General features: G+C 45.1%; 1 protein-coding gene and 1 long non-coding RNA gene across 2 annotated transcripts in view; both read left to right on the top strand.

The window, feature by feature from the left end:
- Nucleotides 1–15651, top strand: part of BNIP3L (BCL2 interacting protein 3 like) — a 39469-nt gene extending 23818 nt beyond the window's left edge. The window contains exons 4-6 of the mRNA XM_056571134.1: nucleotides 2826–2932; nucleotides 5932–6081; nucleotides 12955–15651. Coding sequence (XP_056427109.1) covers nucleotides 2826–2932; nucleotides 5932–6081; nucleotides 12955–13003 — 306 coding nt within the window. The 3' untranslated portion in view covers nucleotides 13004–15651. The remainder of the gene's footprint in view (nucleotides 1–2825; nucleotides 2933–5931; nucleotides 6082–12954) is intronic.
- Nucleotides 15652–33575: 17924 nt separating this feature from the next.
- On the top strand, nucleotides 33576–66115 carry LOC130367998 (uncharacterized). Its single transcript, XR_008892254.1, has 3 exons — nucleotides 33576–33662; nucleotides 33774–33973; nucleotides 65414–66115. It is a non-coding gene; the product is annotated as an uncharacterized LOC130367998 (long non-coding RNA).
- The last annotated feature ends 5974 nt before the right edge of the window (nucleotides 66116–72089 follow it).

Below are 72089 nucleotides of genomic sequence, written 5' to 3'. Positions count from 1 at the left end.
AAATTGCCAATGTGCAGAATAAAAGTGTCTATGATGCCTCACTAGTGCAAGCATCCTACAGTAGAACAGTGACCAGTGTTCCTGGCCTCTATGCATACAAGGACAGCATACCGAAGATGCCTCTGCTAGTGCAGCTGTCCTCTAGACAGTAGATAATTTATTGCACCATGTTCCTGGCCTCTATATGATGTGTCATTGTTGGTGGCTGCAGTCCTGCCAACAAACTATATGCACACCAGCAGCACAAGCCTTTAAAACATAAACATAACTGCCCCCCCCCCCAACATGTTTTGGCACTTAAAGCTTCATCAGAGGACTGGGCTAATGGCATTACCTCTGATTAAGCTTTGAGGCGTTTTTACAGTGGGGGAAAAAAAGGATATTCATGATCCCTTATCTGGATGACCACCTACGTAGAAGGTTTAATTGGGGGGGGGGGGGGAGGGGGAGGGGAAGTGTTTTGACAACTTTTATCACATTTAGAGCTTGTAAAGATGAGTCCCAGTTTGGTTTTATAGGAGGGACTGACCTCACAGGTAAATTGTGGTGATAGATTTCCTCAACGGGGCTGTTGGTAGGAATCCTATTGAGAACCTTGCTTTTGGTTTATATTACAAAGTACAGTCATCGAACAATGCCGAAAATCAGTAATTAAATGGGTGCATCCAAATATTTCTTCACAGTGTAGGTCCGGGTGCTGGCGTCTTTTTATAGAGCAGAAGAACCTGTTCGGTGACGCTCACCCCCCTCGGCGTCACTGAGTCCATGTTCTTTGTAACCTGCCGCTACCTACAGTATCCATTATAAGACCATGGCAAGTGTGCAATGGCATGGCTATTGCAAAACTACAACTACCAGCATGCCCGGACAGCCTTTGGCTGTCCGGGCATACTGGGAGTTGTAGTTTTGCAACAGCTGGGGGCACACTGGTTGGGAAACATTGGCATATGCTCTCCTCACTCGCATTCAGACTGTGGGGCCATAGATTGGCCATATTGGGGCAACACAAGAGGGGTCTAGCTGCTCAGTCCTGCATTCGTAGCAATAGCATCATACATCAGGAATCTTTCTCAGCCTGTTAGCTAAGGCCTAATGCCTGTAGGAATGAAATACCTTAACTTATCCCATTATCTATTCTAAGAGACAAATTACTGTGTAATCTCTTTATCCTGATCTCCGTCTATTTGTCCTGAATTACCGGAATCTGTCCGGCTCGGATTGCTGCCTTTTAGATGTAGCCTATGGACAAACGAGCATAACACAATGGATTCAGGCAAGAAGTCCATACAGACTCCCTTGCTACAAATAGGAGGTTCCCTACCTACCTATTTTCTGGGGGCTTCTACCTAATGGGGGGATTCCTTACCTACTAGGGACTTCTATCTAATAGGAGGTTCACTACCTACCTAACTACTGGGGACTTCTATCCTATAGGAGGTTCACTACCTACCTGACTACCTACCTACTGGGGGCTTCTACTGAAAATGGGAGGATTTCTACCTACCTACTGGGACCTTCTACCTAAAGGGGATTTCCTACCTACTGAGGTCATCTTCCTAATAGAGGGATGTCTTCTGGGGGGGGGGGGGGGGGGTTCTACCTAATTGGGGGAATTACCTACCTGCTTGGAGCTTCTACTTAATAGGGTGGGATTTCCTCCTTAATTATTAGTGTCAGTGAGGGCCTCATGTTTGACTTTTTCCTAAGGCTTCACAAATTCTAGAGCATTAAAAAAAAAACAATACCGGTATTTGATATCGGTGAGTGCTTAAAAAAACGGGGCTTCTCTAATGTCTTTGCATCTATAGTATCCGAATGATAAATATTAGAGCTGAGTGGACCTACGGTTATATTAGCCGAGCCTGAATCCAATGAATCTGCTATCGATTTGTTTAGTCTTATAAAAATCATCCAGCTTTCCTAGTGTTGCAATTACCTGTCCAGCCCAGAGTCTCATTCCAGATTTCTCCAGGGAATTCAGAACACATTCTACAATAGCCTGTCATCAGCATGTATTAAAGGAGTATTGTGATATATAAAAACTTAGAATGAGAGAGGTCCTCCCGTACGGGGCCCCGGCAATCCGCAGGAAGGGGGCACGTTCGACGCCCCCCTTAAAACAACTCTATGGGATAGCCCGAGCGCTGAATTTGGCAATCTCCGGCTTTGCCGTAAAGCTGCATTGAGGGGGCGCGTCGGCCGCCGCTTCATGTGGTGGTAGACGCTCACTATTTGGCTGAAGAGCCGGGGGGCCCCGTACGGGAGATCGCATGGTCAGACCCTCTACGATCTGAAACTTATCCCCTATCTTTGGCTAGGGGATACGTTTTCATATCCCGAAGTACTTCTTTAAGGGTCTATTCACATGTACGGTATTCTGCGCAGATTTGATGCGCTGGATTTCAAGCTGTGTTCAGTCATTCAGTTTACATTGAAATCTGCAGCAGAAAATCCTGCGCATCAAATCTGCACAGAATTAGACAAACAGAGCTGATTTCTTTTAGTAACAGCACCACACTTGTCCTCAGGTTGAGTGTGGTATTACAAGTTGGCTCCATTCTTTTCAATGGAAATGAGCTGTAATACCACACACAACCTGATGACAGGTGTGGCGCTGTTTTTAGAAGAAATCGGCTCTGTTTTGTTAATCCTTGATAACTCCTTAAACCCATAATCCACTCTGGATGGTGGACTTTATTAGCTCTCAGGACTCTGCTGATTGCCGTCATCCTAGGACCGGATACATATAACCAGAGAGTAATGGTGAATTCCCACGTTTTATCCAGTGACTGTGACTCTGACCGCAACTGCACTTTTTCTTTCAGTCTGAAGAGGAAGAGGGAGGAGAAGCAGAGAAAGAAGAAGAAGTGTTAAAGAAGAGCGCAGACTGGGTATCCGACTGGTCAAGTAGACCTGAAAACATCCCCCCAAAGTAAGCTATGGCTCCCCTGTGTAGTCCTGACTGGTGTATGTGCAGCGTGCGGAAATATTCAGCATATTTGTGTGATCCCTGCAGCCAGACCTAACCGCACTGTCCCGCTGTCATCCCCCAAGCACATAAACCCAGTAAAGCTTCCACATGTGCTACAAAGGACCATGGGTTTTTCCATTGGAATTTTTTAAAGCTGCTCCACATTTTTAAAGGAGCAGTACTCCAAAATGTTCCAACATTCGGCTGTCCAAGCATGCTGGGAGTTGTAGTTTTACAACAGCTGGAGGCACCCTGGTTGGGGAACACTGCTGTAGGTTGGGGAATTGAAGCTTCACTAGTGAAGAAACTTTGAACCTACCTTTTTATATTATATATAAGGAGCTGCCTACAATCCTATATACTTGTATCAGTAATCCTGCATCAAAGCAGAGATTATATTCTGTGCAAAATCTAGGTGGACACTTAAATGGGCTCTGTCATTTAAACAAATCATTTGATGCGTGTCACAAAGATTTTATCATTTGGGTTCTGACTGCTAAGACTCCAACTGACCAGGGTAAGCGTGCGGCGGCGCTCTTTACTCCCCGGCTCTCAGCGAGCTTGGTCTTGCTTCCCTCATAGACTTATTATAGCAAGACAAAGATGGCTGAGAGTCCAGAAGTAAAATGCACTACTGCGCGCTTATCCCTGCTTGTTCTCCTGATCGGTGGGGGCTGACTCATTTTCCTTATCTGTGGGGGTCTGATTGGTAAGACTCCAACTGACCAGCATAAGCATACAGCAGCGCTCATTACTCCCTTACTCACAGCAAGCCTTGCCTTGCTGCCCCATAGACTTACAGTATAATGGGGCAGCGAGACAACGATTGCAGAAAGTCCAGAAGTAAAATGCACTACTGCGCGCTTATATCTGCTTGTTCTCCTGATCGGTGGGGGCTGACTCATTTTCCTTATCTGTGGGGGTCTGATTGGTAAGACTCCAACTGACCAGCATAAGCATACAGCAGCGCTCATTACTCCCTTACTCACAGCAAGCCTTGCCTTGCTGCCCCATAGACTTACAGTATAATGGGGCAGCAAGACAAAGATTGCAGAAAGTCCAGAAGTAAAAGGCACTACTGCGCGCTTATCCCCACTTGTTCTCCTGATCAGGGGTAGTCTCACCACTTGGACCCCGACCGATTAAAAACTTTTAAAATTCTTTAAAGTGACAGGTACATTTTAAAGTCAACTATGTTTACCAGTGCTTTTGCCTTGGGCTGGGTGGTATACTGGTTCATGCCGAATACCGAAATTTTTGTGCTACACGATATGAATTTCAACCCATACCGAAATACCGGTTTGCCCCTCCCCCTCGGGAATGAATGAATTATCAGCCGCAGCGTGCTGTCCCCATCGGGGTACTACTCACGTCACCCGCAAGCGCTGCCCTCCTTGTCCTTCTGTTTGTTGCAGCCTCCGGCGCTGACACTCTATACCAGTGGTCTTCAACCTCCAGATGTTGCAAAACTACAACTCCCAGCATGCCCGGACAGCCGTTGGCTGTCCGTGCATGCTGGGAGTTGTAGTTTTGCAACATCTGGATGTACGCAGGTTGATAACCACTGCTCTATACTGTATCCCTATGCACGGGCTGCAAAATAAACTTTAACTCACCTTCCCCGTCGGTCCGGACCAGCTTCCTAGGGAATGGAACATCGGATAGCCTTCAGCCTATCACCGGCCGCAGCGAAGTTCCGCCTCGGCCGGTGATAGGCTGAGCTCACTGTCATGTAAGAAGCCGGCTTCTTACATGACAGTGGGCTCAGCCTATCACCGGCCGAGACGGATCATCGCTGCGGCCAGTGATAGGCTGACGGCTGTCCGACGTTCACGTCCCCAGCGTAAGGCCGACGTCGGAACATGAGTTAGTTTATTTTTGTTTACCTTTTGCAGCCCGGGCTTAGGGTACAGTATAGAGTGTCAGCGCCGGCGGCCGCAACAAACAGGAGGACGAAGAGGCAGCGCTTGCGGGTGACGTGAGTAGTACCCCGATGGGGAATGATACACATATTTGACCATATCGCCCAGCCCTACTTTTGCGGTACATCTAGCAGCACTGGTGTAAGGTACTGCTGCGTTATCCCTCTCAATTGATTGGGACAGCACTGCCGCAGCTACTTCACACAGATAATTAGGTAACTGGTGGAGAGGCCAGGAGTTGGACCCCCATCAATCTAATTCTAATGGCCTATCCAGAGGATAAAAGCCCAGGTAGCTCCTTTAAGAAGCAGCTACAAGGATTGGAGCTTTAGCAGACTTAGGCTGGATTCACGCCATGTTTCTTCCATGCGGTCACCGGATCCGATTTTGTGACCGGACTTAAATCCGTGGTATACTACAGTTTTCAGTCCAGTAACAAAACCGGATACGGGGCAAAAATGAGCCGACCGGAGTCACTATCTGATTCAAATGAATGAGATGGGGTCCGGGTCTGACTGGGATACGGGAGCGCCAGTTTTTCACATCTCCAAGCCATATCCGTTCCTGTATGTAAGAATCGTGATGTGAATGCAGTCTTATATAAACTCAACGCGATTAGCTACTTAGGGGATAAGGGGATAAGTAGCTGATTGCGGGGGGTCCGGCTGCTGGGACCTCCCGCGATCTCCGGGATGAGTACGTCTGGCTCAGTGAGGAGCACGTGTCATCTACTGGTAGACGGTTCGCCCTCCTTTCATTTGTATGGTCGTGCCGATGAGGCCTGAGCGCTGTACTCAGGTCTATTTGGCGCTCCCATAGAAATTAATGGAGCGTGTGCTGGCTGTAGCCTGCGCTCCTCGGACCCCCCACGATCAGCTACTTATCCTCTATCCTGTGGATAGGGGATAAGTTAATTTTTGCTAGAGATCTCCTTTAAGGTAACCTGCACCCCACAGAATCATCTCCCATAGAAATCTTCAGATACTGATCTTACACCCAGTGACTCCATTAGTCATAGGCCTTTTTGTTTTTCACCAGGGAGTTTCATTTCCGACACCCCAAGAGGTCCGTGTCTCTGAGTATGAGGAAGACCGGAGCCATGAAGAAAGGAGGCATTTTCTCTGCAGAATTCCTGAAAGTTTTCATCCCTTCTCTCTTCATCTCCCATGTCCTGGCTCTGGGGCTGGGGTAAGTCTGACTATAAATGCATTACTTCACCGATGGGAAATTTCCTTTATTACTGTATTGTTTTGAATTGCTTTTATCTAAAGCTTACGTCGTGTTGCTGTGATGTGTGCACAAACAAGCAGCAGTCTATAGAGATTAATAGCAATTATGTGCAATGAGGTAATGCAGGATATTGCTGTGCAGCAGGTAACCACTATCCATGTAGAAAAGGAAATCAACACCAATAACTCTGTATCTCACTATAGTACCAGTCCTCAGATGTGTCAGTGATGTATCTAACTAGTACTAGTGCTCAGATGGTGTCACTGATGTATCTAACTAGTACTGGTGCTGAGGTGGTGTCACTGATGTACCTAACTAGTACTGGTACTGAGGTGGTGTCACTGATGTATCTAACTAGTACTAGTGCTCAGATGGTGTCACTGATGTATCTAACTAGTGCTGGTGCTGAGGTGGTGTCACTGATGTATCTAACTAGTACTGGTGCTGAGGTGGTGTCACTGATGTATCTAACTAGTACTAGTGCTCAGATGGTGTCACTGATGTATCTAACTAGTACTGGTGCTGAGGTGGTGTCACTGATGTATCTAACTAGTACTGGTGCTGAGGTGGTGTCACTGATGTATCTAACTAGTACTAGTGCTGAGGTGGTGTCACTGATGTATCTAACTAGTACTAGTACTCAGATGGCGTCACTGATGTATCTAACTAGTACTAGTGCTCAGATGGTGTCACTGATGTATCTAACTAGTACTGGTGCTGAGGTGGTGTCACTGATGTACCTAACTAGTACTGGTACTGAGGTGGTGTCACTGATGTATCTAACTAGTACTAGTGCTCAGATGGTGTCACTGATGTATCTAACTAGTGCTGGTGCTGAGGTGGTGTCACTGATGTACCTAACTAGTACTGGTACTGAGGTGGTGTCACTGATGTATCTAACTAGTACTAGTGCTCAGATGGTGTCACTGATGTATCTAACTAGTGCTGGTGCTGAGGTGGTGCCACTGCTGTATCAGACTAGTACCAGTGCCCAGATGGTGTCACTTATCTATATGACTAGTACTGATGCTCAAATGTTATAACTGATGTATCTGACTAATACCGGTGCTCAGATGGTGTCACTGATGCATCTGACTAGTACCAGTCCTCAGTGTCACTGATTTTTTTTTTTTTTTGACTAGTACTTTAGTCTCTCCTATACATTTCCCAAAATACAAAGGATAATAGTCTGGCACCTCCAATATAAATCAAAGAGAAAGTCCTTATTAGGGATCGACCGATATCGATTTTTTAAGTGCCGATACCGATAATCTGCGACCTTTCAGGCCGATAGCCGATAACTTATACCGGAATATCTGTATAAGTTATCGGCTATTCCGCAGGGGCGCTTTAAATCGATGAACTGCAGCGGCTTTTGCAGGGCCAGAGACCGCCGCCCGCTTCTCTCCCCCTGCCTGTCCTTGGGTCCTCCCTAGTCCAACCACCACTACCGCTGCCCCATTGTCTCCCCCATCCCCGGTTTTATAATTACCTGTTCCCGGGGTCCGCACTACTTCTGGCTCCGGCGGCGTCCTGAGCTGTCACTGTGCGCACTGACGGTGACATCGCTTTGAGGACGTCACTCGTCATTGCGCAGCGCGCAGGACGCAGCAAGAGCCAGAAGTAGCGCGGACCCCGGGAACAGGAAATTATAAAACCGGGGATGGGGGAGGCAATGGGGCAGCAGCTGCAGCGGTGGTCTCTGGCCAGGGAGGCAGGGTGGGGGGGGGCGTGGCATTATCGGCAAGGCAATTGCTGATACCGATAATGTCCAAAATCGTGAATATCGGCCGATAATATCGGACAAACCGATAAATGGTTGTTCCCTAGTCCTTATCTATAATATATGGTAGCGTGCAGCTCGTGTGCCTGTGTATATCATACAGCTGAGCTGAAGAGCTGCTCTTGACAAAATAATGTACCAGAGGATGAAGGAGGATAACACACTCACCAGAGGCTCCGTAGGAACTTTCAGGCTTTATTCGGCAGATAGAAATTCAACGACACAGGTACACAGGGAGCTTGTGCTGGAACAGGTGAGGCAGGGGGCGTTACGGAGGGCGGCAACATGTTTCACGTACTCAGGCGCTTCATCTGGCCCGTACTCCGTACGGGCCAGACGAAGTGCCTGAGTGCGTGAAACTTGTTGCGGGGGCGGCAACATGTTGTTACGGGGGAGGCAACATGTTTCATGCACTCAGGCACTATGTCTGGCCTTTACTCCGTAGGCAGGTGAGGAAGGGGGCGGCAACATGTTTCACACACTCAGGTGCCTCGTCTGGCCTGTACGGAGTACGGGCCAGACAAAGCACCTGAGTGCGTGAAACATGTTGCCGCCACAGTAACGCCCCCTGCCTCTCCTGTTCTAGCGCAAGCTCCCTGTGTTCCTGTGTCATTGAATTTCTATCTGCCCAATAAGTCCTGAAAGTTCCTACAGAGCCTCTGGTGAGTGCGTTATCCTCCTTCATCCTCTGGTACATTATTTTCTCCTATACATTTGACTACTGGCACTCTACAGTGGGTCAAAACGTGCTCCTGTTGGACATGACCAAGATAGAATTTCAGACTTTCAGTGTAATGGTATAGTCGCACAGTGCCGAGATGTGACTAGTAGTAAATAAACCTACAGGTATAGCGACCACTTATATATTGCAACCAACTATGTGAGACCCAAAATAACATGCAGGTAATCCTACAAAAAAAAACCATACAAGAATAAATAGTGAAGTAGAAATCTTTATTTAACAAAAAATAAATGACAAAAATCAATACCCCACATAAATCCCATAGAACTACATGAATGCACAGGACGTTTAAAAATACATAGGAGGGGGAACACAAGGGGGACCAGTCATAATTCAATAGGGACCCCCTACAAGGGATGTCTGTAATATTATACTAAATATTTGACAGTCACCAGTATTCCAATAGAACAATATGAATCGTGTAAACTATTTAGAGGGAAGATGCAGTAATCCAATCTAGACTCAAGACAGAAGATGGGGGACATTAAATGAAGGTAATAGTCAATCAAACAATTAATAATATAATCACCCCCGATATAAAGCTGCCGTATGAAAGAATTGCACACATTCATATATATAAACAATGACTTACAAGTGCTAGTGCATCCGGCCGGTCACTCGCATTCCCCCGCCTTACCCTCCAACACGTTTCGCTGACCTGCTTTGTCCAGGAGCGGTCGTTTTTGTCTCAGGCAGACTTATAAATCTGGACCAAGGAGTAAACTTTTTATTTTCATAAAACAAAGAAAAAAGGGTTTGTTCACATGTCGGAGTCTTTGGGGTCCGGTGAGTTTTGCACCCTATTAAAAAACTGCAACATGACAGCAATATGTGAATAAACGCCCAGCTAAACACTTTGAAAGGCTCCCTGAGGCCACCTAGTGGTAGCTTGAAGTTACAACAATGTGATTTTTAGAATTTGAACAGTTAAATATAGAAAGAAGAACGTCACTGCCATCCTTGTTAGTAAATGGGAAAGGTAGCAAGACTGCCACAGGCGAGAGCTGTATGAATTCATCCCGTGTAGAATACTTCTATCCAAGGATCTGAATTGGGAACATAATTAAAAGAAAAATCAATTAACAATAGTCCATGATCATCTATTCCTGGCCGCTGATACCTTCAATGAGTAACTCTACTTTTGCAACATATTTACATTATTCAGTGTTTTTTATATATACATTTTTTTTTTATTGATGTCCTCTTTACTGGATTGGCTATCAATATGTGATCTGTGGGGATCAGACACACGACACCAGTGGGGTAACAATAAATTTGGGGGGCCCCCTGCAAAAAATTAGCCCTCAAAGAGCTAAGTAACCCAAAAAATAAAATAAAAGTTATAATGGTCAGAAAATGGCAATTAAAAAAAAATAAAATAAAAAAATTCTAAGAATGTTTAGAATTTTTTTTAAATAGTAAAACATGAGGCGAACTATACAAATTGGTTATTGTTTTAATGGCGCCGACCTAAAGTATCAAGATTTCATGTTAGTTTGACCGCACAGTTAATGTTGTAAAAGAAAGAAAAAAACTAATTAGCAAAATAGCTTTTTTTTTTTCCCAAGTTCACCTCACTAATATTTTTCTTTCCGTTTTTGGAGCAAATGTTATGGAAAAAATGAAAGAAGACATTGGATTTGCAAAAAATACGCAGTTATATGGGTGTGTAGATAAAAAAATAAATAAATTAAAAAAAAAAGAGTTATGGCTATTAAAGGGCGAGGGGGAAAAAACGAAAGTACAACAATGAAAATTGGCCTGGTCCTTAAGGGGTTAATAGTGTGGACATTTCCGTACCGCGGCGATACTACTTTGATTATTTTTTGTTTACGTTATTTTAGTTGCAAAATTGGAAAAGAAGGGTAATTCAAACTTTTATTCGGGAAGGGGCTTATTCACATTTATTAACTTTCTTCACAAATAGGAGACCATTACACGTGGATGTGAACACTGAACAATGCTGCTCCATAATACAGTATTGATCAGTGTTATTGGCGATGCTCCGCTTCTTCTTCTGTTCCTGTGGCGCAGCTTCCTGCCAAAAAACTACAACTCCCAGCATGTTGCACTATATAGTAGTGTAGGTTATGGTGCAACATGCTGCGAGTTGTAGTTTTGGGCTTGCTGCAGAGCCATAGGCTGTGTCAAGGAATGCTGAGAGTTGTAGTTACTGATTACAATGCCCAGCATGCCCTGATACACCTCAGCATGTTGCACCATATCCTATACCAGTGGTCTCCAACCTGAGGACCTCCAGATGTTGCAAAACTACAACTCCCATCATGCCCGGACAGCCAACGGCTGTCCGGGCATGCTGGGAGTTGTAGTTTTGCAACATCTGGAGGTCCACAAGTTGAGGACCACTGAACTATACTATTATTTAGTGCAACATGCTGGGAGCTGTAGCTTTTTGAGTCAGCTGTAGAGCCATAGACTGTGTCAAAGAACGCTGGGAGTTGTTGTTACTAACTACAACACCCAGCATGCCCTGATACAACCTGTGGCTATGCTGGTGACCCAAAACTACAACTCATGCTGCACTAAACGGTAATACATTTTTTTTTTACCGCAGGTCTGGCTGCCACTTCCCCTTATAAAGAGTCAGGACCTCCGCACTGTTGGCTGTTTGGGCATGCTGAGAGTTGTAGTTTTGCAACAACTTGAGGTCCACAGTTTGGATACAACTGGGATAGGCCATCAGTGAAACAGACCCAGAAAACATCTGGGACTGTTCGGTGGTCATGTATCTCCGGTGATCCCATAGACCAGTGTTTCCCGACCAGAGTGCCTCCAACTGTTTCAAAACTACAACTTCCAGCATGTAGTTTTGCCCGAACTTCAGGTCCACAGTTTGGAGACCACTGGGATAGGCCTCATTCCCATAAACCCCTTTAAAGGGGTACTCCCGTGGAAAAGTTTTTTTTATAAATCAACTGGGGCCAGAAAGTTAAACAGATTTGTAAATCACTTCTGTCAAAAAATCTTAATCCTTCCAGTACTTTTTAGGGGCTGTATACTAAAGAGAAATCTAAAAAAGAAATGCATTTCCTTTGATGTCATGACCACAGTGCTCTCTGCTGACCTCTGCTGTCCATTTTAGGGACTGTCCAGAGCAGCATATGTTTGCTATGGGGATTTTTTCCTGCTCTGGACAGTTCCTAAAATGGACAGCAGAGGTCAGCAGAGAGCACTGTGGTCGTTACATCAGAGGAAATGCATTTCTTTTTTAGATATCTCTTTAGTATACAGCCCCTAAAAAGTATTGGAAGGTTTAAGATTTTTTTAATAGAAGTGATTTACAAATCTGTTTAACTTTCTGGCAGGAGTTGAATTAAAAAAAAAAAAAAAGTTTTCCACGGGAGTACCCCTTTAACTATATGATGATTTGTACCAGAGAGCAGTGCATTGTGGGAACCCTGGAGATAAAGGTGGAGTTCAGCTCTTAGGTCTGTAGAGTAGAGATAAAGTCAGCAAGGTGGGGAACACCTCATGTCACGTTTCTTTAATTGACACGCGAGACTCCTCTTCCATAGGCAGCCCCTGTGTATTATTCACGCGCATGCGCAGCCAATGAGGAACGCCTGTTTCTAGTTTTGTCATATATGTGCTGTGTATTATTTACGCGCATGCGCAGCCAATGAGGGACGTCTGCTTCTAGTGTTGCCATACATTTGTTGTGTATTATGTCCACACATGTCCTGCCAGTTGGGACTGTGACTAGAGGCAGGGAGTGACCTCTGCTTTTAGGGATGGTGACACGTGCAGTGTATCTGACAGGCTCACACGCTCAAAGCGCATGCGTGGACAAAACTCACAGGGCAGCCGTCAGCATGTCATGTGACGCCGTGTACTGTGGGACAGGGTATAAATGGGATTTTTTTTTTTAGAGATTAAAGGTTGCACAAAAAAAGGGTATGTTTGGCATGGGGATACTTACCCCTTCTAGGTTATGGGGGTGGTTGTATGTGGTGAATAGATGTAACTGTGAAAACTTGCTCAAAAGTAAAAAAAAATTCTTTAAAGGGGTATTCCACCCTTAGACCTCTTATCCCCTATCCAAAGGATGTCTGATTGTGGGTGGGGACTGACCGCAGGGAACCCTACAATCTCCGGCCCAGCACCCTGGTATTCTGAACACTTCTGTTACCCACGGCTAGACCCCCTCCGACAGACATCTTATCTTCTATCGTTTGGGTAGGGGAGAAGATATCTAGGGGCAGAATACCCCTTTAAATAGATTTTGCATTGAAATCTGTGATATATGCTGGGCATCCATGACGCTGTTTTCTTTTTGTCATTGCAGCATTTATATTGGGAAAAGATTGACCCTCCCATCCGCCAGTTCTTATTGATGGAGCATGATCTGGAATTGAACCCTTGACCCCGTGAAGGTGTGTTCCCGTCACATTTGTGCATTTGGACTTTGCACCATGTTAAGCATGACTCAAAGCACCCTCTTCTTGTCACCCATCTTACAAACCTGGGAGCCCTTTCTCGCAACAGTTTGGGGAGATTCGGAGCACCGATCTCTTAAATGTGAAGAACCCAACCCAACAAGCAGTTACTGGAAGAAGCGTCTGACTGAAGCCGTCTGGCTTATACCGTTCTTGCCTAACTCAGACCAGAAATGTTCTCCTTGGAAGCAATGGAACCCACCTGGGCATGTCTACAATGGGCCCCAGGGCAAACAACAGGAGCCCCAGATCTTCAACTTGACCACCTTGTGGCAAGAAAACCCTAAAACACCTACAACAATAGAGTGGTGTCCACGTATCATGCCCATCAAAATCAAAGAAAAAAGCCAAACAGCCCCCCGGGGCTCGTCTACAATTCTATTTGGATTGCCTGTTTTTACCCATCAATAATGGGATATTTGGAATTGCCTTTTCTGATCCTGACTCAGGACTGCCACTAAATATTATACAGTGAAAGTGGGGACTTGAGGCTTGCTAAGAAGCATTACTTTTTTTTTTTTAATTTCTTTATTTTTTATTTTTTTTTTAGATTGTGTGATTTTGGAAAGGTTGAAGTAAACTAACTAGCCTGCCAAGACGCAGAGAAAGCATCTTACATAAGTAGCAACAAAGCCTAGTGTGAATTGTACCGATGATCATCTCATAGATACACTGCTCTCCCTGGAGACTAGCCACACACTGCCCTTCGGGTATACATATATATACTGACCTTTGTGGAGATACTAATCACACTGACCACTACCCCCCCCCCCCCAACAATGACAGGATAGATCCTGGATCACACTATACAGAGTATGACTGCTCTTCCCCTATTAGTATAGCCAGGTCCTAGTCCTAGGTCCTTATGTCTTCTCACCACCTTTAGAAGCCAGCACAGTGGCTTTCTTTCTCCTTTTCTTTCACATTGTTTTTATGTCTTTGTCGTTTGTCTTTAACATACAAAATGTGAATTAGCATTACGTAGAAGATATCGAAGAGCCTTTAATGCTAGGACATCCATCCTGTGTGGATCATATCCAAGGCCCCAGATATTATACATGATCACAAGCCAATATGGATGGCTTATTGGACTGCTTGGAGGATAAGGGAAGATGAGAACCGCGGCTGTGAAAAACTAGAGGAGTTTGGCTTGTGACATGAAGAAAACTCGGGGCCTTGTCACACGCAGAGCCGTGTAGCAATGACTGCGCTAAGAGTGTATTACATTATACTGCTGGCAAGGGACTGAAGCTTTCATGTCATGGATTGTTAATGCTATCAGTTACCAAGGTCCTTCTTGTAGTATACAAGTGCAGCAATATATGCAAGTGAAGACTAGTGGCCATTGTAGCAAATAGAAGAGCTGCAAGTTGCTTCTGATCGCCTATAGATGTTATCCTAGAGAATATCAGACCTTTCTCTTGATGTCTTCATTGACAGATGCACTCATAATCTAATGTATAGGCAGATTGGACTGGTACATTTGGTCTTGTCCAATTCTATAGTTTTTTCCCAAACCCCGCCCCTGAGGAGCTCGCTCATCTTAGGCTGTGTATGCAGAACTAGGGGAACGACTACACTATTAAACTGGCACTTGCATTCATGAGTTCCCTCAGAGCTACAGGGAAGTGACATGTGACCCCCCCTCGACTCTACTGATTGGTTAAGACAGCCTACAGAGGGGAGGGGTATATACAGAAGGTGATTTTCAGCCCCCTAGTCAGCATTTCAGAGGATTTTGTTGTCACACTGGTGCCTGAAGCATTCGCATTATTGTTAAGGCGTCATACAGGTGAAATACATTTAAAGAGACCTATCAAGAGGACAACTGCTGGGATGTCATCACAATTCCAGCCTTTGGATAATGCATAAGTCCCTGCATCATCATCATCATTAATATATCTCTGCAGATTACATGTTGGATAGACCTTAACCTGAAGATACTTGGTCCCAGAAATTTGAAAAATTGTGTTAAGCCGTAACCCAATTCACTGTATTTGAAACGGCCAGGTGCCCGCTCAGTGCCCCGGTCCACGATCCAGTGTTATATTTATACCTACATAGATATTATGGTTTTACAGGACATTGTGCACATATTTACAAGACAGAATGAAATCCAAAAGACTGCCGTGATGGTTTGCGCCCTGCAGTCAGCAGAGCCTTGGAGTGCCGTGTTTACTTTACCTTTGTAGCCAATAATCAGGGTCGAAAGTGAGACGGGAGTTTGGTATCTGCTTTTATATCTTCATCTATCAGAATGGAAAATCTAGATGTTCCATTTGCACCTGATGCTTACACCATGTGGAGGGAGCCATGTTGGAGACCACACTAATATGAAGGAGAAGGCTTTCTGTCTATCCTGACCGGGCGCTTGAGAGATGTCACTGGCTCCTCATACAGAATGGCCCTCTCCATGTGGTGTTATCATCAGGGGAGCTCTACGCCAGGAGGCGTATACTGAAATCATACTTTATAGAGTTTCCAGGGAAATGCCTAAATTGTAGCTGTACTCATTTTGTACCATTAAAGCTCTCACTATAACTGTGTTTTTGTGGTATTATTTATGGCTGATGGACCCTCCAATTCTGTCCTGAGTTCAGGACATTTTCTTTCATAACTCTCATTAGGATAACACATATCCATACACCTAGGCACATGGGTGATGAGAAACCCTTTACTTAAGACCTTCCTCTATGACCAATGTAGAAAGCTGCTGCAACTTAAAGGGGTTATCCAGAAATAGAAAAACTGAGCTAATTTCTTCCCAAAAAAAAAACCCTGTCCTCAGGTTGTGTGTGGTATTGCAGTTCTGCAATAGCTTACACAACCTGAGGCAACCTGAGGACAGGTCTGGTGCAGTTTTTGGAAGAAATTAGCTCTTTTTTTTTCTATTCCTGTATAACCCCTTTAAAGCTCCTACTCTGGAAGACTTACTGTGACCATATATTACAGACCCAGCCATTCATTTGCAGGGATGTGGAATTTCTATCGCCCGACGCCCGGGACTAGCAGTTTTGGGCGCCGGGCAGGTGAATTTGTCCGGCCCTTAGCCCAGCTTCGGGCAAGCAGGGCCGGACCTGACAAGTGCGGCGGATCTGCAGTCTGTATGGAGCGGGCTCCGGACTCCTGCCCGCTCCATACTCTGCAGCCTGTGTCCTCGGAAGCAGAGCAGGGGAGATGAGAAGCTGTGTATTTGTCTTCTCTCCCCTGCTCTGCAGACGTGCGGGGGGGAGATGAGGGGGCGTGGCTTATTTCTCCCCGTGCAGACCTGCGTCCTCTGCCTTCGCTCCCCGCACGTCTGCACGGGTAGACTGCATGCGGCGCTCACAGGGGAGTATGGAGCGGACTCGGGATTCCTGCCCGCTCCATACTCTGCAGCCCCCGGCTGTTCTCAGTAGCCGGGGGCCGCCGCTAATAGCCAGCATGCGGCAATCGCCGCAGCTGGCTATTAACCCTTTAGATCGCCGCTGTCAAAGCTGACAGCGGCGTCTAAAGGGAGATGTGAACGCTCCCTGGTGGGCTAGTGGGGTGGATCGCCCCCCCTGCAGCGTGATCGCAGGGGGGCGATCCATTATGGAGGTAGCCGGAGGACTTACCTCTGCTTCCTCCTGTCCCAGCTCTGTCATTGTTAGATCCTGGCTGGACCAGGCTCTATCAATGGATCACAGAGCACACAGATTAATAGAGTTCAATAGAACTCTATTCATCTGTCTGAGGAATCTAATGATTCCTCATAAGTCTAATAAAGTGTCAAAAAAAAAAAAAAATTATAACAATAAATAAAAGTTTTAATAAAAGTTTGAAAGACATATTAACCCAGTGGTCTTCAAACTGTGCCCCTCCAGATGTTACAAAACTACAATTCCCAGCATGCCAGGACAGCCGTTGGCTGTCCGGGCATGCTGGGAGTTGTAGTTTTGCAACATCTGGAGGGCCACAGTTTGAAGACCGCTGCATTAACCCCTTCCATGTTAAAAGTTCAAATCACCCCCTTTTCCTATATAAAAACATGAAAACATAATAAAAATAAACATATTTGGTATCGCTTCCTGCGTAATTGTACAACCTATGAAAATATAACATTATGTATCCCATATGGTAAATGTAATAAAAATACCAAACCACAGATTTGAAATTTTTATAATATCTCAGAAAAAAAAAGTTAAAAAGCGATTAAGAAGTCAGATCAATACCAAAATGGTACCGATACAAAAAACAGATTATGGCGCAAAAAATGAGCCTTCATACAGCCTGGTATGCGGAAAAAAATAAAGCTACAGGGGTTAAAAAATGGCAATTAAAAAAAAATTAGAAAAAGTCCAGAATTAGTAAAACATGACGTAAACGATACAAATCTGATATCGCTGTAATCAGGCGCCTAAAGTATAAAACATGTTACCTCAACCACAAGGTAAATGGCGCAGAAAAGAAAAACCACCAAATCTGCAAAATTATCTTTTACTATTTCAATTTCACTTCCCTTAATATATATTTTTTTGGTTCAGAGAATATGTTATTGAAAAATTAAAAGGCATCATTATAGTAGGTAGTTATGGCTATTATAGGGCGAGGAGTAAAAAACGAGTGTGTAAAAGCGAAAATTGGCCGGAACAAGTGGATCGTCATGAGGGACAAGTAGATTTTGCTCCATTTTAGTCCCGTGGACAAGTAGTTTTTTATAAAATTTCCACACCCCTGATTTGGTGACTACCATGTAATACCACAATTGTCCTGGATCTCCTGTACAGGGCCCCGGTCCTCCCTGGGAGTGGCGCGTCACGACTCCCGCACAAATTGGCGGCAGACAGGCTCTCCCATAGAGATATATGGATGGAGCATGTCGGACCCGTACAGGAGATCACGGACGGGGGTCCCACTGCTGGATAAGGGATTTATTTTTTCCCATGATATACACTGCTCAAAAAAATAAAGGGAACACAAAGATAATACATCCTAGATCTGAATGAACTAATTGTATGAAATACTTTTCGTCTTTACATAATTGAATTTGCTGACAACAAAATCACACAAATTATCAATGGAAATCTAATTTATCAACCCTTGAAGGTCTGGATATGGAGTCACACTCAAAATCAAAGTGGAAAACCACACTACAGGCTGATCTAACTTTATGTAATGTCCTTAAAACAAGTCAAATTGAGGCTCAGTAGTGTGTGTGGCCTCCACGTGCCCATATGACCTCCCTATAACACCTGGGCATGCTCCTGATGAGGTGGTGCATGGTCTACTGAGGGATGTCCTCCCAGACCTGGACTAAAGCATCCGCCAACTCCTGGACAGTCTGTGGTGCAACGTGGCGTTGGTGGATGGAGCGAGACATGATGTCCCAGATGTGCTCAATTGGATTCAGGTCTGGGGAACGGGCGGGCCAGTCCATAGCATCAATGCCTTCCTCCTGCAGGAACTGCTGACACACTCCAGCCACATGAGGTCTAGCATTGTCTTGCATTAGGAAGAACCCAGGGCCAACCGCACCACCCTATGGTCTCACAAGGGGTCTGAGGATCTCATCTCAGTACCTAATGGCAGTCAGGCTACCTCTGGCAAGCACATGGAGGGCTGTGCGGCCCCCCAAAGAAATGCCACCCCACACCATTACTGACCCACCGCCAAATCCGTCATGCTGGAGGATGTTGAAGGTAGCAGAACATTCTCCACGGTGTCTCCAGACTCTGTCATGTCTCTCACATGTGCTCAGTGTGAACCTGCTTTCATCTGTGAAGAGCACAGGGTGCCAGTGGCGAATTTGCCAATCTTGCCAGTCCTACTGCTGGGTTGTTGCCCTCCTACGGCCTCCTCCATGTCTCCTGATGTACTGGCCTGTCTCCTGGTAGCGCCTCCATGCTCTGGATACTACACTGACAGACACAGAAAACCGTCTTGCCACAGCTCGCATTGATGTGCCATCATGGATGAGCTGCACTACCTGAGCCACTTGTGTGGGTTGCAGACTCCGTCTCATGCTACCACTAGAGTGAAAGCACCGCCAGCATTCAAAAGTGACCAAAACATCAGCCAGGAAGCATAGGAACTGAAGTGGTCTGTGGTCACCACCTGCAGCACAAATCCTTTATTCGGGGTGTCTTGCTAATTGCCTATAATTTCCCCCTGTTGTCTGTTCCATTTGCACAACAGTATGTGAAATTGATTGAGTGGACAGTGTGATTTTTACCTGATTGCCCAGGGTAGCACATTCTAGAGAACTGGTGCAGCACAAGAAGTGTTTTAGATACTGAAAATAGAGGTTCGGATTATGGAGGAGGTTAGTACTGGATTGTTATCAGAATCTAGAGCCCAACTGATCAGTGAGGTGCGGCATGGGGTGGGTTGGTTGGTTGACAGTGATCAGATTACATTATATTCTGAACTGAAATGACATCCAGTGCAGGGACTGGCACGGGGCAGAGGCATCAGTGTACCAGCTAGAAGAAAGATGGGACTGGTGGCTGCATTTAGGTTGTACTGGAGAGAGAAGAGTTTGTGGGAGGGAAGGCAGGTTAGTTAAAAGTTACAATAGTCAAGATAAGAATTATTCAGAGCAACAGTAAGAGTTTTGGATGTTTTCTCTGTAAGGAAAGGACAGGTTCTGAAGATGTTTTTGAGGTTTAGGTGAATATAGGAACTGAAGGAAAGCTCTGAGTCTAGCATGTCTACGAGACAGCGAGTGTGCGGCCTATGGTAGAGCCACACAAAGTGATGGAAATATCAGGTGTAGAAGCTGTAGGTTATAGGATTGCTGAAAATTTGAATTAGTACAGTGGTGATATCAAGGGAAGAGGAATGTAACTGGATGGTACTGAAAGCCAAATCTACTGATAGTTTACCCAGTAGGGGCTGTGTACAGAGAAGAGGACCTAGTACTGATATCTAAAGAGCCAATAAAGGGCATTTAGGGTCCGTTTGCATTTTTAACATGCCTATGTGGTAAGCCTTGGGGGGTGTAGTGTAGTTGGGGTTTTGCTTTAGTAGATGAGGGGTTAATTTAACCCCTGTCACTCGTGATGCCAGGGTGAGGGTTAATACGCTGAGGTAAATCTTCGGCCTATCGCCACCCTTCCCAGAAACAATAGGTGCGTGCTTAAATGAATGAAGGTCCACAATTGAGATGAACTTGAACTTGTATAAACTTTACTGAGGTACTTGCGGTACATCCAATTAACAGCAACAGTCTTAGCAATACAGTCTCTATGTAGTACGGCAGTGATTGACAGATGCCGCGGACCATTAGCTTGTCCTATGAGAATTAGGGATGATGCAGAGATCTGTCCGGATTTAGGGGTCTGTTTAGGTCCGGTGATCTTGCAGACTTAAGAGGGATTGAGATAACTCACAGTTTAGTAAGATGGCCATTGCCGCAAGGCTTGGGCCTAGTCACTGCTGACGACAGCTGCGCAGATCCTCCTCCATCAGCAGCCCACGAGGAAAGAGAGCGCTTAATGGCCGCTGCTCCCTCATATGGGCAGGGGCAGGGCCGTTTTGGATTGGTCCGAGTCAGCTGTCACTCACCGTTACAATGCATGGTGGGCGATCACCTGACTTCCTCCAAAGGTCCTTGAACCATCAAACCATAGAGTTTTGGAACGCATCACGTGACCCGCAGGTCCTGCGACGCTACAACAAGGTAACTATACATTATATACATATAGACACTTAGAATTTGAATAGTTTTAACTATTTAAGGGGTGACAAGGGGCTAACTTATAGATGAGGACCCCACCTGTAACTAGGGACTCTGACTTTGGGGACCTCACCACAAGGTAACGGATGCAATCCAATACCGGGATACCACACCTGAAGCTAAACAGAGTCTGCCTCACCCCCTTCATTCCTGCTCTGTCATCTTCCTGTGTAGTCTCACCTCTAGTGGCATTATCACTAAAGGCGGGGCTACACAGGAACAGGCTGGAGCTGGAACAAGGGGAGTAAGCGCATGTCTCTGCACACTGTATACAGTATACAGCCATTTATATAGATGACTGTATACCCCCTAAGTAGTTAACTAGCACTGCTCAGCATTGCTAATTAACTCTTTCATTGCTGGGCCGATGCAGAGCACTCAACCCAGATCCCAGCAAGGGGTTACAGTACAAAATGATCTATAGAAATCGCTGCTTTACTACATGCTCCTTGCTGTATGCTCCTAGCACAGCTAAGCCCCGCTAGGAGCAGGGACTCCTGTCAGTATGGTGACAGGAGTTCAGGGTCCTGTATAGTAAACGGCGCTGCGCTATGCACCGATGTATACTGTACGGCCAGCAGAGATAAGAAATTATACTATGCATCAATACTTACCCCTGTAGATACTGCCATTTGGCATTTTTGGTGGCAAAATGGAATTGTAAGCGATTGACAGAAGAGGAGGCCATGTAGGCTTTTATGAACTGTGGATTTTATTGGGAAGTTAATCTGTATAACAGTGGTCTTCAACCTGTGGACCTCCAGATGTTGCAAAACTACAACTCCCAGCATGCCCGGACAGCCGTTTTGCTGGGAGTTGTAGTTTTGCAACATCTGGAGGTCCACAGGTTGAAGACCACTGCTGTATAATAATACTTATAATCCATATGACCATTGTCTCCATACTGTGGGATTGCAAAAGTACGACTGCCAACATGCTGGGAGTTGTAGTTTTGCTACATCTGGAGGTCCACAGTATAAAGACGACTGCTCTATGAGATAACAATGCTGAAGAAACTTTGCATTGTGCTGTTTCTCTGTTATTCCTCCTGGAAATGTATGTAGAAATAGACATATGGGTTTCATCCTTCACTATGCAATTGGATGTATCCCGACACAGTCTTACACTGTTGGGACTGTATCAGAAGGTGTCCTTTAAAGTAATATAATGGCAAGTTTCCATATGGTGTTAGTTATTTAAATAAATAAATATATTAATCAATTGGAAAGCTAATTTTGTGAGACAAATATTTCATGACTGTGTTCATGCATTTGGGATTACTTCCAAAATTGACCACAAGAGGGCAGATTAATGATGTATTAAAAACCGCCTATAACAGCTATTACTGGCTTGTGTTTACCAGTGACCATCATTTGCTAAAATAAATGGCATAGATGGGTGAAGCATCACTTACTGGGTTTTATACTTGCTTTTACTCTATTACTATCCAATGAGATCTTAGAAAAAAATGTTGCTGGAGATGCCATTCTGCATACTTCCAGGTAACATCAAGGGGTTGTCATAGGGTCAGAATTTTTTTTTAAATAAAATACGATGCTGGGAGTTGGTGGACCCTAGATTTTCTTCTGCATACAATCCGACATGCTGAATTTCTAGATTTCTATCCACATTCCAAGACTACGCCGCTCACAGTAGGTATCTAGTTTCCATGACAACTGTAGAATCACTTTTGAGACACTCCTACATACTTCTAGATTTCTTGCCGTACGACACTGAATTGGAAATTCTTAGAAAATGCAGATCTGTCATTTATACATAATTTATACATATATAGGAGGTGGCTATTACAGATATGTTATTGATTTTTTAATAGGTTCTATAAAATATGAACTTGGTCAATCTGGAGAACGTGAGGCCTCACGTTGTGTGAATAAAATCCACTTTTTGCACCTTATGGAGTTGTTGCTGCCTATTTGCTACTATTTTATGGACCCCTGAACCTGGGCTCTATGCTGACGGCACCTGTGCACTTTACATTGGGGATGTGCTGCTCTCCTTCTGCTTATATATATATATATATATATATATATATATATATATATATCATAGAGTTGAGAAAATGTACAGTAAATTGGCTTGTAGGGAACCTCGCAGTTCAGCCGTTGATTACTTTAGTCTGCATAAATTAGTTCAGCTTTCCAAGTGCTCTGGTTGCCTGGAAAAGGTGGATACCGTCCTAGGAGACCTATGACTGTCATCGTAGAATTTTCCAGGCAACCAGAGCACTTGGAAAGCTGAACTAATTTATGCAGACTAAAGTAATCAACGGCTGAGCTGCGAGGTTTGCTACAAGACAATTTACTGTAAATTCGCTCAACTCATATATATATACAGTCATGGCCATAAATGTTGGCACCCCTGAAATTTTTCAAGAAAATGAAGTATTTCTCACAGAAAAGGATTGCAGTAACACATGTTTTGCTATACAAATGTTTATTCCCTTTGTGTGTATTGGAACTAAACCAAAAAGGGAGGAAAAAAAATAAGCAAATTGGACATGTCACACCAAACTCCAAAAATGGGCTGGACAATATTATTGGCACCCTTTCAAAGATTGTTTTAAGCATGTGATGTTCCTTTAAACTCACCTGGGGCAAGTAACAGGTGTGGGCAATATAAAAATCACCTGAAATCAGAAAAAAGGAGAGAAGTTCACTTAGTCTTTGCATTGTGTGTTTGTGTGTGCCACACTAAGCATGGACAACAGAAAGAGGAGAAGAGAACTGTCTGAGGACTTGTGAACAAAAATTGTAACCCATGGCAAAAATTTGTAACCCATGGCACTGTAGCTAATCTCCCTGGGCGTGGATGTAAGAGAAAAATCAATGCAGGATAGTCCGGATGGTGGATAAGCAGCCCCAAACAAGTTCCAAAGATATTCAATCTGTCCTGCAGGCTCAGGGAGCATCAGTGTCAGCGCAAACTATCCGTCAACATTTAAATGAAATGAAATGCTACGGCAGGAGACCCAGAGGACCCCACTGCTGACACATAGACATAAAAAAGCAAAATTACATTTTGCCAAAATGAAGTTGAGTAAGCCAAAATCCTTCTGGGAAAATGTCTTGTGGACAGATGAGACCAAGATAGAGCTTTTTGGTAAAGCACCTAATTCTACTGTTTACCGAAAATGGAATGAGGCCTACAAAGAAAAGAACACAGCACCTACAGTGAAATATGGTGGAGGTTCAATGATGTTTTGGGGTTGTTTTGCTGCCTCTGGCACTGGGTGCCTTGAATGTGCACAAGGAATCATGAAATCTGAGGATTACCAATGGATTTTGGGTCGCACTTTACAGCCCAGTGTCAGAAAACTGGATTTGCATCCGAGATCTTGTTTCTTCCAGCAGGACAATGGGGGAGATTTACAAAACCTGTCCAGAGGAAAAGTTGCCGAGTTGCCCATAGCAACCAATCAGATTGCTTCTTTCATTTTGGGAAAGGCCTCTGAAAAATTAAACAAGCGATCTGATTGGTCTCTATGGGCAACTCAGCAACTTTTCCACAGAACAGTTTGTGATAAATCTCCCCTAATGACCCCAAATATACATAAAAAATCCCCCAGAAATGGATGGCAACAAAGCGCTGGAGAGTTCTGAAGTGGCCACCAATGAGTCCAGATCTAAATCCCACTGAACACCTGTGGAGAGATCTTAAAATTGCTGTTGGGAAAAGGCGCCTTCCAATAAGAGAGACCTGGAGCAGTTTGCAAAGGAAGAGTGGTCCAACATTCCGGCTGAGAGGTGTAAGAAGCTTATTGATGGTTATAGGAAGCGACTGATTTCAGATATTTTTTCCAAAGGGTGTGCCCACAAATATTAACTTAAGGGTGCCAATCATTTTGTCCAGACCATTTTAGAGTTTGGTGTGACATTATTTCCAATTTGCTTTTTAGTTCCAGTACACACAAAGGGAATAAACATGTGTATAGCAAAACATGTGTTAATACAATCCTTTTCTGTGAGAAATACTTCATCTTCTTGAAAAATTTCACGGGGGGCCAACATTTATGGCCATGACTGTATCTCATATCTATCTATCTGTTTGTCTGTCTATCTATCTCATATCTATCTGTCTATCTCATATCTATCTATCTCCTATCAATCTCATATTTACCTATCTCACTCACTTTTTCTATGCAAACCAGCTTGTAGCCAGTGTAAACATTGAGCCCCTGTTCCCACTATGGAGAAGCCACACAGAATATCCACTTGGAGCAGCCTCCCATGGATTCCAATGGGAAATTTGCTACTTAGCTTAAATATCAGAAGTTCCGTAGAGGAACGAAGAATTGGATTCGGGTATGATCAATATTATGTCGAAATCTGAAGAAATCCCATTTCTCAATGGAACAGCATTTATGTCAGCGGCAAATTGCAGCATAGGTGCCAATTCTGGATCATATTCCACAAATCCACTGAGGAAAATGTCACTGAATTTTCTCAGTGTGAACATTACTCTACAGCTTGGGGGGTTGATAATGACAAAAACCCCAGCAACACCTCTGCTTCAGGCAGTGTCTGAATAGAAGCCTCTTGTGCAGCCTTCTCGAGATTATAATATATATATATATATATATATATATATATATATATATATATATATATACACACACACACACACACACACACACACAATGTATATATTATACCAATATAAAACAATGGCAGTCACTGGAGATAATATTAGACTTGGTTATCACACTGACTTAATGGGCGAAATTTATCAAAACCTGTGCAGAGGAAAAGTTGGCCAGTTGCCCATAGCAACCAATCAGATCGCTTCTTTCATTTTCATTTTGTTAAAAATGAAAGAAGCAAGCTGATTGGTTGCTATGGGCAACTGGCCAACTTTTCCTCTGCACAGGTCTTGATAAATCTCCCCTAATATCTTTTATAATCTGCCTGGATTGACCGGAATACGTCTAACATTTCCTGAGAATTAGGATTTAGTAGACAGAAGACCAAATGTAAATGAGACTCTCAAGTGTCGTCTCATCTGCATTAAGACTAAACTCATACCTAAATGAGGCTTAATGGCCTAAATCAGTGTTTTCCTAACCAGGGTGCCTCCAGTTGTTGCAAAACTACAACTCTCAGCATGCCCGGACAGCCAACGGCTGTATATATGGCAGTGTACGGCTGTATATATGGCAGTGTACCTGGTAAACCATGTACAGGTACCTTCATTAAAAGGGTACTCTGGAGGGAAAAAAAAAAGGTTGCACATCAACGGGTGCCAGAAAGTTAAACAGATTTTTAAATAACTTCTATATAAAAATCTTAATCCTTCCAGTACTTATCAGCTGCAGTATGCTCCAGAGGAAGTTGTGTAGTTCTTTCCAGTCTGACCACAGTGCCTTCTGCTGCCACCTCTGTCTGTGTCAGGAACTTTCCAGGGCAGAAGCAAATCCCCATAGCAAACATCTGCTCCACACAGTTCCTGACACTGACAGAGGTGGCGGCAGAGAGCACTGTGGTCAGACTGGAAAGAATACACAACTTCCTCTGGAGCATACAGCAGCTGATAAGTACTGGGAGGTTTGAAGGAGATATGTCATGCACAAAAACTGTCTCTCTCTGGGAACGGGACGTGTCGTTCCCCGAAAGAAGTGGCGGTCGATATGCCCACTTCATATATCTCTACGGGAGAGCCGTTTGGCTTTGCCATAGAAATACATAGAGGAGGACGTGTCGGCTACCACTTCATGCGGGGGTCGACACATTCCGTTTCTGGGGAGAGGCAGGGCCCCATACAGGAGATTGCCGTGGGTTCCAGTGGTCTGACCCCCTGCAATCTAAAAGTTTTTGGGTATGATACTTCTCCTTTAAGATTTTTAAATTAAGGCAATTTACAAATCTCTATACATTTCTGGCCCCAGTTGATCTCTCATACCCTTGTAAAGTTGACTGTCAATATATATTCTCGGCCTAGCTAGTGTCCGCTTTCACATGCATGTGTAGCGAGGGTGTGATGAGGGCATATGGAACTACCCTAGGGGCAGATGGCATTAACCCCTTGTGTTCGTGATGCCAGGGCATGGTTTATCCTCTACACCACCCAAAGGAATACCGCTGGATACTGGGCTAGGCACGGGGGCAATAATGAATCCGATGCCAAGTTACAGAACAACGGTAGCTTTACTGAGTCAGACAGGTGTAACAGTCCATATAGCTTGGTTAGGCCCACATAGGTGACCAGTGACTTCAGAGACCTTAGGGCTTGCTGGGACTTATAGTGGACTTGGACAATTTGGATGCAGGCCATGCTGACATGACCTCACTGTTCCTCACAAAAGACAGAGAGAGCAGAGGCTCCACCAAGGGCTTATATGGGGAGACTCTGAGGGGTCCCATAGGTCACCCTAAGGTCACATGGTCACTGACACCTCACTGTGCCACAATCACATGACAACAGATTAATCACATGTCAACTATTCTTAAAGCTATAACACATTACAGGTATATTACAGGAGATAACACATATACAAATGAATATGCAAGGGGAACAGATGCAGGGGGGCCCCAGGGGACACTGAAGGGTGGCTGCCTGACAGGGCAGCAAGGGTACAGGGGTACAACTCCTGTACTGGGCCGCCACACATGATGTCAGGGGGGCCGAGTACATTACATCAATAATGGCTTCCCAGAATACAAATAACAATCTCCCTCTTCTTCTGTCAGAGCCGGAGCCGTTCACGTACACCAGGTTTACAATACTGCTCATGAATAAGTGCAGGCGCTGAATAAAGAACAGCACAGAGCGGCTCCATGGCCTTCCCTCCATGGATCAGACTCAGCACCGGTAGCTTATTTACTCATCCTGCATCTAAATAGTATCAAGGGGGCAAACATTTAGGTTGTATTCACACGTTCAGGTTTTCTAATCACAATTACTGAATACAAAGCCAGAAATTGATCTTGGAACAGGAACAGTTTTTCCATTCTTCATGTCTTCTATTTATGATCTGTTCCTGGCTTTGTATTCAATAATTGCACTTTAAGGGGTCATCCAGCCAAAAAAACTAAAAGTAACCTCTACCCACAGGATAGGGGGTAAGCATCTGATCGTGGGAACTCCAAAAGCTGGGACCCCCTGCAATCTCCACGGGGCCCGGGATCTCCTAGCTGCATGGAGCAGCAGACGGCACTTGCAGTCTACCGCTCCATACATTGCCTATGGGAGTGCTGGAGATATCTGAGGACTGTGCCATGATCCTATAGACCAGTGTTTCCCAACCAGGGTGGCTCCAGCTGTTGCAAAACTTCAACTCTCAGCATGCCCGGACAGCCTTTGGCTGTCCGGGCATGCTGGGAGTTGTAGTTTTGCAACAGATGAAGGCACCCTGGTTGAGAAATATTGCTATAGACAGTGCATGGAGTGGTAGACGGCACGTGTTGTCTGCCGCTCAATGCAGCTGGGAAATCCAGGGCCTTGTTCTAAAGAATGCATGGTGTCCCAGCATTCGGAGTCACCACAATCAGATGCTTACCCCCTATCCTGTGAATTGAAGATGCATTTTTTTTTTTTTTTTATGGAGCCCATTGGAGTCCAGTGACCTCATTGTCATGTATGAGATGATGTGATGTGACATGGGGCGATATCCTGCTGGAAATAGCCCTCGGAAGATGGGTCCACTGTGGTCATAAAGGGATGGTCGCATATATAGGGGGCTTAAAAGGGTACTCTGCCCCTAGACATCTTATCCCCTATCCAAAGATGTCTGATTGCGGATATCGCGTCACTGGGACCCCTGCGATCTCCTTGCAGCACATGGCGTTCTGAAAGTTATTTTCAGAATGCTGGGTTTGGGCGGCCATGATTGTGATGTCACACCACGCCCCCTCATGATGTCACACCACACCCCCCCCCCCCCCTTGTGACATCAAACCACACCCCCTCCATTCAGGGAGGGGGTGGCGGCTTCACCGCACCTGCTGCGAGGACCCAGGATTCTAAAAATACTGTTTAGAACACCATGGGCTGCACGGAGATGGATAGGATACGGGATAAGATATCTAGGGGCAGAGTACCGCCTTTTAGAGGACATAGTTTTATATTAGTGGATCAAAGGATTCTGCAGTAATATCAGGAAGTATTACATTACTGAGAGAGTAGTGGATGCATGGAATAGCCTTCCTGCAGAAGTGTTAGCGGCAAATACAGTGAGGGAATTTAAAGGGGTACTCTGGTGCTTACACATCTTATCCCCTATCCAAAGGATAGGGGATAAGATGCCTGCTCGCGGGAGTCCCGCAGCTGGGGACCCCCAGGATTATGCACGCGGCACCCCGTTTGTAATCAGTCCCCGGAGCATGTTCGCTCCGGGTCTGATTATGGGCGACCGCAGGGCCGGCGGCGTGTGACGTCATGCCTCCGCCCTCGTGTGACGTCAAGCTCCGCCCCTCAATGCAAGCCTACGGGAGGGGGCGTGATAGCTATCACGCCACCTCACGTAGGCTTGCATTGAGGGGCGGAGCGTGATGTCACACGGGGGTGGAGGCGTAAGGAGGCGTAAGGCGTGTTCGCTCCGGGGACTGATTACAAACGGGGTGCCACGTGCATGATCCCGGGGGTCCCCAGCGGCAGGACTCCCGCGATCAGGCATCTTATCCCCTATCCTTTGGATAGGGGATAAGATGTGTAAGCACCGGAGAACCCCTTTAAGCATGCATGGGATAGGCATAAGGCTATGCTTCATATAAGATAAGGATAGGCATAAGGCTATCCTTCATATAAGATAGATATAGGCATAAGGCTATCCTCCCTATAAGATAGGGATAGGTATAAGGCTATCCTTCATATAGGTATAAGGCTATCCTTCATATAAGATAGGGATAGGTATAAGGCTATCCTTCATATAAGATAGAGATAGGTATAAGGCTATCCTTCATATAAGATAGAGATAGGGATAAGGCTATCCTTCATATAAGATAGAGACAGGTATAAGGCTATCCTTAATATAAGATAGGGCCAGGGACTATTCATAGTCAGAATATTGGGAAGACTAGATGGGCCCATTTGGTTCTTATCTGCCAACTTTCTATAGTACTAAGGGACACAAAGTGTGCCAAGAAAATGTCCCACACACATATACACCAATATCAGCCTTAACCACTAATAAAAGGCAGGAAAGATCCAAGCTTTCTTGTGGCTTACGCCAAATTCTGACCCTGTCAACTGAATGGCGCAGTTGGACTCGAGACTCCTCAGATCAGGCAACGTTCCTAATAAAGTGTTCAGTGAACATATATACGCGCACAATAGAGTTGTGTTAATTTCCCAGCTAATACTTGGATGGGATCCAAAGACAGAAGAGATCATGTGGTTTAGGGCGAAAAGTGCAAAAGATCAATAGCTGATATGATTGTTACCATATACAATACCTCACATAAGTGAGTCCGCCCCTCACATTGCACATATACTATATACAATGGCAGAAAATGGCCAGATGTCCCTTTCCAACAATTGTCCCATTGAGGATCTACAATTGAGTGTTCTTGGTAGAGAAGAAGACGCACTCTCCCTCACATGTCACCGCTCTACAATTAAAACTGAACCAAATATTTCCCCAACACTGCAGCCCGTGACCACATTCCACAACATGCTGATGTAACGTTTCCGGAACCCATTAGTCTCTCTGAGAACTCCAGACCCCTGGGACCAAAGGCTTCTTAAGTGGGCAGGAAACAGCATTAAATCCCAGCCAACTCTCATCTTCAGCCCATATCCCACAACTACTAGGAAGAGTGAAGCCTGAGGTGAGACCATGATGGCGGTTGTGCCTGATCTCAAACAAGCGGACGTCAATAGCTGTAGTAAGTACAACTATTAGTAGATCCAAACAGTGACGTGTTGGAATCAAAACTGCAAACAGTGCAGCTGTCCTGAACAGTTAAAGGGGTTATCCAGGAAAAAAAACTTTTTTTTTATATATATATATCAACTGGCTCCAGAAAGTTAATCAGATTTGTAAATTATGGATACAGAGATTAAAAAAGACATGGTCGCACATCCACAACATGCACAAATGATCTAACGCTTCTCAGCAATATATATAAAACATACAGGTCGTTTATGTACTTTATGATCATAAAGTGCATGAAGCCCGCCAGCCTCGTCACAGCCACCTGGATGTGGCTGGTCCCTAACATCCCTAGCATAAATGGCACGGCACTACGCAGCGACCACCACCGCCACGACACCAGTGCCCACGGGAGGGGGACGACCCGCTGGCCGAGCAGCCCCAAATGCCACTTGGGGCTGCTCGGCCAGCGGGTCGTTCCCCTCCCGTGGGTACTGGTGTTGTGGCGGGTGGTAGTCGCCGCGTGGTGCAGCGCCAATTTATGCTAGGAATGTTAGGGACCAGCCACATCCAGGTGGCCGTGAAGAGGCTGGCGGGCTTCATGCACTTTATGATCATAAAGTACATAAACGACCTGTTTGTTTTATATATATTGCTGAGAAGCGTTAGATCGTTAGTGCATTTTGTGGATTATGTGTCTTTTTTTGTCTCTGTACTAATCAAAGTACTAATCATACTCAATCATAAGTACTAATCATAAGTACTAATCATTGCTAAGCAACGGCCTAGCACTGAACAGGACAGAAATTAAATGGCTGCTTTTAATAGTCCCGTAATGGGGCCCCAATAGGGCAATTTTAGGCTTACTTATTTTCTTACAAAAAGGTTATCTTTTTTAATTTTTTTCAAAGTAGTAAAACCTGTATAAATTGGGTATTGTTGTAATAGTATGGACCTATTGAATAAAGATACCACATCGTAGTATATTGCATCTGATCGCTGGTGATTGCAAAGTAATACACCCTGCCTGGTGCTGAGTATACACAGTGTAATACACCCTGCCTGGTGCGGAGTATACACAGTGTAATATACCCTGCCTGGTGCAAAGTATACACAGTGTAATACACCCTGCCTGGTGCTGAGTATACACAGTGTAATACACCCTGCCAGGTGCTGAGTATACACAGTGTAATATACCCTGCCAGGTGCTGAGTATACACAGTGTACTACACTTTGCCAGGTGCTGAGTATACACAGTGTAATATACCCTGCCTGGTGCTGAGTATGCACAGTGTAATATACCCTGCCTGGTGCTGAGTATACACAGTGTAATATACCCTGCCAGGTGCTGAGTATACACAGTGTACTACACTCTGCCAGGTGCTGAGTATACACAGTGTACTACACTCTGCCAGGTGCTGAGTATACACAGTGTAATATACCCTGCCAGGTGCTGAGTATACACAGTGTAATATACCCTGCCAGGTGCTTATTATACACAGTGTAATATACCCTGCCTGGTGCTGAGTATACACAGTGTAATATACCCTGCCAGGTGCTGAGTATACACAGTGTAATATACCCTGCCAGGTGCTGAGTATACACAGTGTACTACACTCTGCCAGGTGCTGAGTATACACAGTGTAATATACCCTGCCAGGTGCTGAGTATACACAGTGTACTACACTCTGCCAGGTGCTGAGTATACACAGTGTAATATACCCTGCCAGGTGCTGAGTATACACAGTGTAATATGCCCTGCCAGGTGCTTATTATACACAGTGTAATATACCCTGCCTGGTGCTGAGTATACACAGTGTAATATACCCTGCCAGGTGCTGAGTATACACAGTGTAATATACCCTGCCAGGTGCTTATTATACACAGTGTACTACACTCTGCCAGGTGCTGAGTATACACAGTGTACTACACTCTGCCAGGTGCTGAGTATACACAGTGTACTACACTCTGCCAGGTGCTGAGTATACACAGTGTAATATACCCTGCCAGGTGCTGAGTATACACAGTGTACTACACTCTGCCTGGTGCGAAGTATACACAGTGTAATATACCCTGCCAGGTGCTGAGTATACACAGTGTAATATACCCTGCCTGGTGCTGAGTATACACAGTGTAATATACTCTGCCTGGTGCTGAGTATACACAGTGTAATATACCCGGCCTGGTGCTGAGTATATACAGTGTAATATACCCGGCCTGGTGCTGAGTATACACAGTGTAATATACCCGGCCTGGTGCTGAGTATACACATTGTAATATATCCTGCCTGGTGCTGAGTATACACAGTGTAATACACCCTGCCTGGTGCGGAGTATACACAGTGTAATATACCCTGCCTGGTGCAGAGTATACACAGTGTAATAACACCTTGCCTGGTGCGGAGTATACACAGTGTAATATACCCTGCCTGGTGCGGAGTATACACAGTGTAATACACCCTGCCTGGTGCGGAGTATATACAGTGTAATATACCCGGCTTGGTGCGGAGTATACACAGTGTAATATACCCTGCCTGGTGCGGAGTATACACAGTGAAATACACCCTGCCTGGTGCGGAGTATATACAGTGTAATATACCCGGCTTGGTGCGGAGTATACACAGTGTAATACACCCTGCCTGGTGCGGAGTATACACAGTGTAATACACCCTGCCTGGTGCGGAGTATACACAGTGTAATATGCCCTGCCTGGTGCAGAGTATACACAGTGTAATACACCCTGCCTGGTGCGGAGTATACACAGTGTAATACACCCTGCCTGGTGCGGAGTATACACAGTGTAATACACCCTGCCTGGTGCGGAGTATACACAGTATAATACACCCAGCTTCCTTCTATGTATCGCACAAAACAGCCAGGCCCTGGGATTGGCTGCCCGTTCAGTGGTCTGACATCAGATGTCACTACGTCTGGGCCATTAATGCGTTCACCAGCTTTCTTCCTGCTCTGCACTTATGCTAATGCCTGTTTGCTGCTGGATATGGCATCTGCTATAGAGCTCATGTCTCCACGGTGCGTGCCTGGGGAAACTCCTATGGCATTAGATTACAATAGAATAAGGCAGTGACAGCTTTGTGAGGTCACACCCCATTATAACATGTGTTTATTTGCATTAACTTATAGATTCCAGACCTACATGAGCTCCTCACATCATATCAATGTCTCCCACAGCCAAAGACCATGAGGGTGGAGATCAATGCTGTGAATACCAAGTGACGGGGAAAGTATATCACCTATACAGCTGCAGGCTTCACACCCTGAGGACAAGGGGACCTGCTGGGGAGAAGGGTACCTTGATGCTCCTGGGACCTACTGCATAATCTGTAAGGGCACAATTCACATGACGATTTGGGCATAGGGCAGACGGATCTGCCTGCTGCTGTATCCTATTTATTTCAATGAGCCAAAGTCAGCTATGGAGTAAAGGCCGTCAGCTCATATTTGGACCTATTAGTTTTTGTTGCAGGACTAAAAAACGTGGTCTCCTGTGGTTCCAGTCTGGCAACAAAAACTGATACGGTCCAAAAATGAGCCGACTGGAGTCACTAGCTGACGCTGTTGGGCTCATTGAAATTAATGGAGTGCTGCGCAAGTATGACGGGGATATGGCAGCAGCCGGTTTTTAAAGGGTACCTTTCATCAAAAGAACTTTTGATATATTATAGATTAATGTATTCAGAATAACTTTTCATTTGCATGTTATTACAAAATATGCTTTCTATTTAATTTTCCACTTTGAAAAAATTACCACTAGGGGTCTCCCTACCTGTCCTGGCCACAAGCCTTTTTTTTTTTTATATATTTCAGACTCATGCTGGAGTCCTAAATCTCAGACTGCAGCCGGGACACAGACAAGCTCAGCGCTGCTTCCTGCCTATCAATCAGACAGGCAGGAGCCAGCACTGTGCTCATAGCACAGCAGGGCATACTCCTGACTCTGCTTTACTGCATGCCCTCATTCATTTTACTATCTGAGCTCTGATCTTTCTTCTCTCTGCACATGCAGTTGTAAATAGAGAGAAGACTCAGAGCTGCCTGCCATGCTGTGATCACAGCCGCCCCCTTCCTCTCTCACACTAGGATGCGGAATGAGCAGCCAAGAAGACAAAAAATCAGGTACAAAGATGATGTTTTGAATGAAAAAAAAACCCCACAGGGATAGTGTCAGTGAGAGTCAGGGACAGATGAGGGGAGGGGGGATTAGGAAGAGTTTAGATCATGATAGGTACTCTAGGGGTACTCCAGTGGAAAACATTTTTTTTTTTAAATCAACTGGTGCCAGAAAGTTAAACAGATTTGTAAATCACTTCTGTTAAAAAATATTTACCCTTCCAGCACTTTTTAGCAGCTGTATACTACAGAGCACTTGTCCACAGTGCTCTCTGCTGACACCTGATGCCCGTATCAGGAACTGTCCAGAGCAGGAGAAAATCCCCAGTGCAAACCTATGCTGCTCTGGACAGTTCCTGACACGGACAGAGGTGTCAGCAGAGAGCAGCACTGTGGACAAGACAAAAAATAAATTAAAAAAGAAAATAATTTCCTCTGTAGCATACAGCTGCTAAAAAGTTCTGGAAGGGTAAAGATTTTTTAATAGAAGTCATTTACAAATCTGTTTAACTTTCTGGCATCAGTTTATTTAAAAAAAAAATGTTTTCCACCAGAGTGCCCCTTTAAATTCTCCCACCGGATCCACCTGCTGTATGCCCCAAATCGTGATGTGAATGCACCCCAACATAGTCCCAATTTATCATGTGCTAGTTATACTATTGGCATCTTATGTGGGAGCAGGACCTTTGAATGGATATAGAAAAAACAGGGTCAGCTCACTATCCAGTGATGTCTTCACATGTAAAACCATAGGACACATGCATTCCACTTGGAAGCCCAGAAAAATGAACGCCCAGTCGTGTCTCAGCGTAACTAATCCAGGAAATAGTAGATGAATCCAGCTCCCATAAAATGTTTTATTTTTAATGCAAAAAAAGAATTAAAAAGCACAATGTCAATCATATATAAAAAACTGCTCATGAAAAGCCAGTGTGTTTCGATCTGTTAACAGATCTCATTCATGGCAGGACCTTTGAGCCTCCTTTGGTATCAGTTTCAGGGTGCAATTTAGCACCCTCTATAGTTATATCCAGGCTGCCGGCCAAGGGTACAACATTCATGAGGTGAAGTGATGATAGTTTCTTCCTATTAGGTAGATACCTCCAGTAGGTAGATAATCTCCCCATTAAGACAATGCCCTCAGTAGTTAGATATTTCCCCCCTGTAAGTAGATGCCTCCAGTGGTGGATAATTCCCCCCATTAGCTAGATGCCCTCAGTACGTAATCCCATCCAATCAGGTGGTAATCCCCACCACCCTTGTTAACATACTTACACTTACCATCTATTACCCAGCTCATCCATCAATACGCTTCTGTCCTAGTAAAATAGATTCATCTCCAGGAGGTGAAGGACTGTGACCAATGTAACTTGGGTCCTCTTTGCCCTAAAATATTGTTGCCACATTTTCTTGGGCACGACTTAGAGTGCATTCACACCACGTTTTGGCTATACGACAGCCAGATCAGGTGGGAGAATCTTAAAACTGGCCGTCTCAGGTTTTGTTGCCAGACTTAAAACCGTGGTCTGCCATGGTTTTTAGTCCGACAACAAAACTGATACGGTTTAAAAGTGAGTTGACCGGAGTCACTAGCTGACTCCAGCCGGCTGGTTAAAATTAGTGGGGTATGGCGGGGATACGACAGCGACCGTTTTTTTAATTCTTCCCCTGGATCCAGCTGCCATATAGTCAAAATGTGGTGGGAATCCACCCTTAGCGGAACACTATTCTGGACATTAAAAGGGTACTCCACGGCCCCAGCGTTCGGAACATTCTGTTCCAAACGCTGGGTCGGGCCTGTGGGGGTTGTGACATCATGGTCTTGCCCCCTCCCATAGTCTTGCATTGTGGGGCCGTGGTGAGATGTCACGAGGGGCAAGGCTGTGACGTCACGACAAAATGTTCCGAACGCTGGGGCAGCGGAGTACCCCTTTAACATTCAGATGCATGTGTGTATGTGAATACTTGGCCTGGCAATGCTGCACATAATATTTGTATGGGCACGTTGCAGACTCTTGAGAACAATTGAATGGACATACAGTATGTGGGCCTGATACATGGGCAGTACTACTATACTCCACTGATTTCAGTAAAACATAGGAGCTTCATCTGTAAGTAGATTTGAGCTGATGGCTGGTTATGTACCCAGGGGAGCCTAAATCCATTATCCATAAGAGGAGGAGAATGAGACATCAGCGTGTGTCAAGATGCTGAGCAATGATGACTGGAACCATTCTTATGGCTGTCACTTCCAGCATTGGTCAGGTGACTATTATTATTAGGAATCAAATACAATAAGAGAGATTTATCAAAATGTGTGCAAAGGAAAATTTGCCTGTAGCAACCAGATTCCAGTTTACATTTTGAAAAAGGCCTCTAAAAAATAAAAGCTGGAATCTGATTGGTTGCTATGAGCTACTGCACAACACTTCCTCTGCACAAGGGGTGGGGGTAGGGGGTGGTTTGTCCTAGTTGGTGGCATCACCATTACTACTGGATGATGAGAACCTCTACAGGATTATCCTCGCCTCACGAGAGTTGGTGTTGTATGCTGTATGTACCCTAAAATCGCACCTATGGAGACTATAGCTAAAAACCCAAACAACAACAGAATTAATCTAGGCTATATACTTTTGACTTGCAAAAAAAAAAGTGTCATACTAGTTATATGGTGAATTGAAACTTAATAACATTTTTATTGTGCAAAAGTCATAAAAAAAAAAAGTGATATAAAATTCATTGTGAATGGCATAAAGGTACAAAGCAAAATATACAGATGTGCAATGGTTGTTGTTCTCCACAAGGCCAGATTAATGCTGCCTGGAAGACGGAGCACTTCAGTATGATGGAGCCCCCAAACAACACCCCCAAGACAGTCCCCCATCCCCTCCCACTGAGACTTGTTGCCGGCTAGCAGGGGTGGACTGACAACTCATAAGGCCTCCCATGCACTCACACCCATATAGATGCCCTCCCCACATACAATAAATACATTTTTCAGTTCCTAAAAAAAAATATAGCAAAATAACACAATTTTGGAAAGTTTTTTTGGGGGTGTGGGTTCGTTTCTACGCAATATATTTTACGGTTAAAATTACACATTATCTTCATTCTGTAGGTCCATATGATTACAACGATACCCGGTTGTGATGGTGCACCAGAACCAAAGTATTCCTTATAATTCTTCCTGAGTTTCATTTTAAATTCTGTAGATAACTTAGGCTATTTGTCTATGTGTTATGGAGGGGGCAGGGTGTTCTGTTGTCAAGGTTGGTAGGTCTGGACATGAGATGGACACATGAAGATGCTGACCAAAGGAATGCAAATTATTCCTGCTGCCCACCTCAGGTCTGAGGGAAGACACCTTGGAGACCCCCTCCCCCTACAGATAAGAAGAGCTGGATGGGGGATTCAGAGTAGGGTGTGATGTCCCAGAGACAACACATGATGTTAGTACAGAGCTTGCTGGGACATGTAGTACCCAAATAGTTGGGGAGTCTTGTGCTGCAGTTGCTGTGATGACCTAAGGGGTTAGAGTTGCTCTTAGTACAACACTGCCCTGGAGATTGTGCCCCAGAATCTGGAGAATTGCTGGGTTAGAGGAGCTGAGGCCGCCCTCTGGAACAAGGAATCGTGTTGGAGTTGTGGTGTCCCAGTACCGAATCCTATCCGGTACCTTTGTATATAAGTCCCCATAGCCAGAGTCCCTAGGACGTCTAGATTCTTCTTAACTAGCCCGCCCCTAGTCACCTCTCATCTAGGCATTAGTTATCTAATAATACGTCAGGATTTGTATATATATAGGATTGTAAGAGTGTATATAAATGGTTAATTACCTATGCATAGCGGAACAGGACTTGCGGGTCACGTGACCGGGTGAACTCTATGGTTTTGTGCTTGAGGACCTTTGGAGGACCCTGTGACGTTTATCTCCCATCACTCCTTGTAACGGTGAGTGACAGTTGATTGGACCAGTAAAAGCGGCCCTGCTCCTGCCCATATAAGGGAGCGGCGGCCATTTCTCACTCTCTTTCCTCGTGGGCTGTTGGTGGAGAAGGATCTGCGCTGCTGTCATCAGTGAGTTTAGGCCTGAGCCTTGCGGCGACGGCTGATATCTGCTAAATTGTGAGTGTGTCCATCTCTAAACACTCTGCAAGATCACCGGACCTTATCTATCCCCTAAATCTGGACGGATCTTCGCAATATTCCCTAATTCAGAGACTTTTATGAGAAGTCAAGGTCCGCAACAACTGTCAGTCATTGCACTAGATAGAGACTGTATTCCTTAGACTGTTACTGTTCATTGGATGTACCGCAAGCATTTAAGTAAAGTTATTCAAGTTCAAGTACCTTGTGGACTTTCAGTCATTTTATGCATGCACCTATCGTTACTGGGAAGGGCGGCGATAGGCCGGAGAATTACCTCAGCATACTAGCCCTCAGCCTGGCGTCACAAACTATAGGGTTAACCTTAACCCCTCATTTACCGAAACAACACCCCAACTACCATACACCCCCCAAGGGCTACCATAAAGCCTTTTTGGCGTTGCACGAACAGGATTCGGGTGTGTGCCTACTACAGTCGCCACTAGTGAAAGTGTACTCCCCCCCCCCAGAAAACGAACTTTATTCATTTACTGTGACTTATACTCTGGAGTAAGGGGTTGCGCACACGGTGCTGTGTGGAGGAAGTGCGCATGTAAAGTAAGGGGGGAGGCAAATAGCACAGCGGAGCTACAAGCTGTGAAAGAAAGTACTGAAGTTAGGGCGGGGCCTCCCTGCGCACGTGATCCAGAGACCCCGCCCACCGAAGCCCTCGGTGCCGCGGCGGCCATTTTGTTGGAGTCTAGTGCCGGAGACCAACAAAGAGAGGAAGTTCAGCGCGGGAAAAGGCGCAGAGTGCGACAAAGGGTTGGAAGCTGTAAAGAGCCGGAACAGTATGGGACTTTGAGACACCAGATTGCTGAATTGAAGTCCTATATAGAATCACTTCAGCTGCCAATCAACGCACTCAAATTCCAATTAAAAGCTGTTGAGTTTCAAGTCACCACCCTCAAATTTGAAATCTACGCTCTCAAGTTCCAGATCAGAGAACAACTGCGTATCTTCTGGAGACCTGGGAATTCGAGATCTATTTAAAGGGCCAGCATACCAAATACAGAAATGTCAGAATCTACAGCCCCACGGTCCCCATCTTAACAGCAAGGGGGCGATGCTCCAGTGGCCCCACCAATGGGGTCTCCACCCCAAGTCAGAAGGGTGTTGCCACCTTCACCAACATCTTCTACTTCACAAAGACGTACTCTACCTGTGATTCCAGCAAGACCTCCATCACCGGCGGAGCAGGACACAGCAAATCCACCTCCAGTCTCTCCCTATGTGTAGGGAGTCCCTGTTGCGGCACCTGTCTTCTTGGGGAATCCTGTGCTTCCCACCTACAATGGTGACCCTTTTACATTGAGGGACTTTAAAGAAAAGTTTTACAGCCTCTTCGGATTTTATGCATTACCCCCTCACCAACAGATACAGCTACTTCTGGGACAGCTCCAGGGACCCGCCTTGGAAGAATTGCGTACCTGACCGGCGGCTGATAAAGCCACAGTGGGACAGATTTTTTAAGGACTCTCTCAAGTGTTTGAATCTCATTCTCCCTCAGAGGTACGCCTCAGACTATATGAAAAACGTCAGAAGCCAGGTGAGACTCTCAGAGCATATGCAGTAGCTTTACAGAGCGCATTAGAGGCGATACAGAAGGTGGACGGCATCACGCCTGATCAGGGCAATCGAGTCCCAATGGACCGTTTTATAGAAGGGGCACTGAACAAATGGGACAAGGCCCAACTTAGTATGCTGGCCGTGCAAAATCCCGACACGGCTTTCCCAGCTTTTAAGAGACTAGCGGTTAAAGTAATAAAGTCAGGACCTCAGACAGAAGAGACTAGTGTTCCCGCTACCGAATCTCCGGGGCCTTCGCCCCAACCGCCTGTCCCTTCTCAATCTGCCCCCTCAACACCTTCTTCTAGCCCTTGGACAACTGACTTACAAGACATCAAACAGGACATTGAACAGTTAGCCAAGGCCTTTAAAGAGATGGCTGTACGGCCAAATTCTCCTAGATCTGCAACACCACCACCTAAGAAGGCTGACCCTCGCCCTGTTGGTCCACCTAGTACCCCTCCTGTGAGACCACCTGGGAGTCAGAGACCCATCTGTAGTTATTGTAACAAGAATGGACACTGGAAGAGCCAATGCTGGGCTTTAAGCGGGCATCCCCTGGGGTCGAGGACCGCACCCCAGGAGTAGCGGCTGAAGGTCCAGAATCAACCAGTGACAAGAAGGGACTGTCTATGTATGTAGCTTCTTGTCCTTATGTACAGGTGATGGTTGAAGGTATCCGGTTCCAAGCTCTGATAGATACGGGGTCTCAGGTATCCACTATTCCGCAGGGGGGTTTTCTATAAGTATTGGGGCCCAGAAAGGTTGTGTGAACCTCAGGAAGCGGAGTTTAGAGTAATCGCAGGGAACAGGAAACCAGTACCCAGGCATGGCTACTGGGAGCCCACGGTGCAGGTGGGAAAGCATGTGTTAGGAAGACAGGGGGTGATTGTCACAAATGTTAGGGATGAGGGGGCAGCTGATTTCATTTTAGGCATGAATATTATGAGGCACTGTTTTGATGATATTGTCTGTGCACTACATGCATCTCTCCCTCACCTGTCACCTCCAGGCCGGCAAGCTGCCCAACACCACCTCAAAATCCTCCAAGCAGAACAGAAGTTCGTGAATCATCAAGGAGAAATCTGTCGAGTAAGGATTCAAGATATCCGAGCCGTTAGTCTACAGCCACAGATGGAGACAGTTATTTGGTGTCGTGCCCGACCCGGGATGAAAAATCAAGATTACCAAGCGCTCTTGGAACCCCTTCTACTGGAAGATTGCCCCTTGGTGTGAGCCGCTAGAAGCCTGGTAACAGTACGTAATGAGAAGGTTCCAGTGAGACTTATTAACCTCTCTCAAGTTGCGGTCCAACTACCCAAGTATACCCCAGTGGCTACCTTGAACCATTTGGATCTCAGAGATGTGGTCTCTAAGTCACAAGTGGCTCAACGAGGACCTGACCAGAATCCTGCGGAACCTTGGTGGAGCCAACTGCAAATAGGAGGCGAAGATACCCCCAAGGAACAGGTGGAAGTAGTCATCCAGGTAACTAAGAGATAACAGGAAGCTTTCAGCAAGTTTCCCACAGACTTCGGCAGGACCACCATGATCAAACATAGGATTCTCACTGGGGACAATCCAGCCATTAACCCCTTAACGACGCAGGACGTATATTTACGTCCTGCGCCGGCTCCCGCGATATGAAGAGGGATCGCGCCGCGATCCTGCATCATATCGCGTCGGTCTCGGCGCTCATCAACGTCCGGGACCCGCGGCTAATACCATACATCGCCGATCGCGGCGATGTGCGGTATTAACCCTTTAGAACCGGCGGTCAAAGCTGACCGCCGCTTCTAAAGTGAAACTGAAAGTGACCCGGCTGCTCAGTCGGGCTGTTCGGGACCGCCGCGGTGAAATCGCGGCGTCCCGAACAGCTGATCGGACACCGGGAGGGCCCTTACCTGCCTCCTCGGTGTCCGATCGACGAATGACTGCTCCGTGCCTGAGATCCAGGCAGGAGCAGTCAAGCGCCGATAATGCTGATCACAGGCGTGTTAATACATGCCAGTGATCAGCATAGGAGATCAGTGTGTGCAGTGTTATAGGTCCCTATGGGACCTATAACACTGCAAAAAAAAAGTTAAAAAAAAGTGTTAATAAAGGTCATTTAATAAAAGTTTGAATCACCCCCCTTTTCCCATAAAAAAAATAAAACTGTGTAAAAAAATAAATAAATAAACATATGTGGTATCGCCGCGTGCGTAAATGTCCGAACTATAAAAATATATCATTAATTAAACCGCACGGTCAATGGCGTACGCGCAAAAAAATTCCAAAGTCCAAAAAACCGTATTTTGGTCACTTTTTATACCATTAAAAAAATGAATAAAAAGTGATCAAAAAGTCCGATCAAAACAAAAATCATACCGATAAAAACTTCAGATCACGGCGCAAAAAATGAGCCCTCATACCGCCCTGTACATGGAAAAATAAGAAAGTTATAGGGGTCAGAAGATTACATTTTTAAACGTATAAATTTTCCTGCATGTAGTTATGATTTTTTCCAGAAGTGCGACAAAATCAAACCTATATAAGTAGGGTATCATTTTAACCGTATGGACCTACAGAATAATGACCTAATGGACCTACAGAATATTTTCATACCATATACTCCCTGAGGAAGCTTTTTGCGAAACAACGTTGTAGGGGTGGAGTTCTGTATTAGGGTAAGATGTCCGCTGTATGCCCTTGTGATGTGAGATGGGTGATTAATATTTGAGTCATATTTTCCAGGACCTTGGTGATTGCTGAACATTGGTGTATGGTTTAATCCCGGTTCCTGGGACTCTCTACTCTTTCACCCTTTTATCACTCTCATAATTGCATACTTTATTTTGTTCCGTGGTGCGGTCATATTTTTTCTCCCTGGGCATTGTGCAATACGGGATTTACATCTATATAGTTATCCTGAGTGTATATGTTTACATATGTTGGTATTTAATTGCTAGTATATTTCTGTACAGCCTATACCTTTTACATGTATATACACCCGGATGGGGGTCACTTCATTATCTCCCATTTCTTATTGATGTTCTGTAGCCCAGTTTTGCTTCTGTCCCTCATCCAGACGCCTTAGTGGTCTGTCCATTGTGGTTCCTTTTAAATTCTGTTTTTAAAAATCAGTCACTAATAATAAAGACTATATATACTTTTTCACTATTTTATGTCTCTGTGTAATTTTTTTGGGTATTACTAGAATAATGATAAGGTGTAATTTTTACCGAAATATGCACTGCGTAGAAACGGAAGCCCCCAAAAGTTACAAAATGACATTTTTTTTTCGATTTTGTCGCACAATGATTTTTTTTTCCGCTTCGCCGTGCACTTTTGGGTAAAATGACTAATGTCACTGCAAAGTAGAATTGGCGACGCAAAAAATAAGCCATAATATGGATTTTTAGGTGGAAAATTGAAAGGGTTATGATTTTTAAAAGGTAAGGAGGAAAAAACGAAAGTGCAAAAACGGAAAAACCCTGAGTCCTTAAGGGGTTAAAGAGAGACATCGCCCTGTGGCTCCTGGGATGTATCAGACCATAAAGAAAATGCTCGTGGAAATGAGAGGCCGATGTCATCCAAGAAAGCCAAAGTCCTTGGGCTGCACCTTTGGTCCTGGTGAAGAAAAAAGATGGGACTATCAGCTTTTGCGTGTATTACTGGAAATTGAACAGCATAACTCATAAGGATGCCTATCCTCTCTCTCGCATCGAAGAATCTTTGACTGCATTGGGGTCGGCCGCCTACTTTTCCACACTGGATCTGACGAGCGGCTACTGGCAGGTGCCGATTGCAGAAGAGGATAGAGAGAAGACCACATTTGTGACCCCTATGGGACCCTAGAGTTCAAAAGTATGCCCATTGGACTGTGCAATGCACAAGCTACTTTCAACACCTGATGGAGCAATGCTTGGGGCATCCTAACTTCCAGAGTGTCCTGTTGTATTTAGATGATGTCATCGTCTATTCTCGGACATATCAGGAACACCTGAAAGAAGTTTTCCAAGTCCTTATCAAACATGGACTCAAGGTTAAACCTTCTAAATGTCACTTGCTAAAGCCGCAAGTACACTATCTGGGACATGTCGTCAGTGATCAAGGAGTCCAGCCTGATCCAGACAAAGTGAATGCTGTGAAAGAGTGGCCTACACCCAGGAAGGTGCGAGACGTCTGAAGTTTCCTGGGATTTGCTGGATATTACCGACGCTTCATCCCCCATTTTGCTCAAATTGCTGGACCCTCAACCGAATTACTGAGAGGAACTGCCCGGGATAATTATAATGGGAGGCTCCCCATACAGTGGGCTGATGAACAGGAAGATGCCTTTCGAGCCCTGAAATACCTCCTCACAGAACCCCCCATTTTGGCGTATCCTGATTACAGCCTGCCGTTCCATTTGTACACAGACGCTAGCTTTGAAGGTCTGGGGGCGGTCTTATCTCAAGTGCAAGATGGCAAATAGGTGCTGAGAAAAATGATGCCAACTATAGCTCCTTCAAGCCGAAGCTTCTGACCCTGGTCTGGGCCATTACTGAGAAGTTTAAGGACTATCTGGCTGCTACCCCTTTCACGGTCTACACTGATAACATCCCCTTGGCCCATTTGAACACTGCTAAGTTGGGAGAGCTGGAACAGCGTTGGGCCTCTCGGTTGGCCAACTATGATTTCAACATTAAGTATCGCAGCGGAAAAACCAATGTTAATGCGGATGTACTTTCTCGTATGGCCCCGGGAGAAGCACCTCCAGCTGAGGATGTGTGGGAAGATGTGGAAATGCCTCCCTTCTACCGAAGGTACGTGGGCCAGAGTGCTCTAACTGCCCAGGCAGGTGACGGACCTGAATCTCCCAAAGTCCCTGAAGATCTATCCACCTGGAAGACACTTCAGGATGAAAGCCGGGTTATCGGGGACCTCCTAGACTATTGCCTCCACAAGAAAGTGCCCACTCGGGTGCGCAAGGCCCACAGGGACTTCGAGTTAAAGCGGCTGTGGTGGCAGAGGAATCGCCTGTTCCTGCACAAAGGGCTGGTCTACCGAAATTCCCTGGACCCAGTTTCCAGAGACCGCATATACCAGATTGTGGTTCCCAGAAGAGATGCAGCCATGTTCCTGAATGCCTATGACGATCAATCCGGACACTTCGGGGTCCATAAGACAGAGATCACCGTCAGAAGGAGATTTTACTGGATTGGGATCCGGGGAGACATCGAGAAATGGTGTGCCGAGTGCTCCGTGTGCAACGTGATAAAGAACCCCCGAAGGGACACAAGAGCCCCTTTACATCCCATCTGTACAGAAAGGCCGAATCAAATTGTTGCCTTGGATAATGTGAAGCTGGCCCCCACTCGATCTGGCTATTGTCATGCTCTAACTATGGTGGATCATTATTCCAAGTGGGTGGTCGTGGTCCCTGTCAAGGATCTTACCGCCAAGACCGCCTCTCAGCTCTTCTATTGACATTGGATCCAACCTCTGGGGTGTCCCGAATCGGTCCTCACGGATCGGGGAACCGCCTTTGAAGCCCAGTTGTTCCAGGAACTTTGCCAGTTGCATGATTGCAAGAAGCTCCGGACGACGGCCTACCATCCCCAGTGGAATGGACTCTGCGAGAGGATCAATCAAGTGTTCATTCAAATGCTTAGAGCTGTCTCTGTTTCAAAGCACAAAGAGTGGCCTCAGTTGTTGCCTGAACTCCTAGAAATTTACAACAACACTATCCACTGCTCCATGGGGTACACGCCTATTTTCCTGATGATGGGCCGACACGGCCAATTGCCAAAGGATCGAACCTTCGGGCTACAGGCACCTTTCAACAATTCTCCTCAGGTTTCCCAAGGTTGGGTGTCAGAGCATCAACGAAGAATTGAGGAAGCCAAAGACATTGTTGAGAAGAAAATGGATGAAGTTCATGAACGCCAGCAGAAAGATTATAATCAACATGGTTCGGCTCAGCCCTTACAGCTTGGAGATAAAGTGTGGCTCAGAAAATTTCCTAGAACCCATAAACTGGACTCCTTGTGGGAAACGGAGCCATACACCATCACTGCAGTCCCTTATCCCAAAACGGATGTGTACGAGATACAGAAGGACGGGTTCGAGCCACAGGTGGTCCACAGGAATAGGATAAAAGTGTGTCTGAAAGAAGATGTGCTTGGCCCATTTCCTCTTACTCCTTCTGCTCCTCCTGCTACTTCTACTCCATCTCCAACAAGGCCAATGAGAGAATATGTGCGGGGGGAAGGAATTCATCCCACTATGGACGTTCCTTTGTTCCCATCTCAGCAGCCTACCATGTATTGGGGTATACCGTTCCCAGCTCCATCCAGCCAGCCGCCACTGGTTGTTCCACCCAGACAGTTGCTGGTAGCCATACCACCTAGCCAGTTGCCAGTAGGTGTTGCTTTTTGTCAACGACCATTGGTTGCTACTAGAGATGAGCGAACTTACAGTATATTCGATTTGTCACGAACTTCTCGGCTCGGCAGTTGATGACTTATCCTGCATGAATTAGTTCAGCTTTCAGGTGCTCCGGTGGGCTGGAAAAGGTGGAAACAGTTCTAGGAAAGAGTCTCCTAGGACTGTATCCACCTTTTCCAGCCCACGGGAGCACCTGAAAGCTGAACTAATTTATGCAGGATAAGTCATCAACTGCCGAGCCGAGAAGTTCGTGATGAATCGAATTTACTGTAAGTTCGCTCATCTCTAGTTGCTACACCCAGCATCAGTAACTAAGGATCAGTACAGGATAAGTAATGTAATGTATGTATACACTGACCCCACCAGCCTCCAGATGTTGCAAAACTACCACTCCCAGCATGCCTAAACAGCCTTTGACAGGCTTTGGCTTTCTAGGCATGCTAGGAGTTTTGTAACCCTTGAAGGGATCCTAGTTGGGAAACACTGATGTAAACAGTGACCCCACCAGCAGAATAGTGAGTACAGCTCTGGAGCTGACATGTATATACTGTGTATTAGTGTCTTCCAACCAGGGTGCCTCTAGCATGCTGGGAGTTGTAGTTATGCAACAGCTGGAGGCACCCTGGTTAGGAAACACTGCTGTATACAGTGACTTCACACCCACCGATTGCAGGAAAAACTCACCACACTACTCTCCTGTCTGCTACGGGAACTTTAGCACCGCCCCCCGTCACTTGATCGTGACATCACCACAGGTCCTCAAAGATATCACCCTCTCCAGCATATAGAAGGTACAAAGCAGGTCCTGATCGGGCAGTCACTGCCATTATGTTCTGTGGGGAGATCCCTGTTTTCTAGTGAATGCTGACCAGGGACCTGTATGATGCAGAGGGAGCAGGCCCCTTTCTTTCCTGGCGGTGCGGGGCCCGGAGCAGTAGCTCCTAAAGCTCCAATGATAATCCGGCCCTGGTTCTCCTCTCAACCCCTCATACGTTTTTCTTTCCTCAATACATTATAAGTACCCCCAGAAAATTGACGTTAAAAGTACAACTCATCCCACAAAAAACAAGCCCTTGTAAAGTTACAAAATTAGTCAGAAAATAATATTTAAAGAGTACCTGTCATATGCCACTAAAAAAAAGTTACTCAGTACCTAATCTTGATCCTGTACTTAGCACCTATATTTCTCTCACAAATATCTTTTTTTTTATGCTCACTTGGTTTTTCATCCTGTGCTTAGGGGGGGGGGGGGCATGTCCTCAATCTGTATGACTTATCTTCCTCCCTGAGTCTGCTGTGCTGTGCTGAATCTCTTCATCCAATCACAGCAGGCTGCTCTGTAACCCCCTCCTCTCTGTTTTCATGTTGCAGCCTGACAGGACAGGAGTGAGAACAGAGGAGTGCTAGTCCCACCTTCACTTTCTGGACTTTGTCCCAGCCTGTGCTTCAGCTGGGACAAAGATGGTGCTTCAACTGGACAGGGTTATGTTCTGTATGACTTGGGGTCCCCTAGTGATCATTTTTATAAGCCATTATTTTTATAGAAAGATAACATTATCTTATGAAGTATATTAGAAAGGTTAATGTTTTGCCAAGATGTACAACATATCAAAAGTTTTTGTATCTGACAGTGCTCTTTCAACCACTTCTCATCTAAAGACGGATATCCAGCCTCATGTCGAGACTGTGGGAAAGCAATGCATTTTGGTAATTGTATTACTGAGCAACTGCTCAACCAGGAAATAGTGAAAAGTGGTTTCAGCTGAAAGGAGGTATATATCTACAAAATAAAATGCATTGTGGTGGTTTCAGAACGCAGCCAGGTAAATAATGCTATATGCTTCTGCAGAATTTTTTCTTCACCTGATGTTGGACTACCTCTTTAGGGTCACACGGAGTGCATGCCCCACCGGCAGTCTCGGAGTGAAAGCAGAGCGAGCTCCCTGCTGCGGCCAGCTCTGAGTGTCCCGCTGGCAGACACGAGCGGACACACAGAGCTACTCAGCCGCAGCAGGGAGCTCAGGCTTGTGACTGCTGTTGACGCATCCACATCATGAAATACGATGCTGATGCGCTCGTTCTGACCCTACCCTTAAAAAGTTTTGGCTCTTGGAAGTCAGGGATGCAAAAAGCACAAAAAGTTCAATGTTTCCTCAAGGACAAAATAACTGTGGCACTAAGGGAATAATAAAGTCTTTAACGTTACTAAAATTTCTGTTTAGCATTTTAAAGGTATCAATTTCCCAGAGAGCAGAGTGACAACAAGTAAGGCCACCATGGGGGAGAGGGAGGGAGTAACAAATGTTCCTAAAATCTTGTCTGGAATATTTGTCAATTTAGCTAGTGATATCTTTGCTCTTGCTCTTGTATCGGCCAAATAATATGGCAGATGCTCCATTCGGTACTTTAGAAAAGCTGACAATAGCTAGGATGGAATTTGTAGCCACATTGTCTGTCGTGCAGATTCCACAGAAACAGACATGACTAAAAATATTCCTATTTTAGAGTTTAACAGGAGTTGACAGCGCGGAGAGGATAGCCATGTTTGCCATGTCCCTTTTCATGTACAGTGGTCCCTCAAATTACAATATTAGATGGTTCCAGGACGACCAACATACAAGTTCAGACCATAACTCTAGGGAAACCTGGAAATTGGTCCTGAAGCCACCAAAATGTCATCCAAAAATAGGAAAAAGTGAAGATTAAAGAAAAATAAGTAGATAACTAATACAAATAAAGCAAATCCTTACATATAAAAGTAAGAAATATCTGCTGGGAGCTGTAATAACTGTCTATGTAGAGGACAGGAGCTTCTTCAGTAGTGTTGAGCAGCATTCGAATTCGCGAATATATGGACAAATATTCGGCATATATTCGCTAAATTCGCATATTCGCGTTATATTTTCGCATATGCAAAAATTAGCATAAACGAAAATTCGCATGTGCAAAAATTAGCACATGCGAAAATTAGCAAATTTTCCCATATGTGAAAATTTGTACGCCAGTCTCACACAGTAGTATTAGAGCCTTCTTTAGACCACACAAGCTGGAAGCAGAGAGTGGTGATCACTGTGATGTGTACTGTGAAAAAAAAAAAAACTATATTAACTATATAATTATGAATATTTAGTGCTATATTCGCGAATATTCACAAATTCGTGAATATGCGATATTCACGAATAAAATTCGCATTGCGAATATTCGCGAACAACACTATTCTTCAGGGTCCTGTACAGTACACACAGTGGCCCTCATTTACTATTGCAAACCTGACATGTTTTGTCGAGTTGTACGCCAGATTCTGGCGCATTGCATCAGAAACTCTGTCTACGCCAGAATTGAAAAAAACCTGGCTAACTCTCCATTTTACTAAGAAAACCCGAAAAAGGGGCGTGGTCACCGAAAAAGGGGCGTGTTCCCGGCGTTTTCACAAAAAAAATAAAAAAACAACCTATTTACTAAGGTTTCCACAGAAAATGTTGTGGATTTCAGCTTTGGGAAACCCGACAGATCAGAGCATGTGTAAAAAAGCAAAATGTAGGGAAAAGTGCAAAATGTAGGGAAACCTTAGTAAATACGGTGGAAAAAAATTGTAGGGAATTAATACCCACAAAGAAACCTACACAACACTCTTAGTAAATCAGGGCCAGTGTCCTAAAAAAGTAATATGGAGCCGCCCTCACCTGGTGTCTAAGGGAGCAGCTAACTGTGGCACAGGTAAAGAGTAGTACAGAACATGTAGTACCTCCCTGTACTGTAGGGGGCGCTTCCAGCCACCAGTCAGTGCATGCACTTCAGTAATACAGGGGTTTTACCAGTGAATGCCCATTCTGATTGGTCAGATCTTCCTGCCATTAACATATTTCACAGATCTGGACTGTCCAAAGACCATTGTATGTTGAGGCCATTGTAAGTTGAGGGATCACTGTCATCTTCTTATGTGGTATGTTTATTGCATCTGCCCATTCTCCGTGCTTGGAAGTAAATCTTCGCTGGGTCACTCCCTTGATTTCAGATGTTGTGAACGCCATGGCATGAATCCTGCTATAGAGTATCTGAAACTAGCTGTCTTGTTTATCAAAAGCCCATTCACTGGTGGCCCTGGGGCGCTGCCATTCCCGCACATGTCTAGACTGTGTTTCTCAGTGACCTAAGATATGTGCAGCAGATTGGCTGCTGGGACACAGTTTTCCCGGGGTTGGCTGGCACATTAGAGAGCCTTGTGGGCGACAAGGCTGTGTCCTATCCCCCATCTGGGTCTCACAAGAACACTTAGACCTGGCCACTTCTCTCAATAGCGAAAGACCAAAAAACATCAAATGTCAAATTAAATTAGTTTTCATTGCGATGAATGACCCAGAGTTCGCGTATTTCAGCTGTTCCTTTTTTCTCTGTAACCCCCTTGTTCTGCCCCGTTTGGTAGGCACAAAAACAGTGCTTTATGTGAGCAGGGCTCGGGGGGCGATACACAAGCAGAGGCGTAGCTCTGAAGCTTTGAAGTCCAGTTCAACATATTTAGCACAACTTCTACTAGAACATTTCTACCATCCTCACCTGAGTCAAAGGAGCCTTGCCTTTGATAAGGCCCCTTTGCCACAGGTGAGGATGGTAGAAATGTTCTGGCGAAGGAGCCTTGGACGCTCAAGACCAGACGTGAATGGAATCTCTGTAGTCCTTATACTTATCCCATTGTACTTTTTAGGACTAAAATACTTTCCTACATAAAGAGCCGTTTATGATAAATAGGAGGACCTGGGAATATATTTATATCCTATTGCTTATATAGCGCTAACATGTACCATAGTACTAACATGTACCATAGCACTGTACCCCCCCCCCCCAACCCACGCTCCTAGCAGGAGGGAGGTGCATGCTCTTTAGAGTGGCCGCTCACCTTAGGAGTATAGGAAATACGCATATCACGCCACATAGGGGTTTAGAAGATGGTTGTGGATCCTGTGCAGCCCAAGGCCCAGGAGTACCGCCGGTATCCTGTGGATAACTGGAATATGAATGAAGAGAAAAAAACCTTGTCAGCAGGCGCTCAGAGGTCCATGGGAGGTATCACACTTGAGTCATGTGGATAAAGTAAAGGCAACTTTATTGATGTACAGCAATGACTCGTTTCTGGGTACATACTACCCCTTCTTCAGATAGACATAGTACATGATGTACTATGTCTATCTGAAGAAGGGGTAGTGTGTACCCAGAAACGAGTCATTGCGGTACATCAATAAAGTTGCCTTTACTTTATCCACATGACTCAAGTGTGATACCTCCTATGGACCTCTGAGCGCCTGCTGGCAAGGTTTTTTTCTCTTTATTCATAATACAGGATACAGTCTCTTACGGCACACGGCAATGACACATTTATAACTGAAAAGAACTTGGAAAAATTGGTATCAATAATAGTCTATATACAGCCACCTATAGTCTTAGTTGGATACAGTCTCCCGGCTTATCTACTTTTAAGTCTGAAGACTGTATCCAACTAAGACTATAGGTGGCTGCATATAGACTATTATTGATACCAATTTTTTATCCGGTCATTTATTGTTTCATTTTTATTCTATTTATCATCATTTTTTATTGTCTTATTATATATGTGTCTATAGCAAGGGCCCTGCTTAGACACCGATCACCAATAGTATCATTGCAAAAATAAAGGTTTTTTATGTATAACTAGCCATATTTCAGATTTTTTACATAAAATTTCATATATATATATAGGCCCCGTCGGCAAGGGGGAGAAGGTAGTATATAGTGTTTTTGGTTATGGGGGGCACAGGGCTACCTACAGGGGGGCAACTTTACAGTGAATGGGTTTCGGCGCCGGTCTGCCTTGGATATGGGAGCTCCCGGTTTTGAAATTTACCAGCCGGATCCGGCAGCCGAGGCTGCAAACGTAGTGTGAATGCAGCCTAACAGGGGTGATCAAGTACCGATGGTATTCCATAGCTAAACCTGTAATAGGACTCCACCTGAGTGGTTCAAACATGTAGATAATTATTATTATCTTGGCCATGCCGAATGAATGGGGTTAATACACAATATGATGTCACAGTACAGGTATAATACACAGTGATGTCACAGTACAGGTATAATACACAGTGATGTCACAGTACAGGGATAATACACAGTGATTTCACAGTAAAGGGATAATACACACAGTGATGTCACAGTACAGGTATAATACACAGTGATGTCACAGTACAGGTATAATACACACAGTGATGTCACAGTAAAGGGATAATACACACAGTGATGTCACAGTACAGGGATAATACACACAGTGATGTCACAGTACAGGGATAATACACACAGTGATGTCACAGTACAGGGATAATATACACAGTGATGTCACAGTAAAGGGATAATACACACAGTGATGTCACAGTACAGGGATAATACACACAGTGATGTCACAGTACAGGGATAATACACACAGTGATGTCACAGTAAAGGGATAATACAGACAGTGATGTCACACTACAACGATAATACAGACAGTGATGTCACAGTACAGCGATAATACAGACAGTGATGTCACAGTACAGCGATAATACACACAGTGATGTCACAGTACAGCGATAATACACACAGTGATGTCACAGTACAGGGATAATACACACAGTGATGTCACAGTACAGAGATAATACACACAGTGATGTCACAGTACAGGGATAATACACAGTGATGTCACAGTACAGGGATAATACACACAGTGCTGTCACAGTACAGGGATAATACACACAGTGATGTCACAGTACAGGGATAATACACACAGTGCTGTCACAGTACAGCGATAATACACACAGTGATGTCACAGTACAGGGAAAATACACACAGTGATGTCACAGTACAGGGATAATACACACAGTGATGTCTCAGTACAGGGATAATACACACATTGATGTCACAGTACAGGGATAATACACACAGTGATGTAACAGTACAGGGATAATACACCCAGTGATGTCACAATACAGGGATAATACACACAGTGATGTCACAGTACAGAGATAATACACACAGTGATGTCACAGTACAGGAATAATACACAGTCATGTAAAAGTACAGGGATAATACACCCAGTGATGTCACTAGAGATGAGGGAAAAGAAGCAGATGAACCCGAATTCGTTATGAATTTCAGGATTTATTCGATTCGCAACAAATGCGAATATTTACGCAATTCTATCGCACAAATCGCTTAATTAAACTCAATTTTTCAGCATTCTAGGCTCCAGGACCCCTAAAATGGCGGATCCACATGTCAGTACATGGGGCAGGGGATGCTGGGAAGCCGGGAAGGCAAGTCGGGAAGGGAGGTAGGCAGGATGCAATATAATCGGCAGCCATTTTATGGCTGCTCATTTCATGCCATACACTGCAGAGTGAGAGAGGATGGCTGCGTGTCTATGTGTGTTACACAGACACACTGAATTGATCATACCGCAGCGTTCCACTGCCAACTGAGAGAGGGGCAGATAGCTTTTCGTTGCCTCATACATATCAACAAGCTGCCTGAACTTCATGAACCGTATCACGGGAGACAGGCTGTCTGTTTCAGGAACTACTTGGCTTAGTGATGCTGCTGGGCTTGGGCCTTAACTTTTTGGATGTTAGCACTAGCTCACATACATGCATAATTGAGATTTCAACATTGATCTTTCAATCTTAGGGGTTATGAAACCCTCTTGTGTACTCGTGCTGCTGACTGTTCCTGTCTGTGTCATTCAGCAACTACATGGTTTAGTGATGCTGCTGGGCCTAGGACATTACATATATATTTGTGTTCAGGGCTCCATACATATGCTAATGACAGGAAAGATTGCCTACATACCTATACAAGAGCTTACCCTAGCATAACGGTCTGAGTTGTGCCATAACCGCACAATGAGGGCACGCCTATAGAGGGCATGCCCTATAGTAAAGGAATAAAATAAGGGAGGGTTGGGAGGGTTCCACAAACGACACGTGCTCCGCCGCTGTAGGAGAGGGGGGAGTTATATACACACGCCCCCACCTGTTCCCAATAAGCCCCACCTTGAAGTTTAGGGAGCGATAATTACTTCCGCCCCTCACACAAATACAGCCCATCAGGCTTTATACTTGTGTTTGGGGCTCCATACATGTACTAGTGACAGGAAAGATTGCCTACATACCTATACAAGATCTTACCCTATCATAGCGGTCTGAGTTGTGCCATAACCGAGCAATGAGGGCACGCCTATAGAGGGCAAAAAGCAACCATGCTAGGATGAATACAATTCCTGAAATAACACATCCTACACCCAGCATCAATCTTCACATACCCGAAGTAGACCATACCTAGTGTGCTGAAAGAGTAGCCCTGACCAACTAGTGACTACTAAAGGTGGTAACTATACCTTGGAAACCGTGGTAGTAACGTCCATCTGTAAAGAAACGACCTGAGAATGATAACATTCCCTGCCAAATAGACTAACTGAACTATACCTATTACCATCCCTACTTGTGACATTACTTCAAATGGACACGGAAAGGCTAACTTCATGGCCGGTCTGACATGCACCAATCCCCTGCTATTTAAGAAGCAAAAACTAAACTGACAGGTAAATGACAAGAAATACCTATCTACCTGATAGACCGCGTGGGTCATGTCGCCTGACAAGGTTCACGAAGGCACCTTACCAGCATCCCCAGCCAAAGTAGTATGCCTCCAGCTGTTGCATAACTACAAGTCCCAGCATGCCCTTCCGCTGTCCATACATGCTGGGGGTTGTAGCTTTTGCAACAGCTGAAGGCACACTGGTTGCAAAACACAGAGATTGTTACCAAACTCGGTGTTTCACAACCAGTGTGCCTCCAGCTGTTGCAAAACTACAACTCCCAGCATGTACAGTCTGTCAGCCCATGATGGGAGTTGTAGTTTTGCAACAGCTGGATGTCCCCCCCCCCCCCCCCAATGTGAATGTACAGGGTACGCTCACATGGGCGGAGGTTTACAGTAAGTATCCGGCTGCAAGTTTGAGCTGCGGCAAATTTTCTGCCGCAGCTCAAACTGCCAGCGAGAAACTACTGTGAACCCCTGCCCGTGCGACTGTACCCTAAAAACACGACACTACACTAACACAAAATAAAATAAAAAACACTACATATACACATACCCCTACACAGCCCCCCTCCCCAATAAAAATGAAAAACGTCTGGTACGCCACTGTTTCCAAAAAAAGAGCCTCCAGCTGTTGCAAAACAACTACTCCCTGTATTACCAGACAGCCACTGACTGTCCAGGCATGCTGGGAGTTTTACAACAGCTGGAGGCACCCTGTTTGGGAATCACTGGCGTAGAATACCCTTATGTCCACCCCTATGCAAGTCCCTAATTTAGGCCTCAAATGCGCATGGCGCTCTCACTTTGGAGCCCTGTCGTATTTCAAGGCAACAGCTTAGGGCAATATATGGGGTATCGCCGTACTCGGGAGAAAATGTGTTACAAATTTTTGGGGGTGTTTTCTGCTTTTACCTTTTTTTAAAATGTAAAATTTTTGGGAAAACAAGCATTTTAGGTAAAAAAAAAATATTTTTTTTACATATGCAAAAGTCGTGAAACACCTGTGGGGTATAAAGATTCACTTAACCCCTTGTTACGTTCCCCAAGGGGTCTAGTTTCCAAAATAGTATGCCATGTGTTTTTTTTTTTTTTTTTGCTGTCGAGGCACCATAGGGGCTTCCTAAATGCGGCATGCCCCCAGAGCAAAATTTGCTTTCAAAAAGTCAAATGTGACTCCTTCTCTTCTGAGACCTGTATTGTGCCAGCAGAGCACTTTTCACTCCCATATGGGTTTTTTCTGAATCGGGAGAAATTTGGCTTCATATTTTGGGGGGGATTTTCTGCTATTACCCTTTTTAAGAATGTAAAACTTTTGGGAAATCAAACATTTTAGGGAAAACATTTTTTTTTTTACATATGCAAAAGTCGTGAAACACCTGTGGGGTATTAAGGTTCACATTACCCCTTGCTACGTTCCCCGAAGGGTCTAGTTTCCAAAATAGATTGCCATGTGTTTTTTTTTTTTTTTGGCTGTTCTGGCACCATAGGGGCTTCCTAGGGGTGACATGCCCCCAAAAACCATTTGTCGCTCCTTCCCTTCTGAGCCCTCTACTGTGCCCGCCGAACACTTTACATGGACATATGAGGTATGTCCTTACTCGAGAAAAATTGTGTTTCGAATACAAGTAAAAATTTTCTCCTTTTTACCCCTTGCAAAAATTAAAAAATTGGGTCTACAAGAACATGCGAGTGTAAAAAATTAAGATTGTGAATTTTCTCCTTCACTTTGCTGCTATTCCTGTGAAACACCTAAAGGGTTAAAACACTGAATGTCATTTTGAATACTTTGGGGGGTGCAGTTTTTATAATGAGGTCATTTGTGGGGTATTTCTAATATAAAGACCCTTCAAATCCACTTCAAAACTGAACTGGTCACTGAAAAATAGTGAGTTTGAGAATTTTGAGAAAAATGTGAAAATTGCTGCTGAACTTTGAAGCCCTCTGGTGTCTTCCAAAAGTAAAAACTCATACATTTTATGATGCAAACATAAAGTAGACATATTGTATATGTGAACCAAAATTTTTTTTTATTTTGAATATCCATTTTCCTTACAAGCAGAGAGCTTCAAAGTTAGAAAAATGCAAAATTTTCAATTTTTTCATCAAATTTTGGGATTTTTCACCAAGAAAGGATGCAAGTTACCACAAAAATTTACCACTATGTTAAAGTAGAATATGTCACAGAAGAACAGTCTCAGAATCAGAATGATAACTAAAAGCATTCCAAAGTTATTAATGTTTAAAGTGACAGTGGTCAGAATTGCAAAAAATGGCCAAGTCCTTAAAGGGGTACTACGCCCCTAGACATCTTATCCCCTATCCAAAGGATAGGGGATAAGATGTCAGATCGCCGCGGGCCCGCTGCTGGGGAGCCCCGGGATCCCTGCTGTGCCACCGTGCTATCATTACAGCACAGAGCGAGTTCGCTCTGCACGTAATGACGGGCAATACAGGGGCCGGAGCATTGTTACGTCACAGCTCCGCCCCTCGTGACATCACAGTCCGCCCCTTTCAATACAAGTCTATGGACATAGACTTGCATTAAGGGGGCGGGCCGTGATGTCACGAGGGGCGGAGCCATGACATCACGCTGCTCCGTCCCCTGTATCGCCCGTCATTACGCACAGAGCGAACTCGCTCTGTGCTGTAATGATAGCGGGGTGGCACAGCGGGGATCCCGGGGCTCCCCAGCAGCGGGACCGCGGCGATCTGACATCTTATCCCCTATCCTTTGGATAAGATGGGGATAAGATGTCTAGGGACAGAGTACCCCTTTAAGGTGAAAAAGGGCTAAGTCCTTAAGGGGTTAATGTTAGTGGTTGTGAACCCCTCTTGTGTACTCATGCTGCTGCCTGCTCCTGTATGTGTCATATAGAAACTACATGGTTTAGTGATGCTACAGGGCCTAGGACTTTACCTATATATGTTTATTGTAGCACTAGGTACCATACATCTTCAATTGAAATTTCAAAGTTCATCTTTTATTATTAGAGATTGTGAGGCCCTATTGTCTCCTCATCTGCCACCAACTCCAGGCTGTGCCATTCAGACACTATATGGTCTCCTCATGCTTCAGCCAACTCCAGACTGTGCCATTCAGGCAATATATGGTTTATTGATGCTGCTGGGCCTGGGTCTGTGAAGAAAAATGTTGTTATGGTAGCACTAGCTACCCAAAATCTTCGGTTTAAAATTCAGAATTCATCTTATAATATTAGGGATTGTGAAGGCCTAGTGTCTACTCATGCTGCGGCCATTTCCTGGCTGTGCCATTCAGCCACTATATGGTCTCCTCATGCTACCAACACCTCCATGCTGTGTCATTTAGTCACTATATGGTCTCCTCATGCTACCAACACCTCCACACTGTGTCATTCAGCCACTATATGGTCTCCTCATGCTGCCAACACCTCCACGCTGTGTCATTCAGCCACTATATGGTCTCCTGACACTGATGCGACCTCAAGGCTCTGTCATCGTGACGTTCTGCGACAGTGATTCTAAAAGCAATGCCGGTAATCTGCATGTTATTCTGAATAACAGTATTATTTCACTACCCCAGCACACTCCATATGCGTGTTAGTACACAGCAAAGTGTTCTACACCCCTATTGAGGCTGTATGTAGGCTAGAAATAGCTGATTTTAATATAGATTCGCTGTAAATAAATTCGGATCAAAACTAATTTTTTCGAAAAATTTGACGGATTGGCCAAATCCAATTTTTCTAAAGTTCGCTCATCTCTAGATGTCACGGTACAGGAATAATACACACAGTGATGTCACAGTACAGAGATAATACACAGTGATGTCACAGTACAGGGATAATACACACAGTGATGTCACAGTACAGAGATAATACACAGTGATGTTATAGTACAGGGATAATACACAGTGATGTCACAGTACAGGGATAATACACAGTGATGTCACAGTACAGAGATAATACACAGTGATGTCACAGTACAGGGATAATACACACAGTGATGTCACAGTACAGGGATAATACACACAGTGATGTCACAGTACAGGGATAATACACAGTGATGTCACAGTACAGGGATAATACACAGTGATGTTACAGTACAGGGATAATACACAGTGATGTTACAGTACAGGGATAATACACAGTGATGTCACAGTACAGGGATAATACACAGTGATGTCACAGTACAGGGATAATACACAGTGATGTTACAGTACAGGGATAATACACAGTGATGTTCCAATACAGGAATAATACACAGTGATGTTCCAATACAGGAATAATACACACAGTGATGTCACAGTACAGGGATAATACATACAGTGATGTCACAGTACAGGGATAATACACACAGTGATGTCACAGTACAGGGATAATACACACAGTTATGTCACAGTACAGGGATAATACACACAGTGATGTCACAATACAGGAATAATACACAGTGATGTTCCAATACAGGAATAATACACACAGTGATGTCACAGTACAGGGATAATACACAGTGATGTCACAGTACAGGTATTATACACACAGTGATGTCACAGTACAGGTATTATACACACAGTGATGTCACAGTACAGGGATAATACACACAGTGATGTCACAGTACAGGGATAATACACACAGTGATGTAACAGTACAGGTATTATACACACAGTGATGTCACAGTACAGGGATAATACATACAGTGATGTAACAGTACAGGTATTATACACACAGTGATGTCACAGTACAGGGATAATACACACAGTGATGTCACAGTACAGGTATTATACACACAGTGATGTCACAGTACAGGGATAATAGCACAGGAATAATGCAAAAAGCTACTCCTCCTTCTATTGTCTATAGCAGTGTTTTCCAACCAGGGTGCCGCCTTTGGCTGTGTGGGAATGCTGAGAATTGTAGTTTTGCAGCAGCTGGAGGCTTGCTGGTTGGGGAACATTTTTCTCTAGTCATCACTAACTACACCTAGTTGTTGGGCCCAATAGCAGCCTCTGTACTGGATAACCTGGTAGTTATGCCCAGGCCTTTTAATATAAATACTTTACCCTCTTTCATGGGAAAAATAATTCCAGTCACCAGCCTAAACCTTGAATGCAGAACAGTCCCTCCCTGTCTCTTACACAGAGTTTTCCTTACAACAATGCAAAACTCACCATGGAAACTGTGAAAACCAACCATACAGAGCCCACTGCAGAGAGAAGCCAATAATGTCAGCTATGGAGACCAGAGGTATTGGAGCACAGGGTCATCTAGAGAAAGGCCGCATTCTGATGGCCATGATATGGCTGTATTTTAGTATGTAGACTATGGCGGTAACACCCGGACTCCCTTCAGCTCAAGCGAACAAAACTCAGGTCACAATAGAATCCTCTGTGGGTAGTGGGATGGTCTGGGGCGTATGTTGTGTGTCACATGTCTGAAGAAGCCTAAGGGTATGTTCAGACAAGCAGATCCGCTGCTGAAGGACCCCTACATGGTGCTTTTAGAAGTGCCTGCTCGGAGCGGCAATACGCCGCTACAAGCAGACACACTGCTGCGATGTGCGAGTTGCCGCCCATGTGCGGTGTACTCACACACATCACGGCCGCTCCCCTTGCTCCCTGAGCTAGGCCGAGAGCAGCCTTGATGTGCGAGTATACTGTGCATGCGCACGGCAACTCACACATCGCAGTGTGTCTGCTCAGTGACTATACGTTACACCACTGCTCAGTGACTATATGCTACATCACTGCTCAGTGACTATACATTACACCACCGCTCAGTGACTATACGTTACACCACTGCTCAGTGACCATACGTTACACCACTGCTCAGTGACCATACGTTACACCACTGCTCAGTGACTATGTTTGACATCCCTGCTCAGTCACTATACGTTACACCACTGCTCAGTGACTATGCATTACACCCTGACTCCCTTCAGCTGAAGTGAACCAAACTCAGGTCACAATAGAATCCTCTGTGGGTAGTGGGATGGTCTGGGGCTTATGTTGTGTGTCACATGTCTGAAGAAGCCTTAGGGTACGTTCAGACAAGCAGATCCGCTGCTGAAGGACCCCTACATGGTGCTTTTAGAAGTGCCTGCTCGGAGCGGCAATACACCGCTACAAGCAGACACACTGCTGCGATGTGCGAGTTGCCGCCCATGTGCGGTGTACTCACACACATCACGGCCGCTCCCCTTGCTCCCTGAGCTAGGCCGAGAGCAGCTTTGATGTGTGAGTATACTGTGCATGCGCACGGCAACTCACACATCGCAGTGTGTCTGCTCAGTGACTATATGTTACACCACTGCTCAGTGACTATACGTTAAACCACTGCTCAATGACTATACATTACACCACTGCTCAGTGACTATACGTTACACCACTGCTCAGTGACTATACTTTACACCACTGCTCAGTGACTATAGGTTACACCACTGCTCAGTTGATATACATTTCACCACTGCTCAGTGACTATACGTTACACCACTGCTTAATGACTATGTTTGACATCACTGCTCAGTGACTATACAGTACACCACCGCTCAGTGACTATACATTACACCACCGCTCAGTGACTATACGTTACACCACTGCTCAGTGACTATGTTTGACATCACTGCTCAGTGACTATACATTCCACCACTGCTCAGTGACTATACGTTACACCACTGCTCAGTCACTATACATTACACCACCACTCAGTGACTATACTTTACACCACTGCTCAGTGACTATACGTTACACCACTGCTCAGTTGATATACATTTCACCACTGCTCAGTGACTATACGTTACACCACTGCTTAATGACTATGTTTGACATCACTGCTCAGTGACTATACAGTACACCACCGCTCAGTGACTATACATTACACCACTGCTCAGTGACTATACGTTACACCACCGCTCAGTGACTATACGTTACACCACCGCTCAGTGACTATACGTTACACCACCGCTCAGTGACCATACGTTACACTACTGCTCAGTGACTATACATTACACCACCGCTCAGTCACTATACATTACACCACCGCTCAGTCACTATACGTTACACCACTGCTCAGTGACCATACGTTACACCACTGCTCAGTGACTATGTTTGACATCCCTGCTCAGTCACTATACGTTACACCACTGCTCGGAGACTATATGCTACATCAGTGCTCAGTGACTATACATTACATCACCGCTCAGTCACTATACATTACACCACCGCTCAGTGACTATACGTTACACCACTGCTCAGTGACCATACGTTACATCACTGCTCAGTGACTATACATTACACCACCGCTCAGTCACTATACATTACACCACCGCTCAGTGACTATACGTTACACCACTGCTCAGTGACTTGGTTTGACATCCCTGCTCAGTCACTATACGTTACACCACTGCTCGGAGACTATATGCTACATCACTGCTCAGTGACTATGCATTACACCCTGACTCCCTTCAGCTCAAGTGAACCAAACTCAGGTCACAATAGAATCCTCTGTGGGTAGTGGGATGGTCTGGGGCTTATGTTGTGTGTCACATGTCTGAAGAAGCCTAAGGGTATGTTCAGACAAGTGGATCCACAGCGTATTTTATGCTGCAGATCCGCTGCTGAAGGACCCCTACAGGGTGCCTTTAGAAGTGCCTGCTTGGAGCGGCAATACGCCGCTACGAGCAGACACACTGCTGCGATGTGCGAGTTGCCGCCCATGTGCTGTGTACTCACACACATCGCGGCCGCTCCCCTTGCTCCCTGAGCTAGGCCGAGAGAAGCCTTGATGTGCGAGTATACTGCGCATGCACACGGCGACTCGCACATCGCAGTGTGTCTGCTCAGTGACTATACGTTACACCACTGCTCAGTTACTATACAGTACACCACTGCTCAGTGACTGTACATTACACCACTGCTCAGTGACTATACGTTACACCACTGCTCAGTGACTATACATTACACCACTGCTCAGTGACTATGTGCTACACCACTGCTCAGTGACTATACGTTACACCACTGCTCAGTGACTATGTTTGACACCACTGCTCAGTGACTATACGTTACACCACTGCTCAGTGACTACACGTTACACCCCTGCTCAGTGACTAAACGTTACAATACTGCTCAGTGACTATATGTTACACCAGTGCAGACTAGCAGTTTACTATGACATCAAACTTGTGTTGCTCACTTTAACTACATTAAGAGAGTACTCCAGGATGGGGGGGGGGAGGTTATCAAATTGCCATTGTGGCAATTAAATTCCATTGTGTCAGTTATAACAAACATTTACTTACCTCTGTGCAACACAAAAAGAGAAACACAGCCGCACATCCACCATTTGTAATTTGATCTACTTGCTTCTCAGCATAATTTCAAAAACTAGCAGGTTGTTAGTATACATTTTGATCAAAAAGTACAAGCCCACTCGCCACGTCAAGGCCACCTAGTTAGAGTGGGTCCCTAACCTGACACTGGCGTAGAGCCCGGCGGCGACCACTGCCTCCGAGACCCCGTGCCCAATGGGGGGAGCGACCCAGTGGCCAGGCAGCCCCACTACTGCCTGACCAAGCCATTGGCTCTGGGCCACTCCGCCCCACAGACAAAGCATCACAGAAACAATGGCCGCCACAGAGAACCACACCAGTTTGACCACCTACCATGTGCTCACTGCCAGAGGGCTGGAAGAATGGTAGGCGGAAACCCCCATGCTAATTAAAAACGCCTGGGCAAAATGGGTGGAGCGGAGTGCTGGCTATGGAAGAAGGGAGAGACTACAAATGTGCAACACAAAAAGAGAAACACAGCCACACATCCACCATTTGTAATTTGATCTACTTGCTTCTCAGCATAATTTAAAAAATTAACATGTTCTTAGTATACATTTTGATCAAAAAGTCTACTTACCTCCTACATCTGCCATATTGAGCCCCAGCTTATCACTGGCCAAGGCAGGAAATCGCTGCAGCCAGACAATTACTGAGCCATAGCATGATGCATTGAACACAGGTACCTCCAGATGAGAAGTGCACGGAGAAGCTCAGCAGGACAATGGAGGCACCGAGGGAGTGATGGGAGGTAAGTAGACGTTTGTTTTTTTTATACTTACCTGTGGTCAATACATCATGCCACGGCTCAGTCTATGTCTGACCGCAGCAATGTCCTGCACCTGGACCGGACTCAGTAGGTCAGATGGCCACTCAGTTTATCACTGGCTGAAGTGGGGCATTGCTGCTGCCAGACATTCACTGAGCCATTGCATGATGTATAGACCACAGGTACCCCAGAAAGGGAAGCCGGGCTGTAAAATCTCCCACATTAACCAAATCCCTATCCCAAATAAGGGTCGGGGATTGGACCACTATAATAATACGGGGCAATATAATGAGTGTTGTGTAGGTTTCTTTGTGGGTTTTAATTCTCTACAATTTATTTTCCACGGTATTTACTAAGGTTTCCCTACATTTTCCACTTTTCCTAAACTTTGCTTTTTTTTTACACATGCTCTGATCTCTCTGGATTTTCTCAGCTCAAATCCACCACATTTTATGTGGAAACCTTAGTAAATATGTTGGGTTTTTGTGAAAATGTTGGGAAAAGTTTTCTTAGCAAAAAATGGAGAGTTAGTCGGGGTTTCTTCAAATCTGGCGCAAATTCTGGCGCAGACAGAATTTCTGGCGCAATGCGACAGAAACTGGCGCACAACCTGACAAAACATGTCGGGTTTGCAATAGTAAATGAGGGCCAATGTGTATAATTGCAAACCTTACGTCTAAAAGGCTTAGATGTTGATTTTATGGTTCCCCCATTGTAAGTGAATATACGGTAGTCTCCACAACTTGAGTTTCTGTCAGCTGACCAGTATCCGTGTATGTATGACTATATTTATGCCTATATGTATGACTTACCCGTATGAGATTTAAATTTCCTGTTTTTTTATCTTTATTTACAGGGACGGAGCTTCGATTTCGCGTCAACATATTTTTATTACTGGATTACTGCATTTATTTGTAAGGACTTGCGTCAAGCCGACTATTGTTGGTCACTACTGGTATTATCCTGAAACATACGCACTGTAGGGGTCCTCTGTAACATTTACATTTTTGCCAGTCCTTTGTGTAGTTCCATTCTATATGGCCATGAGTATATGGAATGCTGCCAGAGAGGGTGTTGAATACAGTTGCCTGGTTAGCAAGGGTCTCTCAGTGGCCGGACCTGTGCCTCTTTGAGGTACGGGTTCCAACTACGGTGGAGCCCCGATGGAGACGGCTTTCCAGATTGCTTTGTCCACAGTACATGTGTATATCTTCCAGTGTGCATATTAAGGACCACACTCATACATACATACATGTATAAGATATCAAGGACCTCTGTTCCATATATTGCTTATATTTTTACATATTGTTTGTATTGACACATCTTGCTCTTATTACAGTTCTCCCAATAATTTGTCCTCATACAAGATGGCGCTCCATACGTTTGAGTCATTAGCATGCATGCCAAGTGACTATGAGAGCTAGTATGGTTGTTCCCCTACAGCAAGATGGATGTGCTCTTCTCCTACCCTGATATGCCAGTTTAGCTGGATGGGGAAAACCTGAGAGAGACTGCAACTGAGCAGATGAAACATTGCTTTTCTTGACATAAGATTTAATAAAAGATACACCATTCTTCATGATTTGGGAGTGCTGCAGTAGTTCTACTTGGAGCCTGTGGACCTAGGCTATATACTGGTTTGTACCTGGTGGACATGTGTGTTCGTTGTGCTGATCTTCTTTTTCAGTTAGATAGATGGATAGATGGATAGATAGATAGATAGATATGAGATAGATATGAGATAGATATGAGATAGATATGAGATAGATGGATAGATAGATAGATATGAGATAGATAGATATGAGATAGATATGAGATAGATAGATAGATATGAGATAGATAGATGTGAGATAGATAGATAGATAGATAGAAGATAGATAGGAGATAGATAGATCTATCGGTATACAAGAGTGTGACGTATGCAAGTGAGTAAGTATGAAAGTGAGGGGACTTAAAATTTAAGGTACTTTAAATTCAGGAAGTTGTATTGAAATATTTGATTTTTAGATTTTTTTTTCCTGTTAATACTGCAATCCCAAAATCTAGTATGGCCTCCATGTTGGAAAATGCAGTCCGGTGTACATCTTGCACAATGAATGCAATCCTTGAACAGCAGTTTGAGGGTGCATATTGTTGTGCGAGATGTGTGCGAGTTGCTCATTTGGAAGCCCAGATCCTGGATCTAGAAGAGCGACTGGCAACACTGAGAAGCATTAACAACTTGGAGAGGAGTCTCCTGCTCACTGAGCAAGTACTCTCTAGGGTAGAGGTGGGGGAGGATAGTGGGATGTAGGTGCAGGACAGTCAGGCAGTTAGCTGGGTTACAGTTAGAAAACAGGGTAGAGGGAAAAGTGTCAGGGAGGCTAGTCCTGATCTGGCACACCCCAACAAGTTTGCTCGGTTGGCAGATGAGGGGGATGCCATTTCTGAGCTAGCATTACTGCAGCAAGATCCTGCCTGTGACCGCCAGGGGGGTGTCTGCTCCAGTAAGAAGGGAGGGAGGAGTGCAGGGCAGGCCAGACAGGTACTGGTTGAGGGGGGCTCTATTATTAGGGAAAGACAAGGCAATCTGTCACAAAGACTGGGATCGCCGAACAGTGTGTTGTCTGCCTGGTGCTCGAGTTCAACACATCGGGTTGACAAGTTGCTGGGTGGGGCTGGAGAGGACCCAGCAGTCATGGTACATATTGGCACCAATGACAAAGTAAGAGAAAGGTGGAGTGTCCTTAAAAATGATTTCAGGGACTTAGGCTGCAAGCTTAAGGCAAGGACCTCCAAGGTAGTATTTTCTGAAATATTACATGTACCACGAGCCACACCAGAGAGGCAGCGGGAGATCAGGGAGGTAAACAAGTGGCTCAGAAACTGGTGTAGGAAGGAGGGGTTTGGGTTCATGGAGAACTGGGCCAACTTCGCTGTCGGTTACCGGCTCTACCGTAGGGACGGGCTGCACCTCAATGGGGAGGGGGCAGCTGTGCTTGGGGAGAAGATGACTAGAAGGGTGGAGGAGTGTTTAAACAAGGGACTGAGGGTGAGGGAACCTACAACGTAGAGGGGGAAGATAGTGTAGATAGAGAGGGGGGACTTAGTAATATACCTGGGGGTGGAGCGGAGGGAGGGGTTAAAATAGTTAATAGGGATAGGCTTCATAGAGAAAAAACATACACCATTGTATTGCATGTTAACTAATGTCAGAAGTCTGACCAATAAAACAGAGGAACTGGAGTGGTTGATGTCTGAAGAAAATTATGAATAGTGGGTATAACAGAGACTTGGTTGGGTGATAGCTGTGACTGGGCGGTCAACATACAGGGATACAGGCTATTCAGGAAGGATCGGACAAAATGGAAAGGGGGAGGAGTTTGTCTGTATGTGAAATCAAGTCTGAAGGCCTCACTGTGGGAGGATATATGGGAGGGAAATGATAATGTGGAGTCATTATGGGTAGAAATATCTGGAGATTATAATTAAAAAATTCTGATAAGGTTTGTTATAAGCCACCAAACATAATGGAAGAGGCAGAAGATCAATTACCGTAGCAAATAAACAAGGCAGCAAATCAGAAAGAGGTGATAATAAAGGGGGACTTTAACTATCCTGATATAAACTGGGAGACTGAGACCTGTGAATCTCATAAAGGAAACAGGTTTCTGACTATAGCTAAAGACAGTTATCTGTCCCAAATGGTACAGGGCCTGACCAGAGGGGGCGCCCTACTAGACTTAATATTAACCAACAGATCTGATAGAGTAACTGATGTGCAAATAGAAGGACACCTAGGAAATAGTGATCATAATATAATAAATTATAACTTGTTCTTCAATAAGGGAATCTCTCGAGGGGCCATAAAAACAATGAACTTTGAGAAAGCAAAGTTCGATCAACTCAGAGAAGCCCTTAACAATATAAAATGGTATAATGTCCTCAAAAATAAGAATACTGACCCTAAATGGGATACTATGGGAATAAAAGAGTGAGGAATAAAAGAAAACCAATGTGGATGAATAAAAATGTTAAGGGGGCAATAAATGAAAAAAATAAAGCATTTAAACTACTAAAACAGGATGGCAGTGAAGAAGCATTAAAAAGCTATAGAGAAAAAGTTAAAATATGTAAAATACAGAAAAAGCTGCAAAAATAGAGACAGAAAGACTCATTGCAAATGAGAGTAAAACTAACTCCAAAATGTTCTTTAACCCCTTAAGGACCAAGGGCGTACAGGTACGCCTTTGCTCCCTGGTACTTAAGGACCAAGGGCGTACCTGTACGCCCATGGGAATTTCGGTCCCCGCCGCGCGCCGGGCGGGGATCGCGCCGGGGTGACTGCTGATATCTATCAGCAGGCACCCCGCGCAAATGCCCAGGGGGGTCATTAGACCCCCCCATGTCGGCGATCGGCGCAAATCGCAAGTGAATTCACACTTGCGATTTGCGCCGATTCCGGGTCATGCGGGTCTATGGTGACCCGGTGACCCGGAATAGAAGGGGGATTGCGGGTGTCCTAGACACCCACGATCCCCCTGTAGCGATAGGAGTGAGGTGGCAGGGTTGCCACCCCTCCTATCTCTGCTATTGGTGGTCTAGACGTGACCACCAATAGCAGATCGGGGGCGGAGGGGTTTACTTTCGGTTTCCCCGTCCTGCCCTCCCACAATAGGCGGGGCAGGACGGGGAAACCGACAGGGACCGGCGCCGAAGATCCACTTACCCATCGGCGACGGCAGCGGCGACGATCAGCGGCGGCAGCAGGCGACGATCGGCGGAAGAAGAGGACCGCGACGCAGCTCCCTGGATCCAACGGAAGCCGGTGAGTTACTTAGCAACATCTGGAGGGCTACAGTCTGAGACCACTATAGTGGTCTCTAAACTGTAACCCTCCAGATGTTGCAAAACTACAACTCCCAGCATGCTCAGAGAGCTGTTTAGGCTTGCTGGGAGTTGCAGTTTTGCAACAGCTGGAGGTCTACAGTTTGAGACCACTGCAAAGTGATCTCTATACTGTGCACCTCCAGATCTTGCAAAACTACAACTCCCAGCATGCCCAGACAGCAGTTTGCTGTCTGGGCATGCTGGGAGTTGTAGTTTTGCAACATCTGGAGGTCCACAGTTTGGAGACCACTATGCAGTGGTCTCTAAACTATAGCTCTACAGATGTTGCAAAACTGCAACTCCCAGCAAGCCTAAACAGCAAACAGCTGTCTCTGCATGCTGGGAGTTGTAGTTGCGATCCCTCCAGCTGTTGCATAACTACATCTCCCAGCATGCCTTTCGGTGATCAGTACATGCTGGGAGTTGAAGTTTTGCAACAGCTGGAGGCACACTGGTTGGAAAATACTGAGTTAGGTAACAGAACCTAACTGAAGGTTTTCCAACCAGTGTGCCTCCAGCTGTTGCAAAAGTACAACTCCCAGCATGCACGGTCTGTCAGTACATGCTAGGAGTTGTAGTTTTGAAACAGCTGGAGGTTTGCCCCCCCCATGTGAACGTACAGGGTACATTCACACTGGCGGGTTTACAGTAAGTTTTCTGCTTCAAGTTTGGGCTGTGGCAAATTTTTCACCGCAGCGCAAACTCCTAGCGGTAAATTCACTGTAAACCCGCCAGTGTGAATGTACCCTAAAAACACTACACTACACATAATAAAGAGTAAAACACAACATATACACCCCCTTACAGTGTCCCCCTAATAAAAAATAAAAAACGTATTGTACGGCAGTGTTTCCAAAACAGAGCCTCCAGCTGTTGCAAAACAACAACTCCCAGCATTTACGGACAGCCACTGACTGTCCAGGCATGCTGGGAGTTTAGCAACAGCTGAAGGCACCCTCTTTGGGAATCACTGGGGTAGAATACCCCTATGTCCACCCCTGTGCAATCCCTAATTTAGTCCTCAAATGCGCATGGCGCTCTCTCACTTCGGAGCCCTGTCGTATTTCAAGGAAACAGTTTAGTGCCACATATGGGGTATCTCCGTACTCGGGAGAAATTGCGTTACTAATTTTGGGGGCTTTTTTTCCTTTTACCCCTTATGAAAAAAAAAAGTTGGGGTCTACACCAGCCTGTTAGTATAAATTTTTTTTTTCTTTTTTACACTAACATGCTGGTGTTGTCCTTTACTTTTTATTTTCACGGGAGGTAAAAGGAAAAAAAGACACCCAAAATTTGTAACGCAATTTCTCCTGAGTACGGAGATACCCCATATGTGGGCGTAAAATGCTCTGCGGATGCACAACAAGGCTCAGGAGTGAGAGCACACCATGTACATTTGAGGACTAAATTGGTGATTTGCACAGGGGTGGCTGATTTTACAGTGGTTCTGACATAAACACAAAACAATAAATACAGACATGTGACCCCATTTTGGAAACGACACCCCTCACGGAACGTAAGGAGGGGTATAGTGAGCCATAACACCCCACAGGTGTTTGACAAATTTTCATTAAAGTTGGATGGGAAAGTGAAAAAAAAAAAATTTCTCACTAAATTGCTGGTGTCACCCTAAATTTTTCATTTTCACAAGGGAAAATAAAAAAAAGCCCCCCAAAATTTGTAACCCAATTTCTTCTGAGTAAGAGCATACCCCATATGTGGATGTAAAGTGCTCTATGGGTGAACTACAATGCTCAGAAGAGAAGGAGCGCCATTGGGATTTTGAAGAGAAAATTTGTCCGGAATTGAAGGCCACTTGTGTTTACAAAGCCCCCATGGTACCAGAACAATGGACCCCCCCATATGTGACCCCATTTTGGAAACTACACCCCTCATGTAATGTAATAAGGGGCGCAGTGAGCATTTACGCCCCACAGGTGTCTGACAGATTTTTGGAACAGTGATCCGTGAAAATGAAAAATGTAATTTTCCATTTGCACAGCCCACTGTCCCAAAGATCTGTCAAACGCCAGTGGGGTGTAAATGCTCACTGCACCACTTATTAAATTCTGTGAGGGGCGTAGTTTCCAAAATGGGGTCACATGTGGGGGGGGGGTCCACTGTTCTGGCACCACGGGGGGGGGGGGGGGGGGGGGGGGCTTTGTAAATGCACATGGCCCCTGACTACCATTCCAAACAAATTCTCTTTCCAAAAGCTCAATGGTGCGCCTCCTCTTCTGAGCATTGTAGTTCGCACGTAGTGCACTTCAGGTCCACTTATGGGGTACCTCCATACTCAGAAGAGATGGGGTTACAAATTTTGGGGGGTATTTTCTGCTATTAACCCTTGCAAAAATGTGAAATCTGGGGGGAAACACACATTTTAGTGAAAAAAATATATATATTTTTTCTACATATGCAAAAGTCGTGATACCGGTGTGGGGTATTAAGGCTCACTTTATTCCTTGTTACGTTCCTCAAGGGGTCTAGTTTCCAAAATGGTATGCCATGTGGGTTATTTTTGCTGTTCTGGCACCATAGGGGCTTCCTAAATGCGACATGCCCCCCGAGCAAACTTTGCTCTCAAAAAGTCAAATATCACTCCTTCTCTTCGGAGCATTGTAGTTCGCCCGTAATGCACTTCATGCCAACTTATGGGGTAC

The sequence above is a fragment of the Hyla sarda genome, chromosome 4 (assembly GCF_029499605.1).
Source record: "Hyla sarda isolate aHylSar1 chromosome 4, aHylSar1.hap1, whole genome shotgun sequence".
Lineage (NCBI taxonomy): Eukaryota > Metazoa > Chordata > Amphibia > Anura > Hylidae > Hyla > Hyla sarda.
The sequence above is the reverse complement of the archived record's forward strand: the minus strand, read 5'-3'. Positions and strand labels throughout refer to the sequence as shown.